This window comes from Cricetulus griseus, chromosome 7 (assembly GCF_003668045.3).
Source record: "Cricetulus griseus strain 17A/GY chromosome 7, alternate assembly CriGri-PICRH-1.0, whole genome shotgun sequence".
NCBI lineage: Eukaryota > Metazoa > Chordata > Mammalia > Rodentia > Cricetidae > Cricetulus > Cricetulus griseus.
The window spans coordinates 31,617,141-31,689,229 of NC_048600.1; positions in this window are offsets into that span (position 1 = coordinate 31,617,141).

Below are 72,089 nucleotides of genomic sequence, written 5' to 3' on the forward strand. Positions count from 1 at the left end.
GGGAAAATAAATTAATATTAAATGTTAGTTACACAGTTGAAAGCCTCAAACTGCAAAAATTGGGCAGTTTGTCCAGATTCCTGAAATCATGTTTTCCTCAGCAGACTAGCAGCAGGGTGGTGGCTGGATCCACAGTGTGCTCTGAAGGGCTGTGTGACCGCCTTTTGATTTCTACCTTCAGCCTTCAGATTTGTGAATCAGATCTGTCAAGTTCTGCAAATCCTCGGACAGAGCACAGTTGATTTCCTCCCCCCCCCCAAAGTTAATCACCATCTTGGTTGGCTTCCTCCTTGCCTCCCTGACATTTGACTGCTGCTAATTCACTGATTAATCTCATTAATGTGATTATAGCAGGATTTGGAGCTGGCCGCCATTGTTCTGTAGACAGTGCTATTCAGGCTGAGCACTTTCCACCCCATTCAGTTTGCTGTGATTTTTCAAAGGCTGGTGGAGGGAGCCATTGTGATGGGGCTTCCTGGCCTCCTTTCAGCACCGGGAGCTGTCCATGGCAGATAGCAATTGCATTCAGCAGCGACTTCCTACAGGTTCACTGCCGATGTGAAAATGGCTCTCACTTTCATCACCTTAATGACAGTGCTCAGTGAGGTAGAAGTCGAGTGGTGTTTATGGTCACAATTGGATGTTTTGAAGATGGTGGCAGTCCAGATCTGTAGCTGATTTTTTTATTATTATTTTATAAAGACATTGCAGCTGCTAGTACATGTACATGTTTATAAATATCAGACACATGAATCTGCCAAAAATAACTCATGTGATTTTGGGCTCTAAAACCACAAACATTACTACTTTGGAATCGGACACTGTTTACCTCATTGTGTCTGGTTATTAATACAACTTAATATTTTGAAAAGATGAGCCAGGGTTACACTAGGCCAGGAAGTACACATCATAGGAACATTTCTATGCAGTGAAACTTGCACCCAGAGCCACAACCAATGCCAGCTTCATGGAACTGTGTTTGAAGCTGAGGCCAGGGTTGAGGCCCAATAACTTGAGAACACTTATGACTGATCCACAAAATTTCTTAAAGGAACATGAGCCTACAGTTTTTCTTTGGAATATGTAGCTGTATGAACTCGATTTAAAAGCATGTAGTTATGCTTGAGGGGGTCATTGCTCATTGATGTGCACCTTTATTATTCCTGCCATGCTTTATAGCCAATTGAATTTAATATTTACTCTTTGAAGATTTTTGACTTTTAGTCATTGTTGCAAATTATCTCACTTCTCCATGATACCTGTTCACTTTCAAAAACTTTCAAAAATAAATTTAAATAAAAGTTATTTTCCAATATTAATTTTTTAAGTTTTTTCAATTTGTTACTATTATACATAGAATTTTAAAACAATGAATATGTAATCTGATTATCCTTTTGCTTTGTTAGCTGTATTTAGAAACATACCACATGTACAACTTTAAAAAGATGATTATATATGAGGGAAATTTTGCTAACAAAATAATATTTTAAATGTCACATGTCTAAATCAGACATCCCTTGTCTACCTGAAAGCCAATCTACTTTGATGGAAACCTGTTGTTTTAAAAAATACATATTATCCCTTCTAACACACTGCTTACTTACTATGCATTTCAGTGGCTACACTTGAAATTCCAAACAACTTCAAGTTTTATTCACTCCTGTGTTAAAAAAAATCCACTTCATGGAACAAGAGAAAATAATGAGGTTACCTTGGTAGGGAAGCAATCTGCCCTGAACTTGAACTTGAGCTCAACTGGCTGCCCACTTTCCTCAAGGGCCATGTTTTCTAATCAATATCTAGAGTTTCAAATGCATCTAATATTTGTCTAGAAAGTCTGCAGAGTCCCCCAGAATCGTGTCCAGGAAGCAAGTGAGTGGCAGGTAAGACAGCCCCAGGCTGCTCTGCTCTTAGGCAGATCACCCCATAACTGAGCTCACTGCAGTGCTCAGTGTTTCCTTTCATGTTTTTAAGAACTTCTCTCTCTTTTCTTTTAAAATTGGGTAGCATTCCTTGATAAGAGTAATAGGAGGTAAACTTGAACAAAAACTTGCAAAACATTAATATGTGTTTCACAAAGCTAAGTTCCATCCCTCTGCATGATACAATGCCTCAAATTGCACCCATCTATATGTATTCCAGACTAAACATAGCTGATACCACAAACTTAAAGAATAAAGTGGTATATGTGTGTTTTCTTTTGGTATGTGTGTGGGGTGGTGGCGGTGGTGGCGGTGGTGGTATATAAATAACATATACAGCTATTATTTTTAGCAAGCACTTTAATTTGGCATAACCCATATATTAATATATTGCCTAAAATGTTCACAATTTGAACTGGGAGTAATATTAAGGATTGTACTTCTTGTCATTTATTGTGTGCTGTTTTTTCCCCCTGACATCAGATGATTTGGGGGGAAACAACTATACATTTTCCCATCAGTAGGCTGTGTTTCAATGCTGTGTGATTCAATTTGAAGTATCTTTGTGTTCGCTCTTCCTTCCTCCAACCCTCTCTCCCTCTCTCTCTGGCCTCCTGGCCTCTCTTTAACTCTGCCCCTGTTTATCTCTCAGCCCCCTCTCTCCTGTCTCTGTCTCCTCCACACCTGCATTGTTCCAACATACACAATGACAATGAAGTGTTTTTTTTTTTAAGCATTGACATTCTAATGAGCCTTCAGGGTATCTGCAGAAGTAATCAGAGATGGCAGAGAAATGTAATTCAGGTGTTAGAAAGATAGAGAGAATGCATACATGCTTATGTATTGTATGAAAGAGACACTGAGCAACCTTGCTGTATCAGGCTGCTGGGCAGGAAGGGAATGCTTTGAATGCTATAGCTCTCTCTATGAAAGAGAAAGGCCCATGTGAGCATTACTGGGGGAGTAGACAAGGGGAGGGAGGTGCTCCAATGGCAGTGGACAGTGCATTGTCTGTGGGAAGATGGAGGGGCACTGGGTGTCCCCAGCAAGCCTCCTTGTGGAGAGCACTGAAAAGGGAGCCAACAGTATCCTGTGTAGTAACCAGGCGCCAGGCACATGCTCTTCAGAGGAATTACCTCTGAGAGCAAGAGGAGGGTGTTCCTGGGACCTTGGGACTGCTGTCAGTCAGTCTCCCTCAGAAACCAGTCTGCACTGTGCCTATGGAGGCCCCCAGTGGCTGATCTGTGGGCTCTGCCTTGCACTCCTGTGCACGGGGCTGACAGTGCGGTCCTGATGGGAGGGGTGGAGGGAATGCAAACACAGAGGGATCTGTGACCACACGTGCCTGGGGCTCTCCATGGCAGCTGAGGAGCTGCATGAGTGAGACAGACTGCTGAGGAGGACTTGCTGATGGCCACCAACTCTTCTGCAGAGAGAGGTACTTCTTCCCTTTCATTTAAAGGTGACATGTGGTTGCTTATTTGCCTGGCTGCTACAGCTTCCAACTCTCCGAGTGATTTCTGATAGTCTCTTAAGTACTTTCCATAGCCATTTCTCCACCTGCCTGGACACCTTCCACTCTTGTTTGGTTGCACACTATGAAAGAATGGCAGGGTTTGGGGTACAAAGGGCCAACAATAGACTCTCTTGGCCACAGCTGCCCCTCAGGTAAACATGCCTGTGGGTTGCTGGTTTGAAATCTTCCCAGAGTTATTCTCACTAGGACTCTGGATATTCGAGGTAGCTTCCAGGTGAGGGGAGGGAGGTACTAAGCAGCCTTTATGATTTAGTGTGCCTTTACAATGTGCTGAGAGGATGGTGAGATGGGGGGCGGGCAACTACTACCACAGAAAAGCATTTGTTGCTTGTCTAAGTAGCCATTTATAAAATCAGCACTTAGAAAAAAATTTTAAAAAATAAAAAGAACAAATGCTACAGAAAGTCATATAGCTGTGTTCTCTTTTGTGTTTTTGGCATCTTATTGGGTCTTTTTTTTTGGAATAAACTTTTTGTTTTCTTCAAGTGATACTAATACTGGTATCATGGGCTGGCGATGCTGAAAGTTACTCAGAGACTAGTTCTGCCTCTTGTTTTAAAGGAAAAGGATAAAAAAAGAGCGTGTGCAGCCGAGATGGGATAATGTAATGTGGCTGGCAAGCCAGGGACTCTGTAGGAACCCCTTCGTTAACTCTCTGGTGCCCGTTCTCCCGTCTGAAGAAGTGGCAGGGAGGCCTGGGTGCTTTTCTGTTTTTGTTTTGATGTGTAGCCGTAGTTCCAGTGAAAACACCAAGGTTCTGCTGACTTTGGTGAGGTTTTCTTGGACCACGATATGCATTTACCATAACGTCAAAGATAGGGGAGATTTTCTGAGACACATCACCTAGCGGGTAGCAGCCAACAAGCCAGCCTGCGTATTTACAGTTCTCATCTATTACATTAAATACAGCACTGCACATCATACACTCTGCTCTAGAGATTTAGAGGCCTGTGGGTACAGTGTAGGAAGCACACAGCACACATCCCAATCTTGCCTGACTGCTGAAAGCCTAGTAAACAGGAAGGCTAGAAATTACTGGTTTTAACTCACAGCTGTTAGGTTGAGAAGAATCTAGATGAGCGATGAAGTTAGAGTTTGAGGAAATGGCTGCGTTTTGTATTGCTTAAAGGACTGCAGCCCGAGCGGGGTAAGTCAGCAGGATGCTCCCGGTGTGCCTCTGCGGCAGCGATGTGGTCTCTAAGGAAACCTGTGCCTGATGCTCGCAGCCTGGGCAGTGCTGGCGGCCCAGGGCCGTCTGTCTGCTGCCTGCTGATGGAGGCTGCGCCGCATCCACCAGGCAGGGCTCTGCACGCATGCCCGTCTTCCCCGGCGTTTAGTGGTGTCAACTTATTAATTTCCATCTTCGACTTCAGGCCTGTTAGTTTCCTGTCTGAAAGCATTATTACTTTTGTCCATGTGGCAAAATAATTAGCATACAGATGAGAAGTGGCCCCGTGTCTGCGCGCCGATAGAGAGAAGATGCGCGGTTCGAAGTTGATTGGATGAATGGAGAACAAATGGTGGGCGTTCAAAAGCATTAGAAGAGTTTTGTAGTCGCGGAGCAGGCTGGAGAATTTTCTGGGTGAGTCCCTAAGATGGAAGGCAGGGGTGGCTGCCGTGGGAACGACTGCCTGTCAGAGGCTGGCTTAGCTGAAGGTGCGGAGAGGGACTGCAGGCGCAGAGAATCCATTCTTCAGGTTTCTCTTTGAAATCCCCTCCAGGTAAATATGTCCTGTTGTTTCTGGAGCCGTGGCTGCGCTTTCCAAAGTGGAGCAAAGTTCAACTCTTAAGGGCAGTAACAAAAGAATAGTCTTTTTGCTGGTGCGTGGGGTGGCCTCTTCATCCATCTTCCGTGCATAAGTGTGAAGTGAAAATTAACTGTTTAGAGATTAGTGTTTTCAGAAATTTACAGCAGCCATTATTCAACGTGTTCAATTAATATTTTCTGGGACAGTGTATGGAGACCAGCAGAATTAGCAAATGTTGTTTTGATGAAAGCCCAGATGTAATTAGTTTTGACTAGTATATATTTTTCCTAGCTGGAAGGAGATTTAGCCTCATTTAACCAGTTACTTATTGGGGACAGTGGAAACTGAACTGATGTTTTTGTAGGTCTGTAGGATGCAGGAGGGGGGATTGTAAATGAGTACAACCTTTGATACTGAGTTCTTTTCAGAAAAAAATGAGATTTTTTCAAATCAGTTTTCTGAGTTCATAAGTAATAATGAAGCTTCCTGGAGCCCTGAGTTTCTATTGTCAACAGTGGCACAGATTTCTTATATAATTCTGGGACTACCATGCTGGATGGAGCATGGGTGTTTCAAAATTCAATTCAAGATGCTTGGGGGGGAGTGGGGAGTCACTGATGAGAAGTCTTTTCCTGTCGTAAGGATTCCTAGCCTCCTTAGAGGGAAAGGTTTACATTTTAACTGACCTAATTATTTAGTTTGTTTTTAAAGTCAAACTTCAGTAGAAACCATGATCTTTTGACTGTATTCCTGTAGTTTCATGGATATTTTGGTGCATGCTATGATTTCATTTTGAATTTTAAAAAGCTTTCTCCAACTGTTTGCTATACTTTAGACATGACAGTGAATGTGTGACAGAAAATACAACTTTTGGGGGAGGTGGGTGGGTGTGATTTGTCCTATTTCAAAAAGCATGCCTTGAGAAAACTGAAAACCACAAATACCTTCAGTGAACCCAAGCCTCAGGTGTGACAGGCTGGAAGCAGGCTTTTCTCTGTCATGTAGAACTTGTCTCTGATCATTTTCCTGGTCAAATTGCAAGTTTCTGGATATTCACATTAAGATGTATTATTTTGCATAATAGGAAAATTCTCTATTTTTCTATGAATGCATATGGATATACAAATTTTTTTCCTATTGCGTTTTTTAAGATTAGCTAGTTAGCTAGAATGGGGGGAGGGGACTCAGGTTTTAAATGTCTAGTCCAAAGTAATGAATACCCAAGAGTTCTCCTATGCATGTACTCCTATCTAGAGGGAGGCTGCACTGCACTCCTCCTCCCATGCTGGCTTCCTATCCGAGTTGAGCCCATCTCTATGGGTAAAATAACTCTTTTGTTTTCTGGTTATAACTTTCTTGGAGCACACATCAGCCTTTCTTTTTTTTTAACCTCTTCTTGGCCATTTAGAAGCAGGGAACCCTTGAGTGTCACTTCCATGAGGCTTCCTTTGTGCCTGGCTGCCTCTCACAGGTGAAGTCCATTTTTTTTTTTTTTTTAAGGGCAACAATTATGTCACAGGAGTTTCCACTTGAGGGAGTTACTTTTGCCGCTTGCAGTCCTGTCACTTCTCAAGGCTCCTTGCCGTTGATAAGGGCTTGATCCAAAGACAATGAAATGTCCCTGAGAGCTGTAAATATGTTCATGTGAGTCAGCCTGAAAATGTGATATTTCTAAGGGGACTTTTTTATTTTTATTTATTTTTAACTTTTCCTCTGAGGTTGAATATCAACTTTGGAGAGATTGCAATCTCCCATAGCTAAATCATGTAATTCATCCATGAGATTCCAAATGCCAGGTGCCTGCCTTAGCTGCTCTGCGGGCAGTGGTGGCACTGGGGGGATCTGCATCTCAGGAGCCCTGCCCTGTGCCAAGTGTGCTGCCTATAGGGCTCCTACAGCTTACAAACAGGGGGGAAAAGTCAACAGTTTTCTTTCAAAATGTCACTTGACCCTATTTTCTTTAAAATTCGGTGCCGTCATGTTTGCACACACTAAAGAGAATGTGCTGAGCCCTTCCATGGTTTTCAAAGTGTAAAACATGTATATTTTTAAGGTTGTTGGGGTGAAAGTGTTGTGTGTAGGCTATAATATTTGAGTCGTTGGGTTAATATGTGCATCATGTAAACCTGCCTTAGATGTGTGTATGTACTCATTAATACAGTTGTAAGAACTTTGTGACTCTATACTATATGTTGTCTGCCTCTTATTGAAGTCCGGTGGTTTAGGCAGCACACTCCCTCAAACTGCCTTGAGAAAATCACCCCGATTGACCATTTACTTCAGATGTTTTCAGGTAGAGTGTCAAGCTCGGAACTCTAAATCAAATAACTCAGGGATGAATAATTTATTGGGCAGGTGCTTCTTTTGGTACACTGGCAAGGATTTTCATTGCAGGATTTCCACTTCCAACATGGCCTTGAGTAGCACCTCAGCCATTGTCTGAACTGTAGTGTGTTCTAATCTGCACTCAGAAAAGTCGGCACCACTCCTCAGTTCTGGGGGCTCCTAAGTCCCTGAATCCTGTAGGCAGGGGACTTTAAATCCAAAGCTGACTTTAAATCGGGGCTGTCTCCTAACCTGGTCCACACATTCCCCTACCCTGTGCCATCTGAGCAGAAACTGAATGCACAGTGCACTGTCGCCATGAAACAATGCTAGCCAGACTGGTGGTGGAAATAATCCAGTCTGCAGGGCACCCCATAGAGAGCCATCAAACCGAGTCTGCTCTGGAGCTGTCTATGAGAGTGTGAACATTCAGAAATCAATGCTGCATCTGCTGGTGGACCCTCCGGTTCCCTGAAACCCCCACCTGCCTAATGCATCTGGGCAAGAGCTTTCAGAAGCCAGCTTCCTTCAGGATAAATTTAATACGTCTTGAGGGCCAGGCGCAAGCAAATTGATTCTATCTCTGCAGCAGGAACACTCGTAAACATCTGTAAGGGTACAGATCCTCAGCAACTCCAGCATGAGAGGATGCTATTTCATGAAATATTCCAAGCCTACTCCCTTCATACCTCATGCCAGTGTGGCATTTTTTTTAATTAGGAAGTTGATTAAAAAGGGCATGGCAGACCAGGATGTATGGTCCTTTGGCATTCATCCAGCTGTTTGTTGATGGAATGGTGGAAGGCATTTCTCATCACCCATCTCAGGAAAGAGAGTCAGGGGGTTGTTACAGGGCAGAGAGGTGGTAAGAATGGGGCAGTCCTGCACCGTGTTGTGAAGGCAGTTGGTCGTGGTTTCCTTCCTGCAAAGCCTTCCTACAGACAGACTTGCCGGCTTCCTCCATGACCCAGGTCACGTGTGCTTTGCAGATACCTGGGAATGCCAGGCAGCTCTGTGTATTACACTGAGGAACTCTGGGCTCCTGGCTTTCCAGTAGTCAATAGGAAAAGTCACAATTGTTTGCATTTTCGGGATGGACATCTATTTTGGCCACATTTTCTATAGACTGCCATCAGCATTGATAGTTCTTCTAATCTCTACGATGCAGCATCGTTAGTCTCAATAGTAACTGGTTTTGTTTGGGCTGGGTTTTTTTTCTTTCTTTCTTTTAAAGGACATTCTTTTCTTTACAGGATCTTTTTAGAGCTTGAAGTGTATTATCACAGGAATAAAATTTTATGCCTACTTATAGTGTTCCCATGGCTAATGTGGTGTGAATAAGTACCCTGTTATGAATTTAACCCTGTCCATCCTTTTCATTGTTTGAACACTTCCTGAGATCAAGTGTGCCCAAGAAAGTAGAAACAGATTAGCAGCTAAGACTGACACTGAGACCCCCAAGCTGATGGAGGGGACCCTGGGGCACATGACCTCGAGGGAACTGCTCAAGGCTCAAGACAGGGGACACAGGGAGATGTCTTCAGTCCAGTGGGACTGATCAGCTGATTGGCAGCCAGCCTGCCTTTTGTTCTCTTCCCCTACCCTGAAACTCAGGGCAAGTTTGCTAAGTATTTTTAAATTCTATGTCTTAGGAAAGTTCAGTGATAGATTACTAGCAGTCATCAGCCATGACGGGCAGCCTTCTTCTTAATTTCAGTTTCTTCTCCTAGCAACATAACATAGTCAACATTAAAGATGAGGAGTGTGGCTTCTTAAAGTCAGTTTCTCCCTCCACTCTCATGCCACTAATGGAAAATCTATGCAGTGCACACATCTTACACTCCTACTGTGTGCAGAGCCAAGAAAGAGAGAGGAGGCATTCTGTGGGTAGTCAGGATCTAAATATCTGTTTATCTGTCTGCCCAGATGCTGACAAAAGGGGATGATAATGCCCGCAGGGCAACTTTCCCCTGAATAGATTTGAAAATAGTTACTTACTCTTCTGCTCTAAGCAGATTGGGCCGAACCCCTGTTTCCTTTTCCTGGGTGGAGAATAGTTTGGTGGTCTTCCTGAATATTAGCATAAATGCATAGCATCGTGCAACTGTATTTCTCTATTAATTACATATTGGAGTGTGCCCCCTTCTCCTAAGAGCTAGAACTGAAAGTCAAGCGTTTTTTTGTGGGTCTAGAGAGCTGGTCTTCTTTCCCATGGTTCCACTCACATCGGGTAGAGAGTCAAGGTGACAATCCTCTTCTCATTTGAGAATATGAGACAATAAACAGAACGGTGTTTTGAAGAAGGAATATTGGTAAATGTCAGATGCCTGCTTCTTGGTTTCTGGACATGTTAAAGCTGTGGGTAGCAGGGATCAACAACAGCTTGGGATAGGGCGGGGTTAATGTCTCTATTGCTAACTGAGGCCCAGCCTTCCAGCAGACAGACAGACCTCTGGGCTATCCACCATCCCTGCTGGATGTACAGTATGAGCTGCCCTGTCACTGTGCAGCCTGCTGAAGAGCCATTGGCTACAGAAGCCTCTGGCAGCAGGAGGAGGAAAATTCAAATAAGCTGGTCAGGCATTTAGACTCTCTGACAGGAGCTCCACCTTGCCATCCTGAAGACTCCATCGGTCGAACTGTAGGTTCAGGGTTAAAATCCTGTCATTAAATCCTCTAACAGACAAGTGTGGTTAGAGTTTGATCTTTCTATTTTCTTGGAGTATGGAAAAGCAAGGGCTGCAGGCATCGGAAAGCCACATATCTTTTCTTAAGGATGGAATTGTATTGCATAAAGCAAGAGGTTTGGGCGGCTGCTAGCTGCTCATATATGACAAATCAGAAATCCTAACCAAGCACTTAAATTCTAGTCTCATTTTCATTTGTCCTTTGTCTTTCATGGGATGTTTGACTCTAAACTAAAATTCATAAAATTCTCCCCTGAGCTCTTCAGAACCTCCCAGTGTCCTTTTCTGTGATTCTAAAAGAAGCCATGGAGGTCTTGCTGCCCAAATATTCTTTGGCTAATTTGTTGTTACTGGGATATTGTTAGCTCCAAAACAACCCTTCTCCCTCAGAGACCCACAGTGCACGCCAAGCTGTGTCATGTCAGTCCCCCGGAGACACGTTGGCACACCTGTTTACAAACGGGCTGGGCCACCTGTTCCTTCAGCTTCAGAGTTAATGATCAGAAAAAGGCTCTGATCACCAGGATCATGTGAGTGGTAGACATCCATTGTGAGACAACAGGTCCCTTCTCACACTCAGTGTCAATAACTATCTAGTCAATTTTGAGTAAGTTCAGAAATATACTCAACCTGTAATCATAGCCTGAATTACAAACATCAGCAACCCAGGGACTAGATGCGGAGTGTTTGTCAGAAATGGTTCAGCCAATGGAATCTGATCATCTCATAATTTGCATTTTTAAAGTGAAGCAGATGCAGATGAAAGTTTCCTTTTGCTGTAAAGATGTTGCTGAGTTGAAGGCTGCTTGGGCCATAAGCATCACAAAACAGCAGTATCAATAGATAGGTTAACATGAAGGGGGGAATTTTCATGGGGTCCCATCCTTAGACAAAGAACTATAGCAGCAGCTAATGGCTGCTTGTGGAGGGACAATTAGCCTCTCCCAGGAATGAACTCCCTTATTGGTTGTCCAGTGCAGAGTAGTCAGGCCTGAAATCACGTACTCACAAGCATCAAAAACAGACTCAGAAGGTTGTATTTATTTATTTATGCATACATATACATATGTATGTGACAATAATAAAGAAAAAGAGGCTATCACTTTAAGGGGAGGCACTGAAGGGCTAGAGGAAGGAAAGGGAAAGTGATGTAATTATATTTTAATTAAAAATGTACTTTTTAAAACAAAGGTTTCTAGTAAAACAAACAAAAATATCCTTGCAGCCTTGTACAGATATGCCTATCTCCAGTGTGACTTGTCTTTCACTTCCTCTTGTGACTAGGAAACATGCAGCTGGGGCCACGTATTGTTGTCATCACCTCTATCTTTTTTGACTTTTATTTGCAGTACTGGTTGCTTTTGCCCCTAGGTTTTGTTTATCAAAGGGCAGGCAGGACTTGGAATGTAGTTAAATATTTTCCTTTACTGAATCCCCTGGTCCTTCCCAAGAGTCAGAACATTACCCATGCCTGGCTTGATTCAATCAGCTGAACTGTGTGTGCACTGTACGTTTCCAGCTAATTCTTCAGTATGTTAGAAATGACCCATCCATGTCATTGATTATTTTTCTATGAGCTTCCACCAGAAGGCATTTTTACCAAGTACCAAACAGGTAGCCTTCCTTTCTAGTTTTATTTAGTTCCATGTCCATTTTACTTTCAAAGTGAAATTTCCATCAGTAGTTCACTTTGGCATGACCTGGAGCCCATTTGGAAGGTGCTGGCTGAAGGCAGTGTGTTGCATTCTAGCTTCCCACAGACTTGGGGTGACTTTGACCACATCAGCTCAAGAACCATCTCTTTGTGTATTGTCTCAGAGGAGGGAATGGAGTCCACCACTTCCCAAATCCCCTTCCAATTCCCACTGCTGGAAGGAAAGCAGAAGCCTGGAGCACTTCCATCAGGGATTCTTGTGGGAGATGGCCCAGGGCAGCCTCACAGAGGCCAGGGAAATGGCAAGACTTCCTCACAACCAAATGCCTTTTGGTCATGTAGAAAAAAATATCACCCCATGAAACTCCCATGTGCCTAAGCATTAGCTTTCTCTTATGGTCCTTCCTTTGTCAGTTTTATCTTCTGTATGCCTGTGACTTGAAATACAGTCACACATTTGACAAACATTCCTTTATGACAACTGTAGGTAGACAGGCCTTCTGACAAAAATCACAGGTGCACATATTGGGATGGCTCTGGGGGGTGGCCTCCTGGTTTCTCTCAGCTCCATCACTCCCATGGGTCTTTCTTCTCATAAGCAGGCAAATAAAGTGACTGACTTGGACTTAGTGAAGCAGCCCACCATCTTTGTGGCTTATCATTCCTTTCAGAGGCAGTATTTAGGGTATGCATGGGTTAATAGATACACATTTTTAGTAATTAAAACCAATTACACAAGCCACATCCTAATTCTGATAGCCCAAAGTACACACACACACACACAAGCACGAACCTGTGGATACAAATAAACACCACTATTTACTGATGTAGCCACTGTCATATTGATCAGCACCTCATGTGGGACATGGCATGTCCACAGAGTACCCCAGTGAAACATAGAGCATGTTGCCTGTAGTGGGGAAGGACACAGCACAAGAGACTCAGGCCCCAGGTAAGGTAGAAAACCCTCACATCACCCCTGACCATGACTAGGGTTGTGGAACCTCTCCAGGACATTGGTACTGGTGGCTTTTAAAGTAAATTGGAAGAGTGAGTGGGGAAAAACTGAGCATGGCTAGGTAGGGGCAAAGGCCTTGGTACTACTAGACAGGAATGAGTTACTGTATATTTCACAACTCCTGAAGAAAGGAGTTTGAATGTTTCTGCCAGGAAGAGGGGTTTGACAAAAGGCAACCAACTCGGATGTGAACTAACCCTAGCCCGTGAACACCTGCCCATCAATGTCACATGCTACCCCTAAAGTATGCGTATGTTTATGCATCCATTTTAAATTGGATAGTTTTTAAGGATCCACATCCAATTTAGTAAAATCATCCAAGCTTTCAAAACGTCAAAGCGTGGCACAGGGAACTTCCCTCTGCATACTGAGAACTAAATCTCATCCTAGAAAGGAGTGAGAAGGACCAACAAGGGGAGAGTTACTCTGTACGTACAGGAGGGGTGGTAAGGAAAAACCAAACACTGTCAGGATTTGCTCTCATTTTGAGATAAGAAAGCATGGGTAAAATTTGCTGGCCATAAAGATAGGTGTTTTCAGTTTTGGTTAAGTGGGGGCCAACCAGGGTCAAAAGTTCAGTACTGTTGAGTGACCAGGATCCACCCTCTGTGACTCAAGTCCAAACTAGACACACATTATAGTAAGAAGCTAATGAAAGAGGACTCTCAGGAAATCAGCTATAGACAAAAGGAATACAGTCACAATGTCCTTACCAAATCTATCACACCGTAGTCTTCCTAGGCACTATGCAAAGGCTGCAAGAATCTACAGGACTACTGAATCCCTGTCAGGTTCAGAATGCAACAACTGTAGGCGTTCTTGCTACCTGCCTCCTTTCTAAAAGCCTTAAAAAATGCTGTAACTTCTACCTAAACACATGTTAACCTTATTGCTTATTAACTACATAGTTAACTGAACGATTAAGCCTTAATCTTGCAGTCTCCATGAGCAGGTTCCATTTTTGGAGATTTATTTATTTTTGTTTTATGAGTATGTGAGTGTTTGCATGGATGTATATGAATTACAGTCATGCCTAATGGCTTTTGAAGACCAGATGAGGGCATCAAATCCTCAGCCTGGAGATGAGATGACTGTGAGTAACCATGCCAGTGCTGGAAGTTGGTCCTGGGTTCTCTCTGAGAGTTGAAAATCTTAACTGCTGGGCCATGTTTCCAACAGCTGAGCCAACTCTCCAGCTCCTGAGCTGCAAAAATTTAAGAAAATAATGGAAATGGGGATGAGGAGATGGCTTAGTCAGTTAAGTACCTGCAAGTGTGGGAATCTGAACTTGGATTTCCCCAGCACTCACACAAAAAACTGAGCATGGTGGCATGCATCTCAGAGACAGAAGAACCCCAGGGAGTCAACAGTCAGCCATTCTAGTCAATCAGTGAGAGATCCTGTCTCAAAAACTAAGGTGGAAAGCAACTGAGGAAGACACTTGGCATCAGTCTCTGGCTTCCACATGCCTACTCACTAATGTGCACACATAGAAGCGCACACACACACACACACACACACACACACACACACACACACACACGTAAAAATGAAATAAAATAATGGAAATAGGTACTCTTTTCTTTCCTCCACACATCTCTATGTGCACCTGGGACTTCCTTTCTAGAAGCATGTTACATAGATCTGGATTTTTACAATCTCAATAGCAGGGCAAGGGCTGAGTCCCAGAATTGCTTGCCTACTGAGACACAGAGGTAGGCGAGCTGTTCAGTGTGGGTTTCAAAATAGCTCTCAGCTTAGAAAGAACTCCTAATTTCAAAGTAAGACCAACTTTATACATGGCTTGCAGAAAAGTGACTCTACAAGCAATGGAATAAAAGTACACTTGTTCAGTATTTTCAGGGTTGGACCACAGCAGTAGTATGAAGCACCTCCCCATTCTCTTGTCATTGAGCGCATCCTCCTCACATCTCTCAGTAAGGATCAGACAGGTTTTATTCCTTCCTCTTTACACACTCATAAATTCTTAAAAATAATGCTTATTTGGCTAATCGTATTGGTGCAGGCCTGCCATCCCAGCTACTCTACTGGGGAGGCCAACACAAAATCATCACATGTTGAGTCCAGTGTAGCAACTTAGAGAGACCTGGACTTAAAATGTCAGCAATAAGATGGAGGCATAGCTCAATGGTGGAATATCTGCCTGACCTGTGGGAGACCCTGGGATCAGTCTCAGTACCACACACAAAAATTAAGAATCTTAATCATGTCAGCAAAACCTTCTTCAAAAGGACTGAATTATCTGTTTTCACATCCTGCTTAATGTAACCAAGCATCCCCTAGACCAGGCATTGGGCCCTCTGCAGGAACTCCTAAGCCACTGCTATCCACTGATTCAGTATGGTTCAGACATATAGGATGGAAGGACATGTTGGACTCTTGGTTTTCACATCAGCCAAGACCTCCAGAGAGTGGTGTACCTTGTTTCATAAGCATAGCTTCTCTCTTTCTCTCTCTCTCTCTCTCTCTCTCTCTCTCTCTCTCTCTCTCTGTGTGTGTGTGTGTGTATGCATTCTCTTCAGGCTCCAAGCTCATTGCTGTTCCAGTTCCTCTACCCTGTTCCTTGGAGCTCAATCCACCTCCAAGTCAAACTTCTTGAGCTTCATTTGTTATTTGCAAATAGCAGCCACTCATCTACTGGCTGACTCAGCAACAAAGACATGGCCTTTTCTGCACAACCTGTTTTCTTTCCAATCTTCCTCCTCTTCTCTACCTGCTTCTGGCCAGAGCCTTCCTTTATTCCCATACATTAATGTCCCTCCTTCTACTTTTCTGTCCCACACCCTCAGATAAAATGTCTGATAGACAGAGAAAGTATGTACTAGATACACACACACACACACAGAGGGGAGAGAGAGAGAGAGAGAGAGAGAGAGAGAGAGAGAGAGAGAGAGAGAGAGAGAGAGAGAGAGAAAACTGTGGGCAGTGAAAATTCTCGGCAATCCCTATGCACCTTAGTCTCATATGAAGGCATGTGACAGGGACCAGACCCGAAGTGGAAGAATGTAGGAGAGTGACAGGGAAATACACCAGCCTTCTAGATGACTCTGCACCCTTTGTTCCCCATTAGACTCTCCTTTGGACAGCTCCCTCTCCAAACCCAGGCTTCAGGCTCTTCTCCACTGCCCTCCTTACAGTCAGATTGTACCCCTTTCCCCAGAAGCAATGTTGTGTGCACAGATCCTCAGCCCTTGGAACTGACCAGTAAGACTCATACACATTGCAAGAGCTAATGGGAGGGCCTTACTACTCTAAGGAAACACAATTTGGAAGGTCACCTGCTTGGACATGCCCACTAACACCTGGAACAGAGGCTCACTTCTTCACGGATGGCCCAAGGTGTTGCAGAACTGATTGGAACTGGGTGAAGAGTCAGACTTTTCTGATAAAGTGTGGCTGCCAGAAAATACTTCACTATGGGCCTCTGTCCATCAAGCCGGATGCAATCAGGGCACAGCACAGGTTTAACTGGACTACATGAGTCATGTGTTTGGCAGAGACTTTTCTGTCTCCCTACATGCTCCACTACTCTTTTCTCTGCAATATGCATGTCTAAAAGCCAGTTCTAGTCAAAGAAATGAGACTCTTAAGACCTGGCCTTGTCACCCATCATGCATAATAGCTGAGGGTTGGCTTACACAAATGTAACGGATCATGCCCACTCCCCTTCTTTCTTCCAAACCCTGGGGTTGTGTTTTCATCATAGGGCGTCATCTGGTATGTGCTTTATAATGGAAATGCTGGTCTAGGACTCTCAGCTGAGACGACCATTGAGATTGGCTTTACTGTGCATTTCACATCTTGCAACCCCTTTCCACACTAGATAAGGAGAGCTTGGGAATGCTTATCAGATGATGCGGAGCAGCAGCCTCATCCAAGGACACAGACACCTAGCTATACCAGCACAGAAGTCACAGGATGGGTGCAGATGTGTATGTCCAACTCTAGGGGTGCTGCCTTGAGGGCATTGCTACAGGAGAGCTGTAATGTGGCTGGTGTCTTACTTCCTTAGGTTATCAGCTTAGATCTGGCATTAGCTTCCCTTTCTGATGCCCTATATGATCTTGTTATCCAAATATCAAGTTATTCATTTGTCATGAGTAATCTTGAAATTAGATCTTTGTCCGTTCACATCCAAAGCCACAGCTGAGACTGTGAGATGTCAGGACATCAGACAGACCAAATGCCAGCATTTCAGGGCAAAACCTAACAGGTACCATGTGTCTAGATGGAGGGAGTAGTTAAATGTCTGTGTTTTTTGATTCTGCTATGTTGGTTTTTCTGGCTGGCTGTGTATTCAGGGCATTTCTGCTGCAACTCCTCTCATCTAAATGATTGTGATGAAATCGTTGCTTAGACAAGATTGTCTTCAGGGGAAACGCTGTGTGTGGGAAGAAAACCATGGAGCACTGCCCTTTTGTCAAGGAAGTTTGCATACTCTGTGGAAGAAAAACACTTCTGAGGATCATCACAGCACAGTCTGAAGCATGGTGATAAAGGTAGCAAGGGATAGCCAAGAGGGCACTCTTGTTTTCTCAGAGGAGATTTTGTCAGGCAGGACAGTGATGGGGATAACACTGAGGTGGTATTTGCCACAATCCCAGAGGAAAAGGGAAGATGTCTATAGAAAAAGGCATGGGAAGAAATCTGATCAGGCAAAGTGGATGCTTCTCTAGGGGTAACTTAGAGAACCTTCTGGGTGAGAAGGCAATTTCTATATGGGGGGACACCAGAGAGCCACCTGGAGCACAGGTGGCATAGGCCATTGGGGGTCAGAAGCCACCTTACAACAGTCTCTGGTGATGAGCCTATGACTTCACTCTCCTGATAACGGGAAATTACAGAAAGCTTTTGTGTGGCTGAATGACAAGGCCAGAGCTTTTCTCTGGGATAATTAATCTGGCAGCCAGTCAGTGGCTACTTCCTGCCAATTGCATCTCTAAAATAGCTCTTCCCAACTGCTGCATCCCCTCCACCCCTTCCACGCTTTCTTTGGGACTGTCACTTACCACTCATGCTACCCCATCTCACAACTTGCCAATCATCTGTACCCTCTGGTGTGGGAGCCTCCCCAACAGGCTACAGTCAGTGTCTCATCCGTATAAGACTGAACACTGAGAGCCAGATCCCTCTGTCCAGCGTCTGTGTGCTGGACACTCCTATTGTTCCTTCCACTCCTGGGTCCTCCTCATTATCCACATCCCATCATCCTTCCAAGAAGGCGCTTTTCCACAAAGCCTACCTGTCCCTCCCCAATGGTATCCATCCCTTTCCCCCAGAGTGTTCACAAGGAAGACTTGTACTTATAGCCGTGTATATAACTTCCCAGAGACCAGGACACGGTTTGCCAGTTCTGTGTGCCATGGTAGATGGTGACTTGGTTTGTGCTCCTGATTAACTGTGTTTTACTGGTAAAAGATGCAGGGGACCTCACCTCAGTATTGAGGCTGTGACTGAGGCTCTGCTATTGGTAGGCATCTCACTGTCCCACATTGTCTTGGTTACTTTTCTGTTTTATGCTAAAGCACCATAACCAAGGCAACTTGTAGGAGAAAAGGTTTACTGGGGTTATATAGTCCCAGAAGGCAAGTACAGGGCCATCATGGTGGGGAGCATGGCATGCAGGCATGGTTCTGGAGTGGTAGCTGAGAGCTTAGATCTTCTACATAACCACAAGGCAGAAGGAGTTAACTGAGAATGATGCTGACATTTGAAACCTCAAACCCTCCCCAACTTCGTGACACCCCTCCTCCAACTCATCCAAATAGCTCTAACAACTGGGGACCAAGTATCCAAACACATGAGCCTATGGGGATGATTGTCATTCAAATCATAGATACTTACAACCATGCAGATGAGGAAAGAAGCTACTTTTCCTCTCAGCAGAGAATTTCTTATGTTGGTCTCTTTACCACTGTGCACCCCCTAGTATTTAGAAAGAGGCGTGGTGGTGTCACCATCGGGAGAGCAATCACAAGTCACAACACACAGACCCCTTGTAACTGCCTGCTTTGAGTTGTTTGAGATAGACTTGAAGATTATATCAGTTTCTCATCACTGTGACAAAATACCTAAGGAATCAGTATAAGCAAGGAAAGATTTATTTTGTCATGTGGTTTCACAGGTGTCAGTCCATTGATGGCTCTATTGCTTTTAGTTGTCTGTGGCTATCTCCATCTCTGTCAGTTTGTCTGTGACTGACTGGTGTAGGTGCATGGTTTCACAGGTGTCAGTCCGTGGCTAGCTCTATCTCTGTCAGTTTGTCTGTGGCTTGCTGGTGTGAGCTCCTGGTTTCACGGGTATCAGTCCCTGACTGGCTCCATTGCTTTTAGGTTTGTGGTAGAGCAGAAACATTTGGCAGACGGTGATGGTGGATCCAATCTGCTCCCCCACTGCCAGCCAGTTAGCAAAATGAGTGACAGGAAGGGGCCAAAGACAAGATACACCCTTCAGAGATCCACACTCCCCCTCCTCCAGTTACCTACTTTCTTCAAACAGGCTCATCTCATGACAGTCCATTTAGTCATGGATCTGTGGATTAACCCACTGATGAGGTCATCTTCCTCATCATCCAACCACCTGTGGCTCATATCACCATCAGTGATCAAGACTTCAATACATGACATAGCAGTCATTTATACCTAAAGCATAACAGCCTCAAACTTCCTGTGTGTGATGTCTCACATAGGGTGCCCAGATTCCTGCACATCTTCTCTCCTTTTTTATCTAGTGGGAGAAAAATGTGTTCTGCCTCATTCTGACCCTTTGATACCATTTGGAAGATACATACTTGCATGTCTGCCTTGTAAGACCAACCCCTCCACATATACAAACACACAGAGGGCCTTGGGCAGGAGCACAGCAATTAATGTTAAAGAACTATAGAAGGGGAAGGTCATCTCTGTCCTTAGCATTTCCTCTGACCAGGGCCAATACTGAAAAGTGGAAAGCAAGGATAGATGCAGAATTCAGATGACCGAGACCCAGGGTCAGGCAGAAAAAGTATGAAGCCACAGGCCCTCCTGCTCCAGAGCCAGGCTCAGGGTCACACAGAGAAAGAAAGCTCAAGTCTTCTTGCTCGTTAATGTCACCTTCAGTTGAGTATGGTGAATCCACTATGCAGAAGCCACCATGGACTTGACATGTTACAGCTGGGATGTAGCTCAGTGTAGAGTAGATTGTACAGTAACACTAGGCCTGGATTCCATGTCCCACCCTGATCCCCACCCTAGATTGGCATTTCCACTCATCTTTCCTACCGCAGAGGTTCCGAGAGCACAGCTGGAGTGATGCACCTGTCTCTCTGAGACACAAAGAATATCTCCTATTTCGTGTTTTTTTTTTCTTTAAAAAAAAAAAAAAACTAAAAGCTGCTCCAATAATTGCAATAGCGGGGCTGAGCTGGATTAAAGTTTTTTCTGGGAAGTAGATCTTTAGATATCTATATCTGGAAAGTAGATCCTTCATATCTGTGTATTTAAACCAACAGTTGCTTTGACGGCTTCATTTCAGCTATTGAACGTAAAAGGAATAAGCTTCTTAGTGGAACAGTGAAGTACACAGAGTGGGGACTTCTTCAGCTATTTGCCTCAAATACTTCCGGAGAATCCAACCTATGGTGCCCTTTTCACCTTTTCTGACTCTGCTAGAATGGGATGAATTTAGATGGACATGAAGAAAAATTTGTGACAGAGATATGTGGCCCTCACAGTCAACTTCACTTCATTTCCAAGGCAGGTCCAAACTCCAAAAGTCACAGGATATGCTTTGTGGGAGGTGGGAGGTGGGAGGTGGTCCCACTGAGAACGTATGTGCAGTCTGGAGTTGTTTATTAGCACCATATAAAGCCAAGCACGATAGAACACACCAGTAACCGTAGCACTCTAGAGATAGAGGTGGGAGAGTCAGAAGTTCAAGGTCATCTTCAGTCACATACAGCCTAAATTACACAAGACCCTGTTTCAAAACACCAGAAACCATTTTTTTTTTTTTACTCCATTCCCAGCATAGTTCAGGTTACAATGACCATATCAATGCTATGATGCAGATGACATCTTCAGAGACCAATCATTTCCTCCAAATGTCGTGCCTGTGATTTCAGACCCTGAACTAGTGGGGACTATAGGTATTCACCAGCCCCCACCCACAGCTTGTCTTTGTAAATAAAGTTTTATTGGGACATTGCCATGTTGTCCATTTGTGTACTGCTGTGACTGTTCAGGTCATGGGATGAGTGTGCCCAGGCTTTATGGTCAGCAGTGATAGAATCAGAGAGACAGCCCACTTCCCTGGACCTACAACACCAGGAGCGAGCTGGAAAGAAGTGAACAAGGGCTTTAACACTGAAATAAAGGGAAGAGAATGTGGAAAGTGCAGGGGACAGCAGAGTGGGTGAGCCTGGGGTACCAGGGATGCCTTCCCCTCACAGCTTAGCTATGTTTTTCCACCTTAGGACCAACCTTAGGACTCACCCTCTTCCCATTCCAGTAGCGGGTCTCCTCAATCCTGCTCTCTAGTCATCTAGTCCCCTGATCTTTTGGGCTGCTGAACTTGGCCACATTTCCACTGGAGCACAGTGTTATGACAGGTATACTCACCTCCACAACATGGATTTCCTGTCTTCCTACCAACAGGGGGGGCTGTCCTAGATTAGGCTTCTCTCAAAATTCAATAATCCATGTGGTTCACTCTCTTCTCATTCAGGTATGATGGTAGCTCCTTATTCATATGACCGCTGGAACCAGTACTGCTATAACACACGTTTCCTGTCTCACATCTTCTTTGTTCATTGCCTCTCAGTAATTCCAGTTCAAATATTTGTTCTGGAATAAAGTGCTGCTCAAGAGATAGGAACTATGGCATCTTTGCCTCCTGTTCTTAGGGTGACTGTGAGCAAGCCAGGCCACTGTGATGCAGCAGGCTGAGTGATGCTGTCCTTGTTGACCACCAATACTCAATGACCATACTCTTCCAGAGTATGGTCTTTTACACATGGCTCTAGCACACAAGGTGGCAGCTACCACTTTTATTGCCAGTGGCTTCTGTTACTGTCACCATCAAGACCCATGTCTATTTCATACCAGCCGTATTTGGCTCATGTCTATTGCTAGGATGGTTGGTAGCCTCCTTGTGGCCTTTTAGAGGCACATGACTCTTCCCAGGAGGTTATCATCCAGGATAACTTGTTGAGTGTTGTCTTCATGTATTGTGTTTTCCCCTCCTCACCTGAGTGCATGTCTTCAGCTGAGATAAGGTAGACTCAGGCACTACCAGTGTGATGACACAGCAACCGAGGAAGGTAGTGTTATCCCATGCAGACTGAGAGTTGTGATTCTCCTCAGCAACATCCAATTTTCAATATCTGAGAACATCATTCCCCATGAAGGATAACACTACAGGGTGCTCTTGTCGATGAAGGGAGAATGGAAACTGGGCTCAGTGAGGAAGTAGAGGTGTCCAATGAGAAGGAAGGTTTCTAGCTTAGGTATGCTAAGCCATTATCAGACCATCCCGGGATTAAGCTGAATTTGTGGTTTGTGTGATACCTGTGACTATGTGAATATGAAGAATTACCTTGTCAAGATTGCTGCAAGGATGAGAGGTCATAGGACACAAAAGAAGTTCTGAAAACTCTAGTATGAATGACAGCCATTTGTGATATTGTTTTTAATATATGTTAATATGTGCCTGAGAGTGAGCCTGGTTACCCATGTAATAGCAGAGATCCAGGAAATGGAAGTTGAATGGTTTACTGAATGGATAGAAAGAAAGAGATTTAACCTGATGATGACTAAGGGACCTTACAAGCAGCCCTGAGCCATCAACTGGCCCCTCAAGGACTTGGTTTACACATCAGACTATGCTTGAATTTTACTATGTCTGTAATCTTAATTTTCAACCTTGATTTCAGCAAAGTTTTAGGCGAGACAAAGATCCTATTTCAATTCCATAAGAGTTCAAGCATCGGATCCCTTTTCTACTTTCTGTTCCATCCCAGACATTTGAACACATAAAGCTGCTGATCTCTCCAGGATGGAAAGAGCTCATTGTTCATTGTGAGCAGAAACCAGCCACAGGGATGTGCATATATCAGCATATTTAGTGGCAGGCACAGTCTCTGCAATTTGACATCTCAGTCAAGTTTGTCTTGAAGTCTGGCAGCCCCTCCTCCTCCTCCTCATTTCTAAGGAAAGTGGTCCCACGCTTCCAAGCTCACTGCACACAGATACGCAGACTCACAGTGGAGAGCAGACAGCATCATTTCTGTGCAGATTTTTATCTATTGGTCCAAAACATTCTGAATATTTAGACAACAGTTACTGGCTGATTGGTTAGCCAATTTCTCTTTTATCCTCACCATTGGGTCTCTAGTTTGGCTATCTGCTTGCAGAATGACTTTCTACTTTGCTATGCCGGGTCTATGTTTCTATTTTGTGGAGAGAATGTTGGAGTCTATTTCTTTTCCATGTGGGAATGTTCTCCAGCCCTAGTGAAGCACATTCATACTGACACAGCAGCCAAGGAAGGCAGTGGTGCCCCATGTGGACATACAGTTTGGAGTACAAAGAGGAGCCCATGTACATGTATCGATACCCCATTCATAGATGACCAAACCACACCATCTTTATAATTGTATTAAGGGGATTTAACTTAGTGCCTGATACAGGTTCAAATGCTTTTGCTCGGTTAAATACACATGATATTTACATGTCACTTAGATCTCTGTGATGTTTCCTTATTTAAAATTCCAGTTAAGAAAAACTTTTAGAATGGTTAGATTTCCATAACCTTCCATTTTTTTATTCTTTATCAAAAACAAAACAAAAACAAGTGCTGAGAGCGATGTGTCTCTTGCAGCACCTGGCAAGTTTCAAGTGTGAGGTGAAGACTTGCTAATAAAATGATGAAAAATTAATCTGACCACCCATTTAGGTGGCATGAGGTATACCAGAAGGCCAATGGAGAATTTCCAACATGACTACATCAAATGAAGTTTCTTTATAGGGAGGAAGAATGAGGACAGAAGGAAGGAAAGAAGGGAAGAAGGAAGGAAGGAAGGAAGGGAAAGAAAGAAAGAAAGAAAGAAAGAAAGAAAGAAAGAAAGAAAGAAAGAGAGAAAGAAAGAAGAAAGGAAGGAAAGAAGGGGAAGGGAGAGGGGAGGGAAGGGAAGGAAGACAGAGGCAGGCTGAGAGACCAGAAGACAAAGGAAAGAGGGAAGTCAATAAGAAGAAAAGACAGGGAAGTGGAAACAGGGGCCAGGGCCAGGCTTATCTCACAGATACCAGCTGATGAATGATACGGGCTCGAGTTCCTCTCAGCAGGAGAAAGATGACATGCTTAGGTCCCTTTAGGTGGGCTATGCAACCAAGAACAGCCAAGAAGAAGGGCACAGTCATCTCTGCTGTGACAGAGGATGTATATTATAGCAATCCTAATCCCGATGGTCCCTGGAGCCTACAGGGATTAGGGAACCTATGACATTTTGTATGCAGGTCAAGACAAATTTGAAGCCAGTGACATCAAAGAGAGCCACCCATCCCATGCTGTCAGACATTGATAAAATTCTTTAAAACTCACCATACTGAGGAAACTAATACTTTATCAATATTTGGAAAGATCTGTTTTACTTATGGTATATTGTTCAAGCTGTGAGGGTGTGGCTACACTCACACAAAAGAAGGAAGGTATGCTCTTCATTCATGAGAAATAAGGAGAAAGATCTTGTAATGTTTACCCTTCACTGACTTCAGCATGATTGGTCTGTGGACAATTTCGTATTACTTAAAATTGATTATACAAGTCTGAGAGTTAGCTGTTGGAATAGCACTCTTGTGAGGTCCAATAATTGTTCAAGAAACAAAACAATTGGTCAGCACTTCCACATGCCTTGTAGACACAAATGTGAACATCTCCAGGTTAAAAAAATATGCTTTGACTTTCCATAACTTCTAAGTAGTTGTTATACAGAGGAGAAACATTTCCATAAAAGTATTTTGAATTTCTGATGTGTACAAATCTTGTTTTGCTGTGGACCCTGATCTGACAGCATGCTGCCTGTCTCAGCATCTCACATCCTAATGGTAAACTGACTTCAGGCCAGGTTAAACAGCTTGGGAATCACTCCAAAGGCATTGCTGTACCAAATAACATTACCACCCCCCCACACACACACACTTTTCTTTAAACTTAATTAAAAGAACAATGTACATTGGTAAGCTAGTAAAAATAACCTAGAGCCAGAACATAATTTAGGATTATGACAAGCAAAGATTGTAATGACATTGGGCTGTAAGTGAGGTTAGATTTTTGGGAAAAAATTGCCTGAAAAGGCAGTATCCTATAGCCTCTGTGTTCAGGAAACCCCTACTGTCATTTTTAAGGGATACGTTGATCCATTTCTAAGTAAAACTGAGGAAAACTAGATAGCTAGCAACTTGAGATTTTGAGCTTCCAACTTCATTGATGATGGTTAGTTCACTTGAAGGAAGGCCAATAATGTGTTGGTTGCTGAGTAAGGGTGGGAGGCGTGCAGAGGGGATGGAAGCTCTGAGGTTGTGCATTAGAATAAAACAGGGCACCTCACTCCCTACACAGACCCAGTGCACCACACCCTCTATGCACACAGAGGCCCCAGATCCTGCCTATGACACATTCACTTGTCAATCACCATTGGGGCCTCCCTTTCCAGAGCTCCAGCTGAGCTCAAGGCTTGCTCCCACAGGGACCCGCCCACAGGAAGCCTTTGTGAATCACTGAGCAGAGGCATGCTTGTAGAGACTGTGGGCACGTCTGCGCCCCGAGCAGCTCCAGGACTTCCCACAGTGGCTGTTTTACCTCAGTAAGATTCTTGGTGCCTCCACAGGGAAGAGTGCATTGCTCCTGAACAGGCCGTGACCCTTTGCAATAAACACAGGACTATTGATGATGAAGTAAGATGATGGCTGCCCCTAACTGGCTAAGTTTGTTGCAGGTACTAAGAAAGCTTTGTGTACTATGAAAGTTCACATTTAAGTTTCATAATTGTGAGGCTGATGTAGGATTGCCCCCCACACACACTACATTTTTGCTTCCTTGGACATGTCCCCTTCTTGGGCTATCCCAGAATTAAGGGCATGATGGGATGTAAGACAATTATTTTTTAAATACAGAATCTGATTTATTTCCTTAAGAATTTACTTCATATGAAAGCTTGTAAAACCTCATCTCATCATAGCCTTTCCCCTGATGACAGCTGAGAAAGGCACTCCTTATAAGTGGAAGCATTCCCTATTCTCAGAGATTATTCTAGAAGATGTGTGGCCGAGGAGTACAGCTACTTGGGCTTTATGGAATGGTTCCACACAAAGTTGTTTATTGCCTAGGTTTTCATTGTCTTTGGACTCCTGTGTCACTATTTCTAGAGGAGGGAGACCTTTAGCTGTGGATTCAAAGTCTCTCACAGCTCCTGTTATCACACTGACTCAGCAGAAGGGTACTGAAAAGTGTGTGTACACCACTGTCTTGGTTTTGTTGTGACCTCGCTTGTATTCAGTCCACAGGCATAGTAGTTAGGATGAATACTTAGGAGCATGTTAAGGACGGCCTATGGGCCTTTGCTGGTCTGTGCTTCCCTGTAGAGTTAACTCAAACATCTCACTTTCTTCTCATCTCCTCTTGTCCCATCCAGTGGTGTGGACATCGTGATTGAGGTGGACAGGAGGAAGAAGGAAGAGCCGGGGCGGACAGGTGTGTGTGTGGGGTAATCCTGAGATGTTATGCCTCACCCAAACCCAGGGATCATTTTCTTTGCTCTGAAGGCTCCTAAAGACAGCCACATTCCTCTTAGCCTCCCACCCTCCCTGGAAAACCACTCATATGGTAGCAGGAAGGAGGAAGGGGGCGATAGTTCCTGCTATGCAAGGCAACACATTTGTTCTTCCTTGAGCAATCCCTGGAACCTTCTGGAGCTGAGGTACTGGAGCATTCTGAGTGGTATGCAGGAAGCTGCTGGCTTGGTAGAGGGAATGCCTGTGCTGAAGGTTAGGGATTTGAAAACCTGCCTGGGGGAATTAGTTCAGATGTTTTGGTTGTCTGCAGAAGGCACTGAGTGTATGAGAATACCATGGTGACTATGGCAGTGGGGTCAGTATCCTGAGTGCAGCTCTGCTCCCCACAGGGTACCTGGAAGTGTCTCATCTTGCACCTGTCTTTATGTTGCCCATCCTCTTGGACATCTGTCTCAAGCAATCCCTTCCTTCTGTTTTGTGCTATGACACCATTGCTAGGGACATTAAGCAGAGAAGCAAAGGGCCCTGGATCACTGTGCTTGTGGTAAGGGCATATTTTGTTTAGTAAAAGCTGAGGTGACATAACTGTGGCACTATTCCTGACAAACGCCTGCCCCCTCTGTAAAGCCTGGATACCACAGTTGCTGCAGAAGAATTAAGATTCCTGAAGAACACATAAACTGGAGTATCCAGGCTCCTCACTGTTGGTACCACCTCTGACCAAATTGATGGGTATATTTACTTTCCCCTGAGATGCCATGAGGCTGTTGATGTTCCTGCCCATAGTGGGTCAAGTAGCAGGATATCCTGGCATTGCCTAACCTGCCCATTGAAGAAACAAATGCTCTCTAATGCTCCTGAGTGTGGAGTTTCCATAGAACAAAGCAACCACAAGCTCTGCTCCAAAGGGGCGCCCCAGGAAATCCACAGCACCACACCAATAACAGCAGCAACAGGTCAACGTGTCTCCTTGTGTCTGGTACCCAAGAGCTAATCAGTGACTACATCAAGCAAGCCTCCTCACTCTCACTCTGCATCCCCTTTCCTGACTGACAGACGAACATCATGACATTATCCAGACAGTGCTTCTCAAAAGAAGAAAGTATGTACAACCCATTGCAGACAAACATCCCAATACCAATCACAAAGACTTTCTTTTTTTATTTCTTGAAAAAAGAGGAGGGGGAGGACTAAAAATGGAAATAGCTGTTAGCATGACTTTCATTCCTTCTCTTAAAATGAATCCAAAACCCTCAAAGTGAAGTCAATGAGCAGGCCACATATTTCTCCCATTTGTTTTGAGTGGGCCTTCCCAGGATATCAGTCATCTGTGCTCCAGAAGGCTGGATATTGGGAACTCTAGACCCTGACCACCCAGGGTGCCCACTGGCTGTGACTTAGCTGAGCCTCCAAAGCAGGAGCAAATCTCTGTGTTTTCTGCCTCCTGTTGGATTTTTGCATACCTTGCTCAGTTCCTGAATTTCTTGGCTCAGGGTATTTGAGTTTCCACCCTTTGAGAATAAAATAGCTAATGAGCTAATGGGACAGCGTCTTTTTTCACTGTCCCTCTCTCTTCCTGAGGGGAAGGCTCCCCCACCCATCCACCTGCCCTGTGATGCCTTGCAGCTAAATAGGATGTGCCAATGAAAGACATCATCTAGCTTGGTTGTTTCACGGCATGCAACTTATCAAGTTATAAAATGCAGTTCCCAACCTAGTGGTGGCGGTGCACGCCTTTAATCTCAGCACTCTGGAGGCAGAGGGGAGTGAATCTCTGTGTTAGAGAACAGCCTGGTCTACAGGCTTCCTCTTTGGGCAGCTGACACCTCCTAGTTCAGGGATGAACAGTCTTGGTTTGGGGGACACAATCATCAGTTGTGTCCCAGGGCACATATCCAGGAAATATGCCCATTCCAGGGCAGCCTGGGCTACACAAAGAAACCCTGTCTGGAAAAACAGAAACAAAACAAACAAACAAAAATGCATTTCCCAGAGTGCCTTGAGATTCATGGTATGCTACCATTGTTCCTGCGGTAGTCTAAAGCACTATTTCTTTTCTCACCTGACACAGAAGTCAACCCTGAGGACCCTGCTCCTGCCAAGCCCTACCCAAACCTTCTTTTTCCAGAGTTCATCTTTGGCCACCTCAGAGACCTCAGATGTTCTGATGAATGAAGAGGTAGCATGGCTTCACATGGCCCTGCATCAGGAGGTCATGCCCAGGGAAGGGTATTGTTCCCATTGTACCCTATTGAGCTAGTTCCTTCACAGATTGCTCCTCTACTTGTATAGTTAGCTTTTTCATGACTAGGATATGATATGATATGATATGTGTGATATGATATCATATATCCTATATATCCAGCAGAATGCTATGTATGCACATGTTATGGTTTTGAACAAGAGCTTTATAAATTAATTGTTTACAAGGTAAATGATGCCATAGGACCAGGCAGTGTCATTGCACCTCTGTTCATGATTCCTTGTGACTTGGATGCTGTCACCCTTGCTGATAAGAAGAGATATGATGATAAAATGTGAGAGCCTATTTAAATCAGTTCTGTTCCATTTGTAATAACAGAGATTATCCTATCTGGAAGGCTGTCTCCTTGCCTTCCCTTTTCTCTATCCCTGGTTCACTGTCTTTAACTGAATGTTTGTGAGAAGGCTTCCTGCCCTCAGCTGAACTGATGAAGGATGAATATCAAGTTAGAATTCTGGATGAGGGTTTATTTTGCTCAAGTCAAAATTCATAGGCTCTTGATTCTTGCCAACTGGCTTCCCCCATTCTTTCTAAATTGAAACCTGTCTAAAATATTCAACAAGGACGACCAGGCTGTTACTGGTGCCTGAGTGAGTCTGAGAACATGATAGGAGCTCATGAAATCCCTGGACATGCTTGGATAATAAAAAACTTTAGAAGCAGAGTCACATGACCAAAACAGCAGCTGGTTGTGTTCAGCATCTGTGGCCCCCCAATATGCCTCTTCTGTCTCTGGGAGAGTTCCCAGTCTCCTCACGCCTACTGGCCCGAGATGTGACTCTGATTTTGTGTTTTACACCAGAATGCAGATACTGGGTGAAGCTTGGTTTCCTCCCTTCCCCCTTCTCCACCCATGTTTATCTCAGTGCTCTTTGAAGATCTGATTCCCAGCAGGGGTGGTGGGTAGTCCTCAGCTCCTGAGGCTGACAGCTCTGCATAGAAGTGACCTCAGCATGCTGGAATTCTTAGACCCAAGCCTTCAGGAACCTAAGTTCCTTCTCATAACCTTGTACTACACTTTCCCCTATTCATTAAAAGTCAAAAGAAATTGTCTGACATAAGGTGAGCCAGGAGGAAGCATTGTGGCCAGTCAAGCACCCGTGGGCTGACTTTCTTGCATGCCCTCAGGCTGAAAGCAGGGGCATCCATGAACTTCCAAGAGGGTTGGGTTAGCCTCAGGGCTGAGGCTGGCTCTGCCACAGCTGAAAAAAAAAAGTACCTTCTCAATATTGGTGTCCTTTGTTCCTGCCTGCCCTTACATCCATTCTTTGTCTAAGAAGCCTGAGCCATGTGAAGGTAGCAATGCTCATATCCAGCTCCCTTGGCCCTCTGGCTTCTGCATCCTGGAGTGACAGTGTGTGTCATCACACAGAATCTGTGGGCATGTCAGAAGGGAAAGCTCATTCCTCTGACAGCTGGGCTCCAGGGGCACTGCTCCAAAGTCTTTAACTCCCTTTCTTTTCCAAGATCTCTCTGTGGGACGCTCCTAAAAACACACATCAGTAATATTTTGGCCCCTTGTCCTTATTCCCCCACTTTCCCCCCTGAGGTGCCACAGCTGCCACAGCAAGCATGGGACAAGGCCCTTTGCATCTAATCTCAGCCACAACTCTGGAGCTGCATCGCTGAGCAGAGCTTGCATCCTCTGCACCCGCTCTGTTTCTGGGTGACCTCTCAGCTGTGGGTCTGCCTCCTGGTTCCTTGGTTTTAACCCTAAGCAGCCTTAAGCATTTCCTGAGAGCCGGCTTTGCCAATGTTCTCACGGAAAACAAGATTTAGTGACAGTAATGTACCCTGGTGCTTTCCTCTCTCTTACATCCACATCGGTCCCTCAAGTGCTTAGATGACAGGTGTGAGCCGCCATATCAGGCTGAAAACAGATTTTATGATATTGGAATGCAGGAATACTCTATACTTTTAATATTAATGTAAGCATGTTCTTCTGGGACTTCAATTATGCACAGAGTTTTATAAGGTAGTGCCTTCAGCTGCAGCCCCATCTCTGCACCTATTTCCACCCCTTTCCTGCCTGAGGTCAGCAGCAGAGCTTTCACTTGTCTGGACATACTGTCTCCTTGCTCATTTTCAACTCAGCTCCTACTTTTCACTCTACACCAACAGGGGGAAGCAGAGAGCAAGGCAGTAGGGCAGGATAGGCCAGGTCAACAGAGATAGGGGCTCTAATGTCCCCACATATGTCACCCACACAAAGGACTTGGGCTTGCTGGGGTGTTGACATCAACTATACAGTCTTAGTTTTACTCTTTTTGGGAGGTGCTCCAGAAAAATGCAGACAACTCCTTATAGTGAGGGTGAGAATGATTTTGGATACCTGGGGTGTAGGCCCTCCTCCTCCTAGGCAGAAGTTAACACCAGGACCACAAAATAAATAGTGTGCGAACATATCTGGACAGAAGTCATCCACCTGGTTCTGCTAGTAGCCTGAAACCAAAACTTGCCCACAGCAGCACACACACATTCATTCAGCCATGTAGACCTCACTCATCAAAAGAGAAGGGATTCTTCCCATTTAAAATAGTAGCAAGTTTACCACTATTCTGGTGTCTGCGGTAGAGCTTTTTTTGGTACAATGCCGTCCACCTCCTTCTGGCCTGAACTCTTGCCTCTCAGCAGCCAGCACTACCTGCTCTGACTTTTTACAAGAACAAGCTTGTGCTGGCTTAAGTCCTTTAGAATGATGGGCATGGAGATTTACAGTGTTAGCACTACACGCACAATTGCAGGTTTAGCATCTCACTGTTGTGAGCCCAGGACACACTATTTTATATCATAAAGGAACTTAAGTTCAAATCAACAAAATCACTAGTGTGGTCTTCAGGAGAAAGAACTGTACTATACCTTTGTAAGTAAAACCCAAGAATAGCCAATCCAACAATTATGAGGCTGAGGCAGGAGGGTTACCATGAGTTCAAGTCCAGCCTGGGCTACAGTACTTCTTACGTTGTTTTGAGGTCTTGTGCATGCTCTGAAGTTTGCTTCATTGAGATTTCCCATAAGTGAGTCAGTTGTAATGTCACTGAGAGGTTTCCCGAAGGTTTACAGTGGCACCACAGGGTCACAGATGTGGGACAGAGTTTGACTGTCATTGGGGTTTTCCTTTCTTGTGGTGGAGGACACTTTGCTTGTTACAGAGGTCTCTCAGTGAAAGCTGCAGAATAGTGGCTCTCAGCCCATTTTGTACACTGAGACAGTCTGGGGAGCTTGTGTGAGCATGTATGTTCATGAGCCAAGTGGTATGTTTACGCGTGTGTGTGTGTGTGTGTGTGTGTGTGTGTGTTGTGTGTGTGTGTGTGTGTGTGTGTGTGTGTGTGTGTGTGTGCTGTACACTGCACGCTGTACACTGTGCACTATGCACATGGAGGGCAGAGACTGGTATCAGGGATCCTTCTCAATCTCTCTTTACTTGATATTTTGAGACATCGTCTCTCACTTAACCTGGAGATCACTTATTAGTCTGTACTGGCTGACCAGGGATCCTCCTGTCTCTGACTCTCAGTTGCTGATATTTATTACAGGTGTTTACTGCCAAAACCAAGTTTTTATGTCTCTGTTGAGGATCTGAACTCATGTCTTTATGCTTGTGTGGCAAACACTTGACCAACTGAACTATCTCCTCAGTCTCTGGGGATCTCTTAAAACATATTCATATATAGGCTTCACCTTGTCCAGTCAACTCAGATGCCTAAAATTAAAATTGGTTATTGGGTAGTTTCATGGATTCTCCAGGTGACTTGACTGTTCTACACCATCTCAGGTGACTCTCCCCCCCATTGTGTGTGTGTGTGTGTGTGTGTGTGTGTGTGTGTGTGTGTGTGTGTGTGTGTATGCACTTGCACCTGGGACATGTGCAGAGAAGGAGCTTTGTTTTAGCTGGCAGGTCCTCTGCTTGGTGTTGGTTTGGATAATGGTTAGGAATTTGACTTGAATGGTTTTCTTCACTGATCTCTTTACCACACATCTTGTATTTCTTTAAAGTTAAGTCCTTAAGGTCACATAAACCAAATCAGCACAACTGGTTCCTGCTGTTGTTCTCAAACAGAGCACCCTTGTTTGGGGAGGGACAGAAAGGCTGCCCACTCCAATGCTTAAAGAAACATTTTATCATTGAAAGGAGATCTTCTTGGGTCCACTCTGACCATGTGGTTCTCCACATATTTGTGTTCCATCCACCATTCAGTATGATCTCAAGCACTCAGGTAGAGATGTAGTTCACCTAAAAAATGCCTAAGGCTGCAGATTGATCAGAAATTCCTGATTGATCCCTATACACTGAGGTCAGGTACTGCCACTTGTGACTGAGTGCCTGGCCTTGTAGTGATGGTGAATTTGTCAGGGCCACTTGAAGGGTGTCAGAACATGAATCCTGACTCCTATGGGATCTCAAATCCATCTGAGGAATGTCTTCACCAGGGAACAAATGATCTCTCCTCACCATTTGCACTTAGAGCAGGTTGGAGTGGAGTTCATTTAGGGGCTGGTGTAAGGTAGGAGGACTGGAGCGGGAGTTTCTGACTCTATAAACTCATAATGGGATTCACAGCTAAAGTATTTCCCTTTTCATGCCCTTAGGCAATACTAAGAAAGTCACACAGTCACCCAAGACCAAATGCTGCAAAATATCATGCCTATATCCCACTCATTCTGAGAGGACCTGGGGTCATCCCATTTGGCTGCTGTCATTCTTTGGGTGGCATCAATGGACCATCGTGTAGAAGGATGGCTGCTGGAGTCCACAGGTGGAACCACTTGGCAAGGCTTTATGGTGTTGCCATTGGCAGCTATTCTGTGTTCATATATTGGCAGATATTTTGTATTTACTTCTCAGAGCCCAAATTTTCCATAGATGTGTGTGAAATTGTCTCACTCCTATAAAACTAGCCAGAAAGAAGTCAAAATCAGTAAATATGGCATTTAAGAAAAAAAAATCAACTGAGCCACTACCAAACCACCATATTTGAAATGTGGGGGAAGATGGTGTAATAGCAGTGAAAAACAAAATAAACAACTTTGCAAAGAATGAGCTTCCAGACTCAGATGCAGAGGTAGGACCTGATGTGCCAGCCTGAGTTGGATACACTATGGCTGCCTGCCAGGCCTCGTGTCAGGAGTCACAGTCGCTTTCTGGTCTCCTTTTGGGACCAAGAACCTTAGGTAAAAAAATACAGAAAAACAAATTAGTAAACAAGACAGTAGTTTATGTCAAAGAGTGGAAAATTTATAAAAGTGTGATTTTCTAGGAGAAAAAAAAATGACATTGTCTAATTTTTAATGAAGCTATCAGCTTTAAGAGATATACACTCCACACTGCTGGGCCGAGCTAGGAGTGGCTGGTTGCATCACTGATGAACAGGGATGTCTGCAGGCTGGGCATCTATGTGTGGCTTTGTGGGGATCTGAATATAGCTCACTGTATGTAATATGAACCTTTTGTTGTTGTTGTTGTTATTGTTTTTTAAGACAGGGTTTCTTTCTCAGCCTTAGCTGTTCTGGAACTTACTCTGTAGATCAGGCTGGCTTTGAACTCACAGAGATCCGCCTGCCTCTGCCTCCTCCCGAGTACTGGGATTAAAGGCATGCACCATCACTGCCCAGCCAATGTGAACCATTTTAAATAAGCCTTAAGAGCAGCAAGGTGCAGTGGAAATAAAGTACACTATAGGGATCCATGTGTGATGTTACACACAGCAGTAAATACTGACAGTGACAAAAACAGATGAAACTCTGCTTACTATAACAATCACCCAGACTATTAAAATGGTACAATAGCTTCAGATCATCAACTTCAGGTGAGGTATCAGGTCCCAGGCATTCTTTCTCTTCTGTGTTCACTGCATCAACACAGGTATAGGTGACCCAAACAACTAAGCACATTTGCTCGGTTCTTTCCAAGATTTCTCTGTTGAGTGCTCTAGTGGGTGGTGGTAAAAAACAAACAAAACAAAAAAACAAAAAAACCCTGCCATACACAGAAGTTAAACCATCAGGATTAAAACCGAGTGTTTACACTGACAAGCTAAGTGATGGCAGCTAGTTCCTTGGGGTCTCAGGGTCTCACTGTCTGCCATCTGCACTGTTAGCATGTTGGTACCCTTCCTTTCCTGTGAGGACTCGGGGACATGACCCTTGGCTAGACTTGCTCCTAGTCTCTATTTCTGACCTCTGGTCACCGACTGGACCTTCTGGTTTTGTAGAAGTGTTCCATAGCCAGTTAGAAGTGGAAGAGGTTGAGGGTTATGTGGAAATGCTGACGGTTGTGATAAAGGGTGAACAGTTTACTGGCTGGCACCGTCTGCAGGAAACATGGTGGACCCAGCTGGCTGAGCTTGTAGATGTGGTCTGTTTAGAAAGGATGAGATCCATACAGGTTAGCACAGCCGTATCGACTTAAAGGCAGTTTGAACTAAGTACTATTCAGCCAAAATATGTGTATAGTTGGGGAGAACCAAAGCTAGTTTGCAGACTTACTTCTGAAGCTCACCCTCCATCCACCCCTACCTTTGTGTCACATATCAATGTGCTTTTAAAGAGTGCCATTCTTCATCTTAGCTAGATATTTGAAATTTTATGCCTATTTTTTAAAGAAAGACTGGAACTGGAGCTGGAGAGATGGATCAGAGATTAAGAGAACTGGTTGCTCCTCCAGAGGTCCTGAGTTCAATTCTCAGCAACCACATGGTGGCTCACAACCATCTGTAATGACATCTGGTGCCCTCTACTGGCCTGCAGTGCAAGCAAACATGCAGGCCGAACACTGTATACATAATAAATAATCTTAAAAATAAGACTGGGACTGACCCCTGTTCACTGGGGTTTCTTTAATTCATCATCATCAACACACTACACTCTCTGCACACTCACAGAGACTGCACACTCTCTCACATTCTTACACACACACACACACACACACACACACACACACACACACACACACACAAATACTCAGAGGACTCAGTGGCAACTGCAAAGCCCACCATACTCAACTCAGTAATGGAGTTTAGTCAGTGTTTTCAACATCTAAAATGTCTTAAATTCCTCACAGCTACCTGTTTATTTTATTGCATGTATTTGTTTATCTTGGGGTGCCTTGAGACACACATGTAATGATACCTGTGTGAGGCCAGAGGATAATTACTGGGAGCTGGCACCTGGCACCTTTTCCCCCATCATATGAGTGGGTTCTGGGGATAAAAATTAAGGTCAGGTTTTCAGACTTGGCAGGAAAGGCCTTTAGCCCACTGAGTCATCCAAGCATAAAAGGAACAGTTAAGGAATAAACCAATGAGCAATTGTATATTAAAACAAAGTAATTGGTAATTTATGAGGTAGATATTCTTGAAAACAGCACACAATGAGACAGCATGTCTTTGAGACAGAACTATTAGGCTTATATAGGGAGGCATGGAGTTGACTGGGAAGATGGATCAGGCGGTAAAGTGCTGGCCTTGCAGGCATGAGGACCTGAATTCGATTCCCCAGAAGCCATATAAAAGACCCAGGAATGTCATTGCATGCTAGTAATCATAGCCCAGGGCAGGTGGAGACAAGATGATGCTTGGGGCTACTCTGACCAGCCAGAATAGCCTACTTGGACAGTGCCTGAAGGTGGATACTTGAGGTTGACCTCTATCCTTGCATTCACACACATACACACATGTGCAAACACACACACACACACACACACACACACACACACACACACACACACACTCGCAAGCACATATATGTAGACATACTCAGAATATGGGACAAGACAGTGGATATAAGGGTTGTGCACAAAGTTGGAAATACAGAAAAATATCACATTTCTTTTTCCTCCCATGGAGTAACTATCTTTGGAATGAATCTAGCTAATGACTGGAAAAAGTTGAACTAATGTTCCACAGGAATTGTCCTTTCTTCACATAGTCCATTGTTTCATGTGTGCCTAGAACACAGGATGTAGTAGAAACTTCCTCCATCCTTCCAGGTTGCTTTGCTTTTATTTTTTTTCAATTGTTTGTTATCTTCTCAAATAGATGATCCGTTTACCCTCTGCAGCAGGTACAGTGCCTGTCTTGACATAATCACCTCATGACCTGAGGCCATCAATGGGGTCCTGAGCCTCTGACTCTGGTCCCTTTGTTGGTGGCTTCACAAGGAGGGCAGAGAGCCCGCCCAGGCCTGACCTGGGTTCTTTCATTTTGGCAGAGAATGTGCCTTTATTTTTAAAAGCACCGCACCTTCAGCTAATGGAGCCAGATATCCTGTCACTGAGGCTGTGCCTTGGTTGAGTTATAGTAGGCAGTTGAGTTGTGGTAGGCAGCTATAGTGTGGTCTCCCCTCACTCACTGAGATAGGCCAAGTTTCCAGGAAGCTGGCCATGCTTAGTGACCTTTAGACAAGACTTCCAGTAACCATGTTTTCTTCTTCTCTCCTATACAGGGGTCACAGAGAGGCTGCAGCTGAGGAGCAGGTGTTCAGTTCTCAGCTGGGCTTTGCCCTACCTGTGTTGACAACAGAGGATCACAGAGTGTGGTAAGTTCATTCTGATAGAAACTTGTAGTTTCATTAGTAATGTTCTAGGTGTCACCTGCCAAACACAGGGTACGGCAATGGCCACCTTCACATGAGGCCTGTTGAGTCAACTTCTTTCAACACTGGTCTTTGTGTTTAAAACTTATATGCTTATGTCAATGTTTAGTCAACTAAACACACTTACTGAATTCACACATTTGCCTTTTTCTTGTATATCTACAATGATAAAAGCAATGCCTGTATTCCAAAAGTTTCAGAAATAAGCCAAATCCAGGAGAGAATGCTGTCCAAGAAGTACAATTGTTTGTTGTTGTTGTTTGTTTGTTTTTCCCTACTATTTGGATTTTCTCCTCTTGCTGCTTTACATATGTACTGGGTCTTCTAACTTAGAGCCACTTCCTTTCTCATACCTTCAATTGTGCCTCAAGTGTCAGTCCTGCCTGGGCAGAAACCTGATCAATACCCTCTCCAGACACCAGATTCACTACATCCAGCCATACCCACAGCCCCTTTTGGTTCCATGCCACCGTTTCCACAAGGTTACATCTTTGGCAGTCATGTGTCTGACTTGATCCGTCTTGAGATGGAAGCCTGCTCATTGTCTGGTCTGTCAGGCAGGAGGCATGTGAAGCTCTCCTATGATCCTGCCCATCCCATAGTGACACTGTGGTGGATACCTGGGGCCTCTGGGGTTCTCCTCTCTTCATTGCGATTGAGTGGAGGAAAGTGAACAGTGCTAGTCTTATCAGTAAGACTAATTGAATTCTCACCAAGGCTGTGAGAAAGAAAGAAATCTTTCAATCTCTCAGGCTAGGTGCTTTCTATTTGCTACACAATTAGCTTTCAATTTTTCAAAAATCATATTTGTTGGGAGAGATGTGTCTTCACTTTCCTTTACTTTGGAGACCTCTGCCATCCACAGTTGTCCTTTGAATGCTGCCATTTACATCGATACCAAATTGCTGGATAGACAAAGTCTTTTAAAAATTGGTTTTCTTTACATGATTAACATTTACACACTATCGAAAAATTAGTTATTAAAATGACTTAAACAATAGAGCCAGGAGAAACTTGGCTCAGTTATAATTGTCATTAATAGTGGTTTAGAATTCCTTGGCATTACATGTATGATTTTAAATCAAGCTATGTGGTGCTATACATCTTCTTCTTTACTTTCCACATCTTTCTGTATTAATACATGCAATTCTAAAAGCCTCATTTTCCATGGTGTATGGTATCCATTCTGGGACTCCATCAAGTTTTGTTCTATGACCCTTTCTCAAATAAAACAAGACAAAAGTCTTGGCTGTTTATTCCCTTCTCTGTCTTATACAGTAGATACATCTCTCTCTCGAATACCCATGTAAGCACTCCTCCTCTTCTTCCTGGTCACTCATGTTGAGTGATGGAATCATGGCAGTGCTTGTATATATGAATAGGTGCTTCCCTGTGGACTCCATGCAACAGTCACCTTCAGGAGCAGCCCTGAATACAGGGCAAGTAAATGCCACCATGGACTTCAGATCATAAAACAAGGGGCTCAGGTGTCTGTACCAGAGTTTGCAGTAATCCTGCACCATCTTGGTGTTAAAGTACAAAAAAAAATGGCTAAGGGAGTTGAAGACAGATATTCATGGAGCCTCCTGTGCCACTGTTACTTGAAATAAGGATAAGATGACATGGCCCAGTGGTTCCCCTGATGCCCATCAAAGAGACATTGACTTGCCAGAAGGGAGAGGGACACAGATGCTCTGAGGAATACTTTAGAGCTACATAAGAAGCAATCCTATGGTCATTATAGGCAGAGAGGTGTGTGATGAGGAAGGCCTAATGTTTGGAAAAGAGGAAGTTCTGTTGGCTTCCTGAAGCAGCTGCGTGGTGTCCTGTCTGTTTTACCTTTCTTTGACACTGTTCTTAAAAGGACACTTCATCTTTTAACTTCCTGTGCCTCGTCTTCCTTTGTAGGGAACAGATATACTAAAAGATAGTAAAACAAAACAAAACATTAGATTGGCTGTGGTAGAATATTATTTTAAGGTGTATGGCTTTTGTTTATGCTGCATTTGTTTAACTCTGTGAAGCTGTGATTCTTTGCCTGTCTAAAACACCTGATGGTCTAATAAAGTGCTGAACAGCTTATAGTGAGGCAGGAGCATGGATAGGCGGGGCTGGCAGGCAGAGATTATGAATGGAAGGAGAAATGAGGAAAGATGGAGCAGCAAGAGAACAAGGTAAGGAGGATATCAGGGGCCACCCAGCCACCCAGCCACCCAGCCACCCAGCCACCCAGCCACCCAGCCACCCAGCCAGCAGCACCCAGCCACTCAGCCACCCAGCCACTCAGCCACTCAGCCACCCAGCCACTCAGCCACCCAGCCACTCAGCCACCCACAGAGTAAGAAGGGAAGTAAGATTACGGAAATGAGAAAAAGATAAAAGCCAAGAGGGAAAAGGTAGATGGGATAATTTATGTTAAGAAAAGCTGACTAGCAACAAGCCAAGCTAAGGCCAGACATTCATAACTAAAAATAAGCCTCTTTGTGTGATTCATTTGGGAGCTGGGTGGCAGACCCCGCAAAAGAGGGAAAAAAAACCTTACAACAATCGGTACATTATATTTATCCTCATCAACTATTTAAGACATCTTCACTATGTTACAGAATAATGATGTAGATTTGGCGGGGACTGTTCACAGCACTTACTGTGTTTGTGTTTAAGGACAAAGTCCATATACCTGGAGTTTCTGTTGCAATATTTCACTATACAATGATATGATTTCTGGAATTTGCTTCCATGTAGATGTGGTTCCAGAAATACTTATAGATATATGTGGCATTGATCAGCTGACACTACTGAAGCTAGTCACGTGTGTGTGTGTGTGTGTGTGTGTGTGTGTGTGTGTGTGTGTGTGTGTGTGGCTTACTGTTTTCTGTCTATACATGTGTTTGTTCAAAGTTTTTCATATGAGAGTATTTCAATGAATGAGAAATCACCTGACAGCAACAGAAACATCTGTTGCACCAGGCTGATGCAAGAAAACCTAGTTTTCTATATTGGAATCTGGGGTCAGTGATCTCTCTGAGACTCAGTTTCCCTGTTGATCAAATGAATCTGGAGACTGCAAGTTGTATGGAGCATGAAGGAGTTGATATGTGTAACATGTTGTGTGTTCATATTACATAAAAGCCATAAATGATCTATATATGGCTTCTATCTTGCCTCTGATACAGGTGGAGACTTGTGTGTTCATTTTCTCTCACTTAAGACTGATTAGGTTACGTTTTAAAGCCAGCTGAAGAATTAAAGTAGTAAAGAACTTGCTGCCTTGTGTTATGTAGAATAGACTTCTTAGGGGTATTTTGAAAAATTATTTTTCTATTTAGTATTTGTAAAATAACTTATTGAAGATAAATTAGTGATTTTCTCCTCAAACCAAGATATTTAGATTAAACAATCAGCCACAGCACTGCTTTAATTTTTATTTATTTATAATTTTATTATAACTTAATTTCTCCTTGCAAAGAGTACATAACTCTGCTTTTTTTATGATCTTTCTGTGGACTCATTCTTAACCCTTTTTTTAAATCCAAGAAGAGCAGTAGTAATGTGACCATTCCTTACCACCATCATCATCATGATTACTATTATTATTTATTAATATTTTACACATAGAACTCTCTCAGATATTCTGTGAATGGAGCCAGAGGTAAGAATTTATCAATTACAGGCCCCAAGAAATGAAGGCCTGTTCACTGATCAACAAAGTGAAGGTTTGAGAAGCTGCAAGTGCTTGCAGGAGTGGCATCTCTTACTGTAGTGTTTCTGGCTCTTCTCCCTTTTAGATGTGAGGTCACTTTTACAGTCTGTGAAGCAGCTATCCTTTCTGCTGCAGAAAACAGACAAACAATAAAACTAAACAACAGTTTTCACAAGGTGTACCTTTGAGACTGCTTTGCTGAAATCATTATCAGGTATGGAGGGCGAATGGACAGGTAGAGATTAATGATACTGGCAAATGAATCAGAATTTAGCGTATGAGATAAAGACAAACACAAATAGTGAATAACATGTGTCTAGCTAAGCCCCCCTCTGGGGAGGCATTCTGATCTTGATGGACAGTCCAGGGAGGGCTTCCTAGAAGGGTGTTGGTTAAACAAGCTTTGTCTCTTGCAATGGTAGAAAGAAGCAGTCGGAGGGAGGGAAGAAGCGAGGGAGAGAAAATAAGGGCAGCCTATGAACTCAAAGGCATGCTCTTGTGTAGAGGGGGAGAGGGACCAACTCTCAATCTGTGCTGAGTGAGTGTGGAGGTGAAATTCAGTCTCTTCAAAGTTCTGGCTTTCAGGTCAGCAGAGAATGCTTTACTTGAATTGCTATACAGCAATCCTAGGGGCATGAGGACCACAGTGATGACAACGTGACCAGGGAGAGCTAGACATTAACAGACAGTGGTATCTGTACCCTGACTTGATTGTCCAAGGGAGGTCCCATTCTTGAATTTGTCAAGTCATCTCTCCATCGTTGTAAAAAAAGACTTTATTAATTAGTAGCTGTCATATCTGTAAAATTCAAATGCTGCCTTATCTGTGTCATGGCAGCTGAATGACACTGATAGGAAGAACAAGGAACCTTGTATGGGTGCCTGCAACCTGGACCTCAGTCAGCCGCAGTGGTGCTATGTGGGAAATGCATGACAGATGCTTTCAGAGGAGGTGTATAGGGAGGAAGACATGTGCCCTGTATTCTCTGTGCCTTACAGACAATGGTCATAGACAGACCCTGATGAGCAGGAACAGTTGTTTTGATTCCTGTTAGGCTGCATTCCACATTAGCACAATGTGCCGAGTGTCTATGGTGTGCTGTGCTGTGGAAAGCCCCTCTGAACAGGAAGCACAACCATTGAGTCAAGCACAACCTGACACAGCAGTTGAGTAAACAAGGCAGTCAGTGTGGATGGGATCGTGAAGCCTGGCTTTGAAGGACAAGATGTTGTGTGTGCAGGCAGAATTGGGTAGCCGAGACCTTCCCTTGACTTGGAAGCAAGGGGAATGAAACTGAAAGAGGATTTGCTGTTATATGAAGACTAGTGCAGAAGAATGGGTTTATATAAGGTCATAAGGAGCATGTCCGTGTCAGATTTGCTGAAATTGGTCTAACAGGCTTTGGAAAAGCACATGAAGTGGAAAGTGTCTACAGTGAAAACTGAAACAAAGAGAAGGCACTGGAGCATAGGGAGGACCTCCCAGATAGAATCTGAAGTTTGAATTCTATCAACATCATGCTGGCTAAAGTAGCTTGGTCTCCACTCTGACCTCCAGAAAGCTACTTCCCCTCCCCAGGCTTTATGATTCTCACCTCAACTACATCTGCATAGCCCCTCACTGGGGTGCTGGGCAGGAGCAACCACAGTGTCAGAGCCAGGGGTATGGTAGAGCTGCTTTCCACCCAGGCTCCGTTAATGCACTGTATAGACCCGACTCCAGCTCAGTTACACCTATCTGCAATAACGCACATGCTCACACACGTGTGACTACCTGCCCTTGAACTTCCTGTTCAGTCATCCTTCAAGGCAGACCTCCAAAGTCCCCATAGTGACACCCATGTGTTCCCAGAGCCACATGTCCTGTGTGGAACACTCCTCCCACTGTCTTATCCGAAATTGCAGTCTGTCTAGTGGAGTAGCACACCTGTCTCCATTTGTCGTCCTTAGTGTTCCTGTTACTGGGCCTGTGCTAGCCAGGCATTTCTTATGAGGGGTTCTGGAGGGGGGTTCTCAGGGAGTGACCCCTGGATCCACCCACAGCTGGCTTCATCAGTCTCTTCTGGGGCATTCCCATGCATTTGTGTGCTCCATCTCTCTGTGTAATGTGCAGGAGTAATGTGAGAGCTTGCAGGAGAGGAGGCTTCCACAAGATCTACACGTACGATAGACAATCGTGGTAGCATCCTTACAGCGCATACAGTCTGTACACACCTGTGCTGGTGGTATTAATATTGACCGTTTCTTTTAGAAAAAAAATGTTTTAATTACATGAGATCTCCTTTCCCAGAATATTCCCCCTAGTCAAAGAAATTGCTTCAGAAAAAAATAAAATAAAAACACAAGCCCAACTCTCCTGGAACAAAATGCTTCCAAGTTTGAAAATAGAAACCAGGACCTTTCACATGGTAATTAAGGGTGGCCCTTTTCCCTGTTCTAAGGTTTTAGAAGAAAAATGAATTCATATTGCAAATAAATCCCAATGACATGTGAGTAGTTAAAATTCAATTGGCTCCTCTCAATTTCTCACCCTCACTCCCGCCTTCCCTTTCTTAGCCTTACCTCAGGCTTGCCTTTCTCCTTTTCATTTACACAGAGAAAGATCTATATTTGAGTCCCAGTTCTTTGTACTCATCCCATAATCACATGGCTAGTATTCTAGTATGTCTTGATACTATTTAAGGTTTTTTTTGTTACATTAAGGTGTGTGTGTGTGTGTGTGTGTGTGTGTGTGTGTGTGTGTGTGTGTGTGTACATGCATGCCATGGCATGCCTGTGGAGGTTGGATGTCAGTTAGCAGGAATCATTTGTCTCCTTCCACCATGTGGGTCCCAGGATCAGGTTTGGCTCCAAGTGCCTTTATCCTCTGAGCCATCATGCCAAATAAATAAATAAATATCTTTAAGAGGCAAAATATTTAAACCAGAAAGAATGACTTCTGATTTTCAATCACAGGAGTGGGTGGATGGAAAGTTTTGTTATATAATTCTCACCTCCTGGTGCTCACAGAGCAGTGACACCATTGTCTTTTCCAGGTTTGTTTTTCCTGCTTATAACCCAGATTCCCTCCCAGATTCAGGCTTTCAGCAGGCTAGTCTTAGTGCATGGTCTGCTTGCTCTGCAGCTCTGTAGATTCCTATGGCCATGGGCAGGTGCATCCAGAACATCCCTGTGCTGCTCTGAGCACTGATGCTTTGGGTTTCTGCCTTCTCTAGAAACATACACTGTGCCAGTGTGTGCACAAGGACTGATCCTTAGGGGACCACTTTCTAGGAAGGAGGAATATTGTAATCCTTCTCATACATATATATTTTATCAATGTATCTTTATGTGCAAGTGTTCATTGCAAAGAGTCATTGGTCTGGTTTGAGGCCTCTGGTTTCTGAAACACTGGGCCCTCACTGCAACTCCTCTTGTATATCCTGTTGCTGCCCTGTATTGTGGAAATCCTGTAGCTTTTGGGTCTGGCCCTTCACATGCTTCAGCAGATCACAGATGGGTGGATGTTGGGGCAGGCCAACTCATAACCCTAGTTCTGGGCCTGAGTAGTTGCAGGGTTGGTTAATCAATCCTACAGCTTGAGCAAGGGGCAGGGCCAGTTCTCCTGCTTTCACACTCTCAGGGTCGAGTCTCTCACACCTATACCTTCAGGACCAGCTCTACTGTGTTGCCAAGGTGAGGCATAGGGACCATTCTCCAAACTGCTGTAGTCTGTGAGGGGCAGGGACAGCTCTCCCACTCTTATGACCTCAGGGCCAACTTTCCCACCTGCCACTACTTTCCCATCTTCCACCCATACCACCATCTGGCAGATGAGGGGTGGGGCCAGATCTCCCATGCTCAACCCCACCCCACCCCAGTCAATAGGGTCAGCTCTACTGTTCTGCCCAGGTGGGGTGCAGGGCTCCCTTCCCCATTGCTGCAGCTGGTAAGGAGGAGCATCAGTTCCCTCACCCATCACAAGTGGCAGGGGCAAAGGGAGAAGGGCATCTTTCCCTCATCCTCACAACCACATGGCAGATGAGGGAGGTATGGCCAGCTATCTCACCTCACATCTTCATGGCCAGCTCATCCACACCTCTGCCAACAGGATCAGGTCTACTGTGCTGTCCAGGAGAGGAGCACATACATTTTAAAAAGCTGCAAAATTCTATCTCTAGATTCAGGAATATAAGGGACTGGAGGGCCCTGCAGAGCTGTACCATCCATGTCATGCCTTGCTTCCTGTATACAAAGTATATTTGTCAATAGTAACCACCTGTTTTTATTCCTATATTTTTCTATTGAGTGCTTTCTTAATAACTGAACATTATCAGTCTTGTTTATTCCTTTGCTCAAAAAAAATAATCATAAAGCTTGCATCTCAAACTCTAAGAATAGAAAAGAGAACCCCATCCTTGTCTCTAAGGAACACACACTTCAGCAGGTGCATCTTTGAGAGGGCACATCAAGTGAACTCATTAATTAATACATGCGATATGAGATAAGACTTTGTGGAATGAAGTAGGCCAGAGGGAGTGTGCTGTGAAGGTCGGGTGGGAGAGATGCCCTGGGACAAAGCCTTCCCGATAGAATCCAGGAGACAATAAACACGTGAGCCTCTGTGGTCTGGGGATGACCAGGTGTCCCAGACAGCTTTGTAGAGATTTGAGAAGGTGAGTCCAAGTGGGAAAAAAGTCAGGCAAAAGGTCCCCAGGCAAGACTGTATCTGTAATATTCCAGAAACGAAGGAGCAGAATGGAAGAAAGCTGCAGGAAAGATGAAAAAACAACGCAGCAGGGGCAGCAGCTGGAGCAGATTCCCCAGTGTCTTCAAATGGGTGGATGTAGGTTGCTAGCAGTAGGAGGAAAATGGCTTCCTTTCTTGTTAAATGAGAGGCAAGCCCTGGAAGGCCTAGAGCCTGCATCATCTGTGGAATGGGCTGTCCTAGAGGCTCCCCTGGCTACAGGTAGGGAAGGTGTAGATGTAGAGTAAGAAGAGGAGGGAGACGGACAGAACCACAGCCACAGAGACAGTGAGGTTCTGGACAAGGGTGGAAGGAGATAGGGACAGATGTGGTAGGAGCACTCAGGATGGTGGTGATTTTACTGTTTGCTCTCCCAGTGGCTGAGGAGTCAAAAGAAAAGAGGGACTCGGGTTGCTAAGAGGTGGAGGGCTAGAGGAGGAACAGCTGCAGAAGGTGTATGAAGCAAGACAAGCCCAATGTAACTGACAGGGATGCTAGAGACATCCATGAACGCGACATTCAGGAAATAATGGTGCTACAGACTGGAATATTTGAACAACCAAGTAACAAGCTCAATGCTGAGTTCTCAGAGATAATGGAGGTCCAAAAGTCATACCAGACTGTAGCTAGGAGAAGGAGACGGCAAGATGGCAGGGATGGATAGAGGGTCATCAGAAAGGGTCCAAGGGTGTGATCTTATTACTACTAAAGTGGGTAGGATCAGATACCAATGGAGTGCCCAGGCTGATATAGTTGTACCTGGGGTAAAACTGGTACTGCCCACAGTGGTGACTGTGGGGACTACTGTGGGAATAGTCTGAATGAGAGAAGGGAATAGCTGGGTTGGCTTCAAGGAGTGGACAGGCTTTCCTTCTGTGTCTTAGAGTTTCTATAGCCATGATAAAACACCATGAGCAAAAGCAACTCGGGGAAGAAAGGGTTTATTTTAGCGTATAACTAACTTTCAGGTCACACTCCTTCACTAAGAGAAGTCCAGGGAAAGGACTAAAAGCATGAACTTAAAAGCAAGAACTGAAGTGGAAACCATGAAGGAGCATTGCTTAGCAGCTTGCTCTCCACAGCTTATTCAGCCTGCTTTCTCATGCCATCCAGGGCTACCTTCATACGGGTGGTACCACATTAGGCCGGGTCTTCTCACATCAATCGTTAATCAAGAACATGCCCAATAGACTGTCTATAGGCTGATCTTACAGAGGCATTTTCTCAATTAAGATTCTCTCTTCCCAAATATGTTTGATGGGGGTGAAAATGATGAACTAGGGTCCTGAGAAGAAGAGAGCTCAGATCTGGAGGCCAAGATGGAGGGAGAAATTTGACTGAAGGGAAATGGTGTATATAGACTTGAGATCATGACAAGCAGACAGTTACTAGTAGTGACAGGTTTGAAGTATGATCTTGACCATGTGGCTGACAGAAGGAGAATAGGCACAGGAGAAACATAGGTCCAGGAACATCCAGACACAGATGCGTTTCAGAGCCTTGGACATGGAAACCCAAAACAAGGAGGCCAAGAGTCAGGGTGCCTGCTGGCTTGGAGTGCAGTGGAGCCTCATATTTTTGGTACATGTAGCCAGACTCAGAGGTGGCAAGAAGGAGAAACCCCTAATATAGAGAATATTCCCAGAAGGCAGTCACACTTCAGGGTGGGCCAGCCAGCAGAGCATGTGGACATGTTGCTGTTAATGATTCCAGGGTCTCAGAAGCAGGGGAGGTTAGGCCATGTCAGAGCAGGTGGGTAGCAGGGCCATAGCAGAGGAGCACCTTGCAATGAGAGTTCATGTAGCAGGTGCTCTGACCACCTATAGCTTTGGGGCACATGGGCATGTGTGCAGCCAGAAACTGGCCAAGCCAGGTTACTCATGGCTGCCACGTTGGCTGGATTGAGAGATACCAAGGAGATCAGTAAGGTGACTCTCCGTGCAGGTGATTGAGAAGTGGTGGAAACTGGGAGGCAGAGCCCCACTGTAGGAAGTGTGTCCCTTGGAGATATGTCCTTGTGGGTTTTGTCTTGCCAAGCCCTGCTCTGTTACAGCTTTGTTCTACTTCCTATCTTCTGTGATGGGCTAAAAGTCCTTTTGTCACAGTAAGGAGGAAAGTAATTCACACCCATGACTTTGCAGGTTTCGCTGCACAAGGCTGTGTCCCCATGTATCACAGAAGCTTTTTGCCATCTTAGAATTTCTCTGAAATTTGACACCATCTTTAGCAGAGCTATCCATGCACACCAGTGGGTACAAGCACCAAGGTTGCAGCCTGAATTGTGTCCCCCTCCAAACCTCCTGTATAGAAGTTGTCACACTCCACTGTGGCTGTACTTGAAATGAGCCTGCAGATGGAGTCTGACCCAACAAGGCTTTCCCTGAAGGTGAGGACACAAGGAAGGTGCCATCTGCAGGCCAGGAATGGCAAACACCAAGGTTCTGATCACCTGATATCTGGGTCTTGGCCTCCTACCTTCCAGACCTGGGAGAGAGTAAATTTCCAGTCCCAAATGCCAGCTTTAGTTTTTACTATGTGAGCTCCAGAAGGCAAGATAGAACCCAAGGTCCAGTGGTGTGGATCAGGGTGATTGTATCACGTAGCTTCCTGGAACTCTCCAGGAGAAGTACAGATAGACACATCTTAGGAGCAAGCTGAGACAGGAAGAATTTAGGAGCCAGCAAGATAATGGTACTTATTTACTGGCAACCTAAATTCAATCCTTGGGGTCCATGAAAAAGTGGAAAAGGGAACCAACTTTTAAATGGCATGTATGCATGCATTCTGTCTCTCCCATCCCTCTTCCTTTCTTCCTCTCTTTTTGTCTGTCTCCCTCGCTCTTTTTCTTTCTCCTTGGCTGTCTTCCTCTCTGTCTATGTCTCCCTTTCTCTCCCTCTGTCTTCCTCTTTCTCTTTCTGTCTGTCTGTCTGTCTTCTCTTTTTGTCTCTTCCTCTCTTTGTTTCTTTGTCTGTTGGTATCCCTGTTTCTCTCTGTCTCTCTTCCTCTTTCCTTTTCTGACTCCAATCTTTGTCTCTCTTCCTCTTTCTGCCTTTTCTCTGTCTCTGTTTCTCTCTCTCTCTCTCTCTCTCTCTCTCTCTCTCTCTCTCTCTCTCTCACACACACACACACACACACACACCACACACACACACACACACACACACACACACACACACACACACAGCAAATACATTTAAAAAAAGATTAGAAACTGAGTAGCATTTGAATAAGAGAACAACTTCGTGGTATTGGAACAAGATGGAACTTTCCAGCTTTTCCCATGGGCACCACTGCTCATGTTCACGAACTTCCCCTCATACATGCAGTAATTGCCTTTGATGACTATGATGAGCAGATGGAGAGCTCCATGAAACCAGGCTCAGTGTGCACTCTTTGGATGTCCAACAGTTTTACTAGGGGCTTCCTTACAATGCGTTAAAACCCTGCCTTCTTGCAGTGTGCTCTCTTGTGACCTTGTGTAAACTGTTGAAGCACAGTGAAGAAAGTTGCCTATGAATGGCTCACTGCACATCAGAACACTTCACATGAGGCATGATGCGTCGAGGGCAGGGATCCACAGATGTGCATTTACACGCACGATGCCAGTTTGTAAGGGAAGAGACACCAGTATATATGTACTCTCATGCACTCTTACAGAGAGGAACCTGTGAGGACCCAGAAGCCTTTCCAACTGGCCAGACCTCATGAGCTGTCTCATGGACTAGAAAGGGCCTGAAACTGCCATGAGGCCTATGCCAGTCAGGAACTTACGTACTTTGACATTTCAATGTTCACCAGATGACCAGGAAGGGCGAGACTTGAACAGAGGCAGGTGTTACTAACTCTGACAGGACTGAAGTGATGGACAGGACAAGGGTGCTAGGCTTACTCTCAGGAACATCTGAAACCTCCCACTGGCCCAGAAGCATGTTGTGTCAGACCAAACTGGGTTAGGGATTCCAAGGAGCTTGGGGTCAAGATTCACTTTCTTTAGGGTGGGGAATCCAGGGTGTCCAGGGCCAACCTGCACTTTCTTTATTAAGTGCTTTTGTGTAATTGCTTATTGTCCTCTGTGTCCTTCTGGGACTACACTTGCAAATCACCTGGCTGAGTTGAGTATCAATTAAGAAGATTGGCCATAATTTTCTTTTCTGCATCTGCTTGTCATTTCTTGGGCAAATTTCAAGTTTGAATCAGATCTATGACTTACTGACCTATCTTTTTCTCCCCTTTCCTCTCTATTCATTCCTCTTTCTGACACAAAGTAGAGACTGAAAAGGAGGTTGCAAAAAAATGGTGTTGCGTGACTGATTGTCCAGGATGCTATGATTGACACTAGATTCAGACATTGCCTGTTAAGCTGGTCTGCTCAGTAAGCTCCTCAGAGTACTATAACTCAAGACTACTTCTCTTTCACGGTTCTGAAGACCAAACCCAGGAAAAGTCCTCATGTCTGGATAGGGCTCTATGTTGGTTTCAGGTACCCACTTTCTTGTGTATTCACCAGCAGACAGAGAACTAGCTCTCCTAAAAGGTAGTTACTGTCACCTGGTATTCATTTGTTGACATCTAAGTGTCATTGCACAGGGGCTGAAAACTGGGAATTTTGGAAAAGCAAACCTAACCCTAACCCTCAGCCTATGACACAAGGGAACATACACATATACTCACAGATTTCTAAGTACAAGTTTATCTATGTATACAGGGTATAGAGGTGTATGTATGCAGATGCATGATTTATATTATATTGAGGGTTCTAAATGCCTATGATATGGAGAAGGGGAGTGTTATGATTTTGGTATAGCAAGAGATAATTCAGCCTAAGAGACTCCACAAAGACTAAGTTGATGAAAGTGGGCTCAGTGGAATCCTGCCTTTTTTTTTATTAGAGCAAGGCCTTCCAGGCAGAGGGTAATACAAGGATCCTTTATTCCCAAATCAAAGCAGAAGCCACAGGTATAATTCAGTCTCCTGGGATTTGGGAGAGACACAAAGGCAGGATGGTGAATATGTAGCCAGGATGCTGAAGAGCCATGAATGCTGGCTCCTCTGAAAAGTGGTGAGTATGGCCAAGGTTAACAGAGATCTCCACAATAGTGCTGTCGGCTTCAGCAGTGACTCTCTATGGTGGTTCAGAGGTAAAGCAGCTGGTGATAATCTTCACAGAAAATTCAATGCAATTAGATATGTTCAGGGTGGTATGGCCATGGACCCAGGGGGAAATTAGATCTACTAGCATATGCTAGTCTCCATTGTCTTGCTATTTATTTTTAATCTGATAAGAGATGATGAACTCATTCCTTGTTTGGAGGAAGGGAACAGAGTGGGAGAAAGTATGCTGATGTTATGAGTGGCATCTATTTTGCTTTAGCAAATATATGATCTAAAACACCTCTACTGAATTTTTAAAGTATGTACTGGTGAATGGAGGGTGCTTGTTCATGTGCAGGGATGACCACATGGTACATGGAGACCAGAGTACAGCACTGGCTGTTAACCTTAGGAACTCCACCTACCTCCTTTGAGAAGGGTCTTTCATTGGCTTGAAGTTCTCCAGCTAGGCCAGACTGGTTGACCAGCAAGTTTCAAAGATTCTCCTGTCTCTGCCTTGGCAGTTCTGGGATTACAAGCATATTTCCATTCCCAGCATTTTGAAAAGGCTTCTGGGGGCCAAACTTGGGTCCTCCTGTTTGTAAGTCAAGCACTTTACCAACCAAGTTATTGCTTCAGCCCCTTATACTGGATTTCTAAATAGGTGCATTCTCCATTGGCGCATAATGATATCCTTGAGGAGACTGGTCCAGCACGTGTCATACAGAAGAGCTCAACTAGTAAACATCCTCCCATCCTCCCTAATATCCAAGCACCTGGAGGAACAATACCAATGAAGACAGACTCCTATGAGATGAACCAAGGCAGGAGTTGATCCAAATGTCATTTCTCTCTGTCTTGAAAATGGCTGTTTGCTTTATCCCCCTTCCCTGCAGATTTATTGCACAATTATATTTTACTTAGGCTAATAATTAAATGAGTCTGAATTCTCTGAGCATATAATGCTTGATTTGGGGCAAGGGTGTTGTTAAGTCACTGTGAGGGGGAAGCCAGCCAGGATTAACAACCCACGAGGGTTACCTTCAAAACTGCAGACACATCCACAGGAACGGATTGTTACCTATGGATCGCTAGTGTTTTCTGGTAGATTTTCCCAAGTGAACTCGATGAGAATTATGCATTTGTCAACTTGCTTGCAGCATGAAGGCTAACACACACTTTTTCCTAGTTGTTTGTCATTAGTGTTGAAAGATGATTTTGGTTATGGTAGTAGCTAGTTTTGGTAAGAAATTTGTAAATTCTATAAGTTGTAGTTTATTCTAATGCTATACATTTTGGTTTTAAAAGAACAAAATTATGCAGTTCACACACATACACACATACAAATCAGCATACCTTTACATCTTGTCACACAAAGGAAAAGTATTTCTTCCACACTAGGAAAAAGACTTGCTTATACACAACTAAGATGGGATCTCTTACTTGATAATATTACAGTTTATATTTTAATCAAAAGTATTCATAACTCATCTTCCTGATTTTTCCTTATCTGATAAAACCTCCATAAGAAATTGCCCCATCAAGGTTCTTCAGGTTAATAGTGATTACACCTATTGCTCTGATTCTTTTTCCCCTCAACTTACTGTACTTCTTCATTTTTATTACCATTTATTAATTTTACAAACTTATGTGTTTCATTATATTTCTCACATGTGTATGACGTACTTTGATCTTGAATCCCCATTGCCATATCTTGCTCCCCACTCCTATTCCCCTTTCTCTACCTCTAAGTCCTCCTTCTATTTTCATATACTATCTCTATTGTTTTTTTCTGCCTCAACTATTGTTGTTACATACACACACATACATATAAATATATGAGTACAGCCTGATGAGTCCATTTAGTGTTACTCATATGTATATGTTTGTAGAAAAGACCTCTTGGTGTTGACCAACTATGGTCAACCAACTATGGAAATGACTAACTATGAGTCACATCCCTAGGGAAGACTAATACTTGCTTTCTCAGAAGTCATTAATTGCCTGAAGTTCTTTTTCAAGGGTTGGGGCCTTGTGAGATTTTCCCCATCCATGCTGGCATATGAGCTGATGTTGGAATTGTTTGAGTCTTGTTTTGGTGACTCTACTGTTAAGATTTCATGGGTGTAGCCTCCCTGTCCTATATAGGAAACACAGTCCCTTAGCAGACATCCTGGTCCTTATTCTATGTTTACTACAATCCTTCTACCCATTCTTCATGTTCCCAGAATCTTATGTATAGGGGTTGTGTTATAGGTGTATAAATCAGAGCTGGGTACCCAAAGCTCAGTTACTCTTTGTATTCTGACTGGTTATGATTTTATGTGATGTCTCCCTCTGCTGAAAATAAAAAGACCACATTTATCTGTGGGTACAAAGGTAAATGTTTAGAGTGAAGTTAGGAATTATACTGGTTAAGAACATGACAGTAATAGGTTCTTCTCTAAGATCCATGGGTACACCAGGTACTTCAACAGGGGGATTTCCACACACAACACTCATACCACCAGAGGTCACCACAACTTGGGTAGTTCAAAGCAAGGTGACCTCCCTGGAGCCTTGGTTCCTATTGCCTGGATCCTCCTGTGTTCTTCTTGAACACTACCAGATACCTCACCTTGAGCTGAAGGATTCTGGTCTGCAATAGTGCTGCCATTCACTAATTTCCTTTGTGTGTGTAATATACACTGGACTAAGTATATCACATATAATTTCATTTAGTTCTGATGACAATGTTAGAAGGTATACTCCATTATTCTCCTCAAACACAAAACAGAAAACCAGAAAACAAAATACTGAAATGCAATTACCCAGCATTTTGTAGAGTGAAAGAACAGCACTGTGTGATCAGGTCTGATGGCATCCAGATTTCATGATTTTATTTTCATATTTTTCTAGTCTTTGTGCCATCTGTAGCACTTGTTCTGCTGTCTTGGGTAAGTTTTCTATTTTTTTTTGAGTTGCTAATTTATTGGGACCCCTCAGCCTTGCTGTTCTGTGTCTGCCCTCCCAGATCTTGAGCAGTAACAAGTTGTCTCAGACAGTGCTGGTTGTATAATGACCTTCCAGTTAAGTTCTGGCTTTGTCTACTCCATTGCCTGTGCTGTCAAGTCAGCAGGCTAGGTGCAGTGTTAATGCACACACAAGTGGTTGGCCCATACCAGGGGCACTCAACAAGGCTTCTAGATCCAGGCTCATGTTGTACAGAATCTGGACTGAGCCTGTTGAGGTCATCCATGCCAGGATCAGTGTGTTATTGCTGTTTTCTGCTGAGTCAGAATCAGATTATGAGATTGTTTGTTCATAGTTGACCTCAGCTTTGCGACTTCCATTCCAATATTAAATGACTCACAGCACAGTTTTTGTACAATCAGGTGTCAATGTGGGGTTTGCGGGTGAGATATTTCTACTGATAGATATCATGGAGCATCACCTAGATAGGAATAAATGAAAAGACATAAGACCCAAGCTTTTGAGGGCTCTAGGCAAAATAGGACTTCAAGAAAGCAGAAACATTGGGTCCCAGAAGGGCACAATTGTTCATGGCAGGCTATCATATTCTTAGATACATAAGTGCACAACAGGAAAATGGCTAGATCCTAGGAACAGCCCACATTCGGTTCTGCATGAATGTCGGCTTCTTAGTCAAATTCAAGTTTAGTTTGAGCCTGCATTCAGGTTCTGGCCTTGCTCCCTGGGGCCTTTATCTGTCCACACATTAGCTCTGGTAAGCCCAAATCTTTCAAGAGAGAAACACATTTAGAAAGAATCACTTCATATAACCTCTTAGTGATGGAATCTCATGGGTGCATATGATGATGGCTTCAGTCTTGACACAGAGAACATGTACATGCCTGACCTGCAACATCTTACCTCCTACGTGTCAGCAGCAGCCAAGAGCTCTGAACCATCTCCTTTAAGCAAGACAGCCAAAGTGATTTCATGTATCTAGTAAGCCAAGGAGGAGAAGGGAATACTGGTCTTTGAGCTTTGTTAGTTGACATGGCTGCTGTCAAGGGTGGTTAAAGACAGCTGTGCCTCAAAGCCCAGGTGACTTTACTCCTGAACTTTGCTCCTACCTGTGTGAAGTGGGCTTCCTTTCCAATCAAGTGATACCCTTGTTCAGTAGATCATCTGGCAGGACATCTTCCACTGGCTTTGATGGGTGCAGTGTCCTTTTCTTTGAGATATTAAGCAAAATGCAACTCGAAGGCTAAAGCTGAGAGTCGAGAGACATATTCCAAGAGCTTTGATCTAAAATAAATCTCAGCTTCCTTCAACGTTCACAGGGTTGTAAACTTGCAGTGATCTTAGATTATGAAAAGGACATGGTACTATCTATAACAAAGAGAGTGTAGGCTGATGAAATGTCTCAGTGGTTAAGGGTGTTTGCCTTTCTTTTAGATGACCTAAGTTTGGTTCCCAGAACCAGTATCAGGCAGGTGGCAACTACTTGGAACTCCAGTTCCAGGGAGCCTGACACTCCCTGTCTTCTATGGGCCCCTGCCCACATTTGGTATATGTAAATTCACACAGGAACATATATGTACACATAAACAAAAGTAAATATTTTTTAATGAAGTTAAACTTAGCCACACAGAAAAAAATCAAATGTACCTTCTCTAAGGAAAATGACTCTCCTCTAAAAGTTAGTCGTCTCAATAGAGAGTATTTTTATATAAGTATTACTTTATATTTTAAAAGTCTGGTTTACATCATTACTTTTGTGGAAGTTGTTTTATTTATTTGGTTTGTGGTACACTCTCTCCACATCTCCACTAAAGAAATGAAAATTTTTTTAACTACTTGGAATGTTTGTATCCTGCCCTGGTAAAGTCTAAAACTCTTTCTGGTACACTGACATAAATAAGAATTCTGCCCATACTGAAGTAAAAGAAGAAGAAGAAAAAAACCCAACAAACTGCTATAAGAAAGTGTATTTGCCTCCCATGCTTATGGATCAACAGAATTAATATTGTGAAAATGGTTGCCTTACTGAAAGTGATCAATAGATTTGGTGTAAAATTCCAATAGCATTCTTCACATAGCCAAAAATAGACAACCCTAAATTCCATAAACAAGTGCCAAAGACCTTGACTAGTCAACTCAGCCCTCAACCCAAAGACAAATGTTGGAGGTATCACAGTACGTGGGCTCAAGTAATATTGCAGAGCCATAGCGACAAGGTCAGAATGAGATTGGTGCAGAAACAGAAACATAGACCAATAATTATAGACGGTTGACTCCATAAGAAACCCACAGCTACAGCCACCTAATTTTTTAAAACAGTGTCAAAATCACATCAAAACTCCTCAACAATTGGTACTGGGAAAAGTAAATATGTACATGTAGAAGAAAGAAATTACATGTAGACCAAAACCTGCAATAACCAATTTGAAATGCATGTAAGACCTTGACATAAGATCCAACACTTAGAAGCAACCACAGAAAAACATAGGAAAATTAGCCAAGATACAGGAATAGACTAGGAATCTCTGAAAAACAATTTTAAACCCACAGGATATAATCCCAATAATTGATGAATGGGATTATATGAAATTAAAAATCTGAAAAGCAAAGGGAATGATATCACCAGAATGAAGAGATGGCCTATGGGGTAGGAAAAAGCATTTGCCAATTATATATCACACAGGGAAATATATAAAGAAGCCTAAAAATTAAACATAGAACCCCTTCCCCAAACCTTCCAATCAATAAATTGACTAATAAACCAAATAGGCACTTTTCAAAATAAGAAACAATAATGGCCAGTAAATTTTTGGAAAAGTGTCCAACATCCTTAGCCATTTGGAAAGTGAAAATAATTTGAGATACTATCTAACCCAAGTCAGCATAACAAGAATTAAACAATGACAACAAATGCTAATGAGGAAAGGGGACCCCTCATTTAGTGCTGGTGGCAATGTGAATTAATCCATGGAAATCAGAATGGATATTCCCCACAACATGGAAAATAGAACTACAATACAACCCGGCTATATCACTGTTAGATAAATGCCCCAAATCAGCATTCCACTGAGGTATTAGGACATCCAGGTTTTAGCTGTACTGTTCACAATAGCCAGAAAATGGGTCAGCATAGATGCCTACCAACAAATGAATAAATAATGTGGTGAGCGCACACAGTAGTGTTTTATGTAGCCACAAAGAGAAAAGTGAAATGATGCTTGCAAGAAAATGTTTAGAACTGGAGATCATCATGCTCAGTGGAAACACAGCCAGACTCAAGGTGATGTTTTCTCTCATACGTGGATTTTAAAGTTTAATGTGTATGTGTCTGTAGAGGTGAGTATATAAGTGGGATATGTGTGTGTGCATGCCTGTCTGCATGTGTGCATGTGTGGGAGGGGTGTGAGTGTAGGCTTTGAAACTGCAAAGGGGACCATGAGAGGGGAAGAAGATATTTTAAAGAAGTGAAAAGAGGAGGGGAAGAAGAAGAAAGAGGGATGCAGTATATTAACAAGGAAGCAAGGGTGGAGAGCAAGTAGTGAAGGGGATGGTGCTCACTGTAGGGGACTGGGGTAAGTAAGAACAAAGGATGCATGAAAAAACCAAGATTGAACCCACTGCTGTATATGCTACCTTAAGAAAACCAATAAACTAGTCTAAAAAACAGAAATAAAATACAAATATCCTTAGGGCAGAATTTATTTGGGTTTTGACTGGTAGAAAGTTTCAGCTAGGCAACAAAGGTGGTCAGATTAAGACTTGTTATGGCTCCCATAATTGGGAGTAAAAATGATTGGAAAGTCAGAAAATTCTCCAAGTTTGAGAGATGGGGAAATGTCAGTATTGTTCATTCATTCTTTTGTTCCAGAGCTGATACAGGGTATCCTATAGAGAACACACCTTCGAGGAGTTAGTTAGGCCTCAATGAAAACACAACCTGTGCAGACTCCCAGCCTGGCAGAACTCTAGTTGAGGGAAGACCTAGCTCCATGAGCATATGGTAGAATTCCCAGTACTCTGCTTTGAGTCAATCCCATTTTATTGTGCTATATTTTTACTCAAAATCATGTAGTATGGACTCATGAAGTATTAAGGCTTTACCTCACTTCACTGATGTGTTTCCCTGTGGGTTTAGAAAAGTATTCTTTTTTCTTCTAAGGAAGGGAGTTAGTCTCTGTTCTGACTGGTTCTAGGACATTACGTAATATAGCATAAAATGACCCATGGTGGGTTTATTTTGTCTGCTCTCACCAGAAGGACACAGCCATCAAGCCACTTGTTAAAAAGTTAAATGGTTGAAAAGATCAATATAAATGTATTAACTCACTAAACGCTGAAATGCCACCATCTGCAATGTCTTGCTTACTTTTGGTTGACTTCTGGCACAAATATGTAGCATATCAAATTCTGCTATCCATCTAATTGGCCAAATCTGAAAACCCTCCTCAGCCAACTCCCCACTGATACAAGTTTCAAAGACTTGGAGATAGAATATAATTTTATTTTATACCTACTGGAGAGGGGGGACTAATGGGTAGCTCTCTCCCAGGGCGGCAGCGGGGGGGGGGTAATCATTTTCTTAGTTCCATTTCAATGATTCTGTTTCTATTTAACATTAGGAGATGATATAGTTATGTCCCTAATTCGTAATAGGCCTTCTTCATTTCCGATTTGTCTAAAAGACTATAATCAGATTTATGATGCAAATGAGCAAAAATATCAAAGGACGTATGTGTGCAAGCGCAATGGAAATGCAGTCTTATGCTTTGCTTTGATGTTTCTAAGAACAACAAAAGACGATGTCAGAAGAAAAGGCTGGAGAATGTTTTAGAAACATGTTTTGGAAATACACACGCATGTACACACACACACACACACACACACACACACACACACACACACACCACACCACACCACATGCACCCAGCTGGGATAAGGATGGTAAATCCAGTAAGTGACAGATGAGGTTATTGAGGTGTCTGAGTGGCCCACAGAAAAGGGGCCATGCAACAAAGTTAGCTTTGTGTACTAGGCTAAAATTTCAGAAAAGAGCATTTAAATCAAATAACAAGATAGGGCTCCCAAAAGGGATGTGTTTGAAGTTTTTGTGTAATTTCATAAGAGAATGTTGAAATGTTGCCCCAGAATTTATACAAATGAAAGAATAGAGCAGATAGCCAACCTTCTTCACAGGAGCCAGACCCAGCCTAGAAGTTATCTCCATGTGACTCTGAAGACTCAGCTGTGGTTCTGTGTAGCCAGGGAAACACCACCCTACTATAAATAAGAGATGAAAGAGAAAGGATCCCCATGGACACTTGTTTGGGAAAGTTTAGATAAACCCATCTGCTCATACATTACTTCTGCTAGATAATAGATTCTGTGCGATAGAAAGAAGGTATGTAGGGCAGAACTGTAGACAGACCCTTCAAAACAGTTTTTGAATCAGAGTTGTTTGCCCAAAGCTCAAAGTAGAACATGTGTGCTTGGTCACTAGAAATTGAAATCATTAATGACTCAAGCTAATGAGAAATCATAACCAGAAATTTCAATTCTGCTTAGATAACTGATGGCCCAAACATTCCTGTCCCCATTTGAGACACAGTAGTGATCTTGGAGATGACTTACATTTAAATGTTTCCTGAACTTCAGAACATTTTCCCATTTCAAGGATAGGTCAAGGAGGCCCAGACAGAATATGATGGGCATTTCAGGGACCACTCAGTTAAGGTGGGTCCAGCTGTAAAATAATGACCAATCACAGGTCCCTATCTCTCTGATATATTCCCCATACTTTCCCATTCAGCAGATTTGGGAACACTGGGGAAGGAGTGGGCCAATGTGGTTATGTTGAGATTGAGGAAAGCCAGGGAGCCAAGGAAACCATCTTAGGTGGGGAGAGTAAGCCCTGCTCTACAGCCACTGAGAAGAGCTCAGTGGGAGGTCATGTAACAGACTGTCTTGGGCATTTCACTCAGATGAAGTTAAGTTGTCTTCATCACATCTCAGTCAGAGTTGCTAACATCTTTTTTCTTATGGAAGACAGATGGCTCAGAAAGCACAAAGAACATGGCCCTGTGCAACAAGCCAATGAGGTCATAATGGGAGTCAAGCCCATCCCTCAAGGACCTCACATCCTTACCAGTTAGCACAATTAACAACACTGCATCAGAGAGTGACAACACTAGCCACATTTGCAATTTGCCAAGTGGTCTGTCTCACTGTATCAATAAATTTGGAGATTTCTAATTCGCCATTTTTCCCTCTGGTAATAGACACACATACCCTTTGTTCCTCAGTCCTGTTCAGGAATAACTTACAAACAAGAATCATTTGTACTCACAGTGTCCAGGGTTATGATTTCATACAGGTGTGTGCTGTGAAATCATTGCCTCAGCAAGTGTCAAGGGTATACCACGGTATTATTAACTTTGTCTCCAGAATCTGGTCTCTAACTGGAATTCTGTGTCTTAAGTGACAGCTCACCATCTCTGACCCTTGACATAGCACCTGGCAATGACTGTTCTACTTCCTGTTTCTCTGGGTCAAATTCACTGAGCTTCCCAACTGGAGACTCTGAAGCATTTACTTCTCAGTAGCTGGCTTGTTTCCTTTTATACACTGTCCTCTGGGTCTTCCTGCCACCTATCATGGCAGTGTCCTCATGCAAAAGCCAGTGACATTCCACACAGTGTGTGTGCTCCATTGGTCTTCACCAGTCCATTGTTGACTGGTGCTTAGTTGTCACATGGTGTCACATCACACATACAACCTGAATGAGTGTCTTCCCATTTCTTTAGCCTCTTAAATATAACACTTTGGAACCATTAGGTAATAATATATATTTTAAAACATACTGACCTTAAGCTAAAATGACCTCTGGTATCTGACTCTTATTTCTATCCAAGACAGGAGAGTCATCCCTGTGATCAGGAGGGAGTGCTCCTTGGATCCTAGCATACAGTGAGCTGACAGGAACAGTCTCAGTGCTTGGGCAGGACAGCAGCCCAGGGGATCCTCCTGAGTTAGTGAGTTTGTTGTGACATCTGGTTCTCTATTTTGAAAAAGAAGGCCTTCAGGAGAACATTTGGGGATTTTCCACAATGGTCTTGAATGTGAAAAAAATAGGATATGTTTCCTATACTTTCTTTTTTGTTGCTCTATTTATTTGTTGGGGATGGTATAGGATGTGTATGCTACATGTGTGGAGGTCACAGGACAATGTGTAGCAGTTGGTTCTTCCTGTTCACCATGTGGTTCCTGAGAATGGAACTTGGGTCCTCAGGTTTGGCAGCAGGCACCTTGACCTGGTAAACCATCTTGCTAGCCCAAATGACATTTTTTTAAATAGACTTTTATTATATGTTTATATATAATAAATGTAACGAAACTGTGTTTCTTCATGCCATAGTTGTCCCAATAATCAGCAAAATGCCTTGCTGCACCTTTTGTGAAGATTTTATTTTCCAGTCTCCATTTGGCTGGCTACTATTTCTTTCCCCTCTCTGGCATAACAGTATGTGCTGCACAGGTCACTTTCCGGGACTTCAAGGCCACTGCCACCCTCTAGAGTGGTAGAGGTAACAGACAGTGAAGATTCTTGTGCTTCAGCCCTAAGAGGTGGGCATAGAAGTCATATATGTTGCAAACATGAAATTCAACATAAGAAAAACCAAATGCAGGGGCTGCCTTGCACATGAATAAACCCTACTATGTAGGAAATATGAGGGGCTGGGAGTTTAGTTAGAGTGATAAAGGCTAGCCTGCCACTTCCCTTATGTGCTGTTCTCTGTGACACCCTGTCATCAGTCAGGGGTGACACCTGGGAACTTATCTGAAAAGCAAATTATTGGACCTAGCTTAAGTAACAGAATGGAAAGCAGGGGAGTGCATCCTACACTTAGTAAGCTGTCAAGGTGAATTAAGCCCAAGCTTGAGACTCCCTGTCCTGTAGTGGTAGGAGGCAGATACACGCAGGATCCCATGTACAGCCCCACTTGTACATGTGTCTGTTTGGACAGGTAGGACAGATTTGCATGCACTTGCCCACTCACACAAGTAAATAGATATGCCGTCAGCAACTGCTATGCAACTTTACACACCAGCTTTCCTTCATCTGATACTGCTGACAGAGAGATTGCTATGCCTTTACCTCTAATCATAGCTTTAGCTACCCATCAGCAGCTCTTATAGTCAGTTGTTCCTTGTTATTTAAACAACACACACACACACACACACACACACACACACACACACACACACACACACACACAATGACTTCATGCTGTTGAAGAATGCTGCTTATTGTTCTGGACTCAGTTTCTATACATCTTCTATTGCTTTATCTTCTCAAGATTTTAGCCTCTTTTGACCTATTTCCAGGGGAATGTCTGAAAATTAGAGTTGAGGGCTGTTGTTTTTAAACAGCAGATAGCAAATATTTTCAAAGTTCAGACTGTGTGGTCCCCTCTTGCAACAGTTCAACTCCCAACTACAGTCTATGAACTGAGGGTAAGGGGACAGTTGAATAGATGACAACAGTACTCCTAATGTGGAAACACACAGAGAGCTAGCTTCCTTTTTGGAAACCTGCAATGTCTCCTGAGCTCCTGATTCTGAGTAGCTGTAGAGAAACACCAGGGAAGCAGGGGCTTCACACAGAGAAGGGTAGAGGCTATGAATACACAGTCAGATAAATGCCCATTTCTTTGACATGGCAATGTGGTATCCTTGGGCTTGCTTTTCAATGGTGACTCTTGGGGATGACAGGGTATTGAGGGATGTAGCACAACAGGTTCCACATGTTCACAGGGTGGAAATAGCTGGAAACTAGAACATTGTCTCAGCCTGAGTGCTGTGGATCTTTTATGTTCTGAAGATTCATAATTGTAAATAATAGGATTCTTGATTTAAAAAAAAAACTTTTGAAAATTCCATCCTCAGATGGGAGCTGGTTTAATTATTACTCCTTAAAGTCACTTAGATTCACAATGGACAGAATGGAGTCTTCCCACTGGCTTCCTTCCCTGCTCACCCTAGGCAGGCTGAAGCTGCATGAAGGACAACAACCTTAGAAGAATAGGTCTTTGGCTTCCTCACTGCTGCTACTGCTGTGATTAAGATTTGTTTCCAGTATTTATGGGCAATCAACTGAAGACAACTGAATCTTGGAGATTTAGTTGACACATGTGATCACTCAGGACAGCTTTTTGATATCATTATTATGATCATAACAGATGAAACTTGCCCAGCATTGTGTTCTAGATCTTGAGATAAAAATGTGTTATCACTTTATATAAGGCTCACAAAACTCTGTGATAGGGAAATGGAGGCACACAGAAGCCAAAGTGTTTCACAAGATCCCACAACTAAAACAATCTCTACTGCTTCCAGTTGAAGACATCTTAGCCACTTGGGAGAGGGCCTCCCAAGCAGGAGAGCCCAAGGTGATCCTGATATCACACCTTCAGTTAGCCTTAGAATTAGAATCAAGATAGAAAGTGCTGTAGAGATGACTCAGCAGCTAAGCACACTGACTGCTCTGGCAAAGGGCCAGGTTCAGTTCCTAGCACCCACATCAGGTGGCTCACAACTGTCCCTAATTCCAGTTCTAGAGGACCTAGTGCCCTCTTCTGGTCTTAGTGTGCAATGTATATATGTGTACATTCAAACATTCAGGCACATGAATATAAAATAAATATATTTAAAAGTCAATTAAAAGATATATAATAATATTAATAGAAATAATCCCTGGAGTACTGCTTAATCAACTGATCTCTAGGATTTTCTTCTGAAGAAGAAGCACAGGGTTACTGTGTGTGATATCAAGACAGTGAGTCTTTCTTCAGGACTCACATGTCTCAGTAGCAGGGTTACACCTGTAACCCAAGTGTATCCCCTACCATGGAATCTGTGGCCCACTGAAGGCCTCCACTCCTGTCTCTCTTACCATCATTTTTCAGATTGGATAGTCAGATGCAATTTTGCACACAGCTGCTAAAAGCAAAATTATCTTCTTTAATTTCTCATCTGTCTCCTAACAAGCACTGGAGAGTATAACACTCCAGGAGGGTGTGTCTCAACTCCTCTAGGTAATCTGGTGGGCTGAAAGGGAAAAATTTAGGAATTATGAGTTCTGTTTTCTGGCGAGCCTGGTCTGCTGGCCATAGCAGGGTCCCAGCAAATGCCCACGCATGGCTGCACAGGCTTGCCAAACACATCGTCTTCATAGGTTGTTCTGTGTTTCTGATGCCAAGCTCCCTTTGGCTATCCTGCCTGTGATGAGCTGGCTCTGGGGCTAGAGCTGTGGTCTGAGAAATGTGACTTCTTGTTAGCACTTCCTCTCCCCTCCCCTCCCCTCCCTTCCCTTCCTTCCTCCACCCCCCCTCTCTCTCTCTCACACACACACATACACACACACACAACACACACACACACACACACACACAAAACCCTGCTCTCCAGGAAGGCTGCTGTTCCTCTGGCATCCACATCCTCACATGGATATGGGGGTGGGATCTGTTCTGCCTGCTGCACGGTGTTGTAGGAACAAAGCAGAGACTGGGAGGGAGGGACAGGGATTCTGTACTCCATAAGTCACCGGGGAAGGCAGATTTCTATTAATGCTTTCTTATATGTCTATCAACCAAGAACCTCCCAAAAGTTTATTATTTAAATTTTCAAATGGACACACAAACCAGAATATTGGCTACTTTTTGGGAAGTCCCTTCCCTAGCAGAGTTAGACAGCATTTTTCAAAATTCTTCTCTTGTGTGTAGGCTTGGGCAAATTGATGCACACCTGTGTGTGTGTGTGTGTGTGTGTGTGTGTGTAGACAGATGATAGATAAATAGATGATAGATAAATGATAGGTAGTTAGATGATAGATTAGATAGATAGATAGATAGATAGATAGATAGATAGATAGATAGATATAGGTAGATAGATGTTCAAATACCAGTTAGAAGAAAACCTTGGTTGACACTTATCACCTTCTACCCCACCTTGCTTGAGACAGGGTCTCTCATGTTTACTGCTGTATATACCAGGTGAACTAACCCACAAACTTCTGGTGATTCTCTCCCACCCTCCCTTCTCCTGATAGAAGCATGCTGGGATATGATGCATGTACTACTGCATCTAATAATCATTATCATAACATCTTTTGGCAAGCTTGAACATTTTCCTACATGCACCTTGAGCACACCTATCTGTAGCAAAAACATATTAAAAATGATCACACCTATGTTGTGTGACTGCTTGTTGGGGAATGTTATTTAATCACCTTTTGGGTGTATCTGAAATTCAGAGGTTCAAAATGCAACAACAACAAAAAACCCACTGAAGTCTGCTGGTTCATCTGTTGCCTTGCCTTTGTGTAGGCCTTGCTGGGGAGAAGCGGTGCTGGCAAGGCTGGCCATCTGAATGGGTAGTTACTCAGATGTGTATATTTTCTACACTGGACATGATTTACCAGTCATTATTACTTGGTATGCAGAATCCAACACAGACTCCCGTGGGTCACTTGCATTTCCTTCCTAAATCCAAAACAAAGCATGCATAATAATCTAAGAATGTTATACAAAGAAGTCTCATGTATCCCTATAAACTAACCCAACCTGAGAGATGGCCCATGCCATAGAAAGCACTTCATGAAGAACTTTTATGCTTACTTGCAATTAAGTGAGACAAACTCATTGTCTGAAGAGCTTTTTTTTTTTTTTTTTTTTTTTTTTTTTTTTTTTTTTTTTTTTGCTGTTAGTTAATTCATGTAACTGGATCCCAAGGAAAGCTGTTAGTTTATATGGTGGTTATCCACAGCTACATTTTAAAATTGTATTAAGTCTGTTAAAGTGTGCATTTAAGAGGTGTTTCTGAATCTATATTAAGAGATAGGCCATGTGAGGCCATGGTTTGATTTAAGCCTTATGGAGATAAGTTTGTATAGAAGATTACTTATTCCACAGAAGAATCCTTCTGTTTGCAAAAGAACTCACCGAGAATGTCTTTGAATAGTGAACTCTCTTAGGACTTTTAAATAGGATTAGACTTCCCTAAAAGCTTGGCTCCTAACACTCACATTCAGGAAACTGGAATAGCATATAATTTTTGCTTAACATAATTTCAGTTCCTCATCCTCAGCTTGCTTGTCTTTTCTGCTTTATCTTCCAACTCTGGGAGCCTCTCTGTTCATGCTTCTTTTTCCCAGGTCTCCTCTTTGTGGACCTGTGTTTTCTTCCACTTGGTCTCGTTAGATTTGTCCTTAGACCTGCTCCTCTAGGCCTATGGAGCTTCTTATGTTCCTGAAGAGCCCAGGTCTCTCTCTTCTTATTGCAGAAATTTAGGTACCAACCATGTGGTGCCCTATTTTGATCTTAAGTGCTCAAATGAACCTTCTATGATCATATTCTAGATTACACTATGATGCAAATACTTGTACATGTGTTAGAAAATAGCTTTCCTCTTCAGTGATCCTTTTCCCTTGCTGAACTTCCATGAGGGGTACAGCTCAAGACCTCACAAGACTGTCTGAAACCAAAGATGACATCAAATCCCACACGCTGCCTTTTCCTATGCACACCTGAGGACATAGTAGATATTAGTACCACAATAATAAAGAAAATGTACAACTGTATACTGTTTTGTATGTTCTGTAAGGCTTAGAAAGTCTGGAACTTTTCGTTTAACACATGGCAGCCACATACATGAACACAGAAATTTATTCTTCCAGTGTTCCCATCCAGAGTATATAGTATGTACAGATGCTGTGCTGTCATTATAAAGGCAAAGTCTAAGTGAAACAGCCAGTGAGGGAGATAAAGACTCACAAAGGACGTAGTCTTTTAGGTTAATCATCAAGGTTTTTATATCATACAAAGTAAAGATGTGTAGTTTCCTTAGATACCAACTCATGGGATGCTTTTGAGGTGGCATGGAACACTCCTGAACTTCTCTTGTTGCATTGTTGATAACAGTAGTCTATGTAGCCTGCTCATCTTGCTTGCTCATCCATTTGGGAGATGAGTACTGGGTTTACTTTTTTGTGGTTGGCAAGGTTTTGCAAGGGTGTGTCTGATGTCTGGATTGAGAGTCATTCTTAGGAAAGTTTTGCTCTTGTCAGACTGCTGCCTCAGTGATAAAGGGCCAGTGAGATGGGCAAGGGTGCTTACCACCAAGCCTGATGACCTGAGTTCAATCTCGGGATTGAATGAGAGAAACAACTCACAAAAATTATGCTCCAACCTCCACATGTACATTGTGGTATATGTACACATATGAATGTGAACATTGCATGCACTGGCACACACATAGATAAATAATGATAAAAATTAAAGCAATGGGGGAAAATACTACAAATAATATTCTTCACATTTCCCTGTTATTGTCTCCTTTCTGCTTTCCTTTCCCCATCCATCTGTCCATCCACCCAACCATATATACTGAGCTCTTTATTACTTTCAAGGAAGAAATGGTAAAAATACATTTACATCAATCTCTGACTTCACATAGCAACATGAGACAATGTGGGCAGTCCTGAGGCCTTTGTAACTGGGAGTGGGAGCACACCTGCTCATCTTCCTTTGCTACTTACTTGTATGTTAATAAATAAACCTATTGAACTTGAAGCCAATATGTATTTAAAAGTCCTTTGTAATCTAATGCTTTTTTTTTGGTCCCCTGAATGTGATAGAAAAAAAGGAGGAATAAATTGAAATGAGGTTTGCTGAGAAGTTCTGGAATAGATACAGGAGCACCTTGCTTTAGTTTGTAAAACTCAGGTGCTACCTAAGAACCCTCTATGTGATATAAGTATGTGGTATTATTACACCACAGAAGAACAAAGAGAAATAGATCCCACCTTATACTTGTATAATGCTATGCCTTGTTTTCCCTTCTGTGATCTGTGCCCACATCCACATTTAGGTGACTGTCTTGTGCTAGGAATGCCATCCCCCCTCTGCCCTACCCCTTCATCTGCCAAGCAGCAGGAGAAAATCCAGAGCTGAAAGCTCAAAGGTGCTGTCCTCTTGGGATGTCTTAGTTGGGGTTTCTATTTTTCTTCTGTTTTTCTGTTTTTGTTTGTTTGTTTGTTTGTTTGGAGACAGGGTTTCTCTATAGCTTTGGAGCCTGTCCTGGAACTCGCTCTGTAGACCAGGCTGGCCTCGAACTTACAGAGATCCGCCTGCCTCTGCCTCCCAGGTGCTGGGATTAAAGGTGAGCGCCACCACCACCTGGCCCTTAGTTGTGGTTTCTATTGCTGTGAAGAAATGCCATGACCACAGCAACTCTTATAAAGGAAAACTTAACAGTTTCAGAGGTTTAGTCCATTATCATCACAGAAGAAGCATGACAGCATACAGGCAGACATGATGCTGGAGAAGGAACTGAGAGAGTTCTACATTTTGATCCACAGGCAGCACAAGGAAATTGCATGCCACACTGGGTGTGGCTTGAGCATGAGACCTCAAAGCCCACCCTCACAGTGACACATTTCCTCCAACAAGGCCACACATATTCCAACAAGGCTGTACCTCCTAATACTGTAACTCCCTGTGTGCCAAGCATTCAAACACATGAGTCTATGGGGGGCATACCTATTCAAACCACCACATGGGGCTATCTGAAGCCTGTGGAAAGGGAGCAGACCCACAGGCCCCTGCCTTGTCTTTGGTTGGTTCTTTCCCCTCCTGGATCCCATACACAATACAGCTAATTCTCTCAGTAGGCTACTTCTGTAGGTTGCTTCTTACCTTTTTTGTTGTGTAGCTGGAGTTTGGACTGCCAAGCCATCCCATAGGAAGGATGGAATTGGTGATGGGAACAGACACGACTCCCTCCATCCTCTGTCTCAGCATTGCATACACAGACACCTGAAAGTGACACCACAAGGGCAATCCCCACTTTCCCCACCTAGGATGAAGACATTCCTGTCTAGCACACTCTCATCTTGTTTCAGTGGCTGCAGGCACTCCACAAAGATCTTTAACACTCAGTTTCTTTAAAATTTCTTCAATGTTTCTTAATTTCTTGACTGGGGAATTGAAATAGTTTTACCTGCTACTGATATACGTTACAGCAAGAATGCAGAATATAAAGGAATATAATTCTGAAAACAAAATGTTCACAAAGTAAGAAATAATGGCATCCTAGGAAAGGTACCACCTCCCTTTCCCCCTCAGAATATATGCGGACGTATGCATGGATTTGACAGGCTTCTTACCTGGCATATGCTACCTTCAGGTGGTTCTGAATGCCACAGTGAAGAGCTGGTATGGTTGTATCATGGAAATAACAAGTGCCTTTCCCTTCTTGGTACTGAAGTAACTTGTTTCTGTCATGCATTAACAAGTAAACTAACATCCAAGTAGAAAACATCTGTTTGCCGCTCATTTTGCATGGCCAGTAACCAGGTTCAATATGGCAGTGAGGTGTGGTCATGGTCACACAGGGCTGGTCTCACAGTGCTCCATCCATCCTGATGCTTACTGTAATTCCAGATCCCCCAAGACTAGGATAAAGAAAAAGGCATAGCATGGTGAATACTAATTGGGACTATATGAATATTGAATGTGACTATGGAACTAGCAAATAACAAAATTATTTCATTTTCAGCGACATACATGGAACTATACATTATCATGCTAAGTGAAATAAATCAGACACAGAAAGACTAATAGTCATGTTTTCTCTCATATGTGGTACCTACATTTTACACACACACACACACACACACACACACACACACACACACACTGAAAGAAGAAAGGGACTGTTGAAGGAGACTAGTGGGAAAGTTATAAGGATGATCATAGGGGAGAATGTAGATAAAACAATTACACACTCAGGCAAAGATGCCTTGAGGAAACACATTGATTTGTACGATGAGTATCAGCTAATAAATTAATTTTTTTTAAAAAAGAAAGGATGACAAGAGAGTGAAGGGTGCTCATTATCAAAATGATGAGTGTAAGGGATATCGGTGTATAATATTACCATGGAAACAAGCCAGTTATCGAAGGTTCAAATCTATTGGCATGGCTTCGGTGGGTCTAGTGCAGGGATGGGGGTCTAGGTAGACACACTAATCAATCAGAGAACTGCAGAAGACTAAGCTATAAGATAAAAGCAGTCAACTGGAAAGAAGACCTAAGAAGTTTTTCAATGTGGACACAATGCCAGTGAGGTCAAGGCCAAGGATGGGGAGACCTGGAGTGGAGATATAAGTTGCCAGGAGAAAGTAGGAAAAAAAAGAGAGTTGTTAGATTCTAGCAAACATGTGAAAGGGCAGACCTTGGGCCAAGGAAGAGGCAGAGGGATGAGTGAACTACAGAAAAGGTTGAAGCCAACAGAAAGAGTCAGGCAAATGATCAGGGCTGCAGACAGAGGGAGCCAGAGCCTGAGGCCAGAGCCTCAGAGGGAGGATGCAGCTGAACCTTCACTGCATTGTCATGTTAAGATGAGCACTTAAAGTCTATGTAGTAGTCTGGATCTGAAGTGTCTAGCAATGACATTCTGCAGCCCTGGTCCCCCCACTGCTTCCTGAAAAGTAACACACAGAAGTAGACCCTTGACGGGTGAGATCCCAGGAGTGTGTCTGGGGCAATACAAATTCCTCCCACCAACCTCTTCAATTCCTCTTCATCTATAATCTCACCCCCAGCATAATGATCAGCAGAGCCACATGTGGTAAACCTAAAAATGATCTCTCAAACTTTTCAATGTCTGCCCCCACTGTAAACACATCGCCCGAGACACCCATTTGACAGTGATCTTGGAATTCAGGACATGAGGCTCTGTCTTTAGTGCCTTGATCTGCAGACCCTCATTGGTGCCTCTTCCTTTTATTTCTTCAGAGCAGGAAAGCCAAGACAACTGTGAAATTACAAACCCATCCAACACTATTATTTTTAATTGAAATGGCCTAGGAAGCAGCCGCATGTGTGAGTTATGTTCCCTTTATTTTCTACACATGCAATTCTCATTTGCAGGGAATAGAAAGACAAGTGAGCATTGAGGAGACAGATATGTCCCTGTGTGTCACAAATGCAGCTTTTGACCTGATATATAAGGGCAAGTTGCCATTTAAAACCTACAGAAGAGATTTTCATAGCAATTTGAGTTTACATCCTATCTCATAAAATAGGCACAGGCTCAGGCAGGAGAGGCAAGCATGCCTCTCGGTTTGGGTTCCCTGTCCCTCCAGCCCTGACATGGCCTTGTGTAAAGGAAACTTATACACACACACACTGCATAATGAGAATGTTTTTCATCAGTGACTATCACGCCTCTTGTCCCCAATACTATTTTTTTCAAAAATTTCATTTTTATGCATGTGGGTTTTGCCTGCGTGAGTGCCTGAGGAAGCTAGAAGGCGACATTGGATCCACTGGAACTGTAGTTGTATGCAATTATAAGTCATATGGGTGCTAGGAAATGAACCCAAGTCCTCTAGAAGAACAGCCAGTACTCTCAAACACCGAGCTATCTCTCCAGCCACACAAATACTTCATGATAGGCAAAATGCCATTTCACTGATGCACCAAGGGGCTGTGAGTTCTAGGTCTCCTTTGTAGTCTTCTGTGGACTTCTATTCCACAGGACAATATTCATGTCTCTTCTATGCACCTGCATGGCTGGTCCTGCTCTCCTCTCAAATCACCCCCACAAAGCAAGTTGAATTCTGCTTGTTCATCTGTGTCTACCTGAGACCATCACTTTTCTCTTTCCACATCATGGGTTAAGCAATGTGTTCAGGCTCTGAAGTCATCCCGGCCCACTCCAGGACCATGGGGCAGAGAAAACCTTCAGGAGCCACAGCAAGCAACTCAGAGGTACAAGGAAGGACCACAAAGCTGTTGAGACCCATCACTTCACCATCTGTGTTTCCTCCATCTGCAGGACTGGGGCCAATAAGCAGGCCTCATCTCCTGTAGTTCAACTTGTGCTGTCCTCAGGGAAGGAGGCACCCCTGCCTGTGTCCCCTCTGTCCCTATCTTGTTTTGTCTTTAGGGAGGGGGTGGTAGGAGGCAACTGCTCTTGTGGTTAATATGACCCCACCCCAGCAACTTC